At 45.7% G+C, this 72,089-nt stretch overlaps 3 long non-coding RNA genes across 5 annotated transcripts; 1 reads left to right on the top strand and 2 right to left on the bottom strand.

Moving 5' to 3' along the window:
• Positions 1-25,471: 25,471 nt before the first annotated feature.
• On the bottom strand, positions 25,472-30,852 carry LOC140460477 (uncharacterized). The gene is made up of 3 exons (XR_011954112.1): positions 30,741-30,852; positions 30,253-30,378; positions 25,472-25,583 (listed from the first exon to the last, which is right to left on the bottom strand). It is a non-coding gene; the product is annotated as an uncharacterized lncRNA (long non-coding RNA).
• A 1,172-nt stretch (positions 30,853-32,024) lies between these two features.
• On the bottom strand, positions 32,025-59,323 carry LOC140460478 (uncharacterized). 2 transcript variants are annotated; one of them, XR_011954113.1, is made up of 3 exons: positions 59,243-59,323; positions 51,663-51,779; positions 32,025-33,127 (listed from the first exon to the last, which is right to left on the bottom strand). It is a non-coding gene; the product is annotated as an uncharacterized lncRNA (long non-coding RNA). The 2 variants fall into 2 exon arrangements; XR_011954114.1 differs by lacking the exon at positions 32,025-33,127 and adding an exon at positions 36,220-36,959.
• Positions 59,324-59,433: 110 nt separating this feature from the next.
• LOC140460476 (uncharacterized) lies at positions 59,434-68,085 on the top strand. 2 transcript variants are annotated; one of them, XR_011954111.1, is made up of 5 exons: positions 59,434-59,946; positions 60,065-60,165; positions 62,097-62,186; positions 65,560-65,611; positions 67,059-68,085. It is a non-coding gene; the product is annotated as an uncharacterized lncRNA (long non-coding RNA). The 2 variants fall into 2 exon arrangements; XR_011954110.1 differs by having other exon boundaries at positions 59,434-60,165.
• The last annotated feature ends 4,004 nt before the right edge of the window (positions 68,086-72,089 follow it).

The raw sequence follows: 72,089 nt of genomic DNA, 5'->3' as shown, positions 1-72,089 counted from the left end.
TCAGTGATGACCACACTGATTACAACAAGGACCCATGTAATTGCAGACATATCAACCTCAACATCCAGAAAGCTCAGTGGGACTGAGGCATCTTGGAATGTTTGTTCACAGACCCCTGAAGGCAGCAGGATAGGCTAATAAGGTAGAGAAGACGGTAATGTTTGCCTTTATCAATTAGGGTACAGATTATAAGAGCAGGGAGGTTATGTTGGTGATGTACTGAACTTTGCTTATGTCATAGCTTGAGTACACTCTGCAGTTCTGCTCACAGCAACTAGAGGAAGGGTGCAATTGCATTGTAGGCTGTGCAGATGATGTACCCCAGAATGCATGGGAGGCTGTGTCACAGCTATGAAGAGAAGCTGGATAAGCTTGTGTCATTTTCTTTGGAGCAGAAAAGTTGATGTTCTGACTGAAGTGCAGAATATTATGAGAGACGTGGGCAGGGTAAATAGAAAGTAGCTGAAAATGTGTTGCTGGAAAAGTGCAGCAGGTCAGGCAGCATCCAAGGAGCAGGAGAGGATGCTGCCTGAGCTGCTGCGCTTTTCCAGCAACACATTTTCAGCTCTGATCTCCAGCATCCGCAGTCCTCACTTTCTCCTTAATAGAAAGTAGTCAAGTTAGAGTGGTGCTGGAAAAGCACAGCAGGTCAGGCAGCATCTGAGGAGCAGGAAAATCGACATTTTGGGCAAAAGCCATTCATCAGGAATAGAGGCAGGGAGCGTCCGGGGTGGAGAGAAAAATGTGAGGGGGGTGGGGCTGGGGAGAAGGTAGCTAAGAGTACAATAGGTGGATGGGGTGGAGATGAAGGTGATTGGTTGAAGAGGAGGGTGGAATGGATAGGTGGGAAGGGAGATTGGCAGGTAGGACAGGTCATGAGGATGGTGCTGAGCTGGCATGGGGTAAGGTGGGGGAGGGGAAATGTGAAGTCCACATTGATGCCCTGGGGTTGAAGTGTTCCGAGGCAGAAAATGAGGTGTTCTTCCTCCAGGCATCGGGTGGTGAGGGAGCAGCGGTGGAGGAGGCCCAGGACCTACATGTCCTCGGCAGAGTGGGAGGGGGAGTTGAAATGTTCGACCATGGGGCGGTGGGCTTGATTGGTGTGGGTGTCCCGGAGATGTTCCATGAATAGAAAACAGTTCCTCCCCTTACTCAAAGGTCAATGACAATCGTGTAATTTTTCAAAGTGAAAGTCAAGAGGTTTAGAGTGGATATGAGGAAAGACATTTTCTCCGCACTGTGAGAGTGGACAGTGGCAGTAGTCTGGCAATGTACTGCCCGGGAGAGTAGATGAGGTTGGAAACGTCACTTTTTAAAAGCACTTGGATGTGCACTTCAGATATTGTAAGTTTCAATGCTCTGGTTCTAGTGTGAGATAATGGGACAGGGTAGTTAGTAATACATTTTTGGCAGTACAGATGAAAGACCAAATGGCCTGTATGTTGCCACTTTCTGTTTACTCAAATTCATTTTAGTATGATTATATTTAGAATGAGATCCAAGGTCCAATTATGATACTCATCGTGAGGAATACTTTAACACAGTTAAGATCAGTGTGGACAAATCCAGCTGAACAATCTTAAGATCAATGTGTACTCTGGTCGGTCAGTGTGGAGAGAACCATTCAAAAACGAATCTTCAAATTTATCACAGACATCTCATACAGTGATAGAGCTGCACAATATGGAAACAGATACCTTGATCAAACTCGTCCATGCTGACCAGATATCCTAAATTAATCTAGTCCCATTTGCCAGCACCCGGCCCATATCCCTTTAAACCCTTCCTACTCATATACCCATCCAGATGCCGTTTAAATGGTGCAATTGTACCAGCCATCACCACATCCTCTCGCAGCTCATTCCATACACGTACCACCCTCTGGGTGGAATAGTTGCCCCTTAGGTCCCTTTTATGTCTTTCCCCTCCCAGCCTAAACCTATGCCCTCTAGTTCTGGACTCACCCATACTGGGGAGCAGACATTCACTATTCAGCCGATCAATGCCTCTCATGATATTATAAACCTCTATATGGTCACCCCTCACCCTCCAACGCTCCAGGGAAAACAGTCCCAGCCTCTCCAGCCCGTCCCTATAACTCAAACCCTTCAACCCTGGAAACATCTTTGTAAATCTTCTCTGAAACCTTTCAAGTTTCACAACATCCTTCCTATAGCAGAGAGACCAGAATTCCATACTGTATTCCAAAACCTAACCAATGTCCTGTACAGCCACAACATGACCTCCCAACTGCTATACTCAATGCAGTGACCAATAAAGGAAAGCATACAAAACGTCTTCATCACTATCCATGTACCTATGATTCCACTTTGAAGGATCTATGAACCTGCACTCCAAGGACACTTTGTTCAGCAACACTCCTCAGGACCTTACGATTATGTTTATGAGTCCTGCCCTGATTTGCCTTTCCAAAATGCAGCACCTCATATTCATTTAAACTGGACTCGATCTGCCACTCCTTGGCCCATTGGCCTCTCTGATCAAGGTCGTGTTGTACTCTGAGGTAATCTTCTTTGCTGTCCATTACACCTCCAATTACAACTCAGATCAACAAGATATTTTCCATATGGACTAGTGCAATTTGAGAATGATTAAGATCTAATACGATCAGGTTAAAGTAGTTGGAGTCAGCTTAGATCTGTTCAAATACATGGAGGTATATTCTAAGATGACATGGTTCCCATCAACACAATTAAACTAACAGAACAACTATCATAATAAAATCAATGTACTGTAGACACTGGAGATGTAAAATCAAACTAGAAAGTGCTGGTGAAACAGAATAAGAGTGGGAGTATTTCTGAAGAGAGGAAAAGAAATTAACCACTTCGACCTAAATGGTTCATCTGCAGAAATTCTTTAGAGAAGGAATGATACTTCCATTTTGTTTATCTATCCACAGAAGCGGCTGGATCTTCTGAGTTTCTGCAACATTTTGCGTTTTTCTTTAAAGAATGTTATCATAATGAGCTGGTCCACGGGATTGAGATTGTGTTGTGTCCTAAATTAAACATGAAGCAATGGGAATTCTCGTCTGACTTGGCAGAACCTTGAAAATGCGCTCCGGATATCTTATGAGATGTGGACGTCAAGGTCTCCCTGATCCTTACTGCTTTTCAGAGTCTCACTGCTCAAAATGTATTCTCTGGTCTTGTTTCCTGCCTATGTGAATCACCTCACATTTATCCAATTGTCACCCATCAGCCCATATGACCATCCTGTCCATATCTTTGTGATCAAAGTGTATCTGCCTCACCTTTTGCCATCTGATCACTTTTCATACCATCTGTGAACTTACAGATCTATCCTCCTACATTCAAGTCGAAATCATTTATATCCAGAACAAAAGGAAAGGGCCTGTGGGAGAATTTGACCAAAATTGGCATCATACTCTGTGGAAGCCATTTTGTGACAAGGCAACTTTTCCATTACAGTGTAGCCTACGAGTATAGTGTTGTCTGAGCTCGGGCTGAGGAATTCAGTTTTGATAGCCTGACCTTGCAGCAGCAGGCTCTCTCTGCTCCTCAGACCATTAGACTGTGCTGCTTCATAGAATAACGTATTGTTTCACTATGTCCCTTATCGGTTGTTCTTGCCTAGCTGAACCTGAAGGATAAGAGAACATTCAGTTTTGTAGACATTAATAAATGTTCGTCTGGACAATGTATGTGAACCTTATGACAGCCCCTAGGTTGTGTATTTAGTGGACAGTGGGGTTGTGTTTACTGTATAACTTGTAACATTCTGTGTTTCATTGGAATGTGTCGGACTTTGTTCTGAATGAAGAGGTGTTCCCCCATGGCCATGAATAAAGCGAGTTAATCGCTCAAGGTCTCCTCTCCTGATTACTTTGTTTTAAATGATTTTTAAACTCCAACAGCGCCCCAACAGTGCCCCGCGCAGAAGCCCTCTGGACGTATACTTCCAGTCACAAAATCACCCCTTGAATTTCGTTGGCCCGTCTGCTTCAGCGAATTCGGGAAGAAGATATCCCGTCGAATCTTATCTTAGCTATCAGTCTCCCATGCAGGACCTTCTCAAAACCATGCTGCAATCCAAGTGGACTCAATAAAATGCATCTCAACACTTGGAGAGCTCTTCAAAAAAATCCAGGCAATTTTGCCAAACGTGATATCATGTTAATCAAATCATGCTGACCGTTCTTGATTGATCCCTGCCATTCCAAGTGCACATGAAGTCTGTCCCGTAACATTGCTTCCAGTAATCTCCCCACCATAGGGATTAGACTGGCTGTACTGTTTCCTGGTTTGTGTCAAGATTAGACTGGTGCGAGAAAAGCACAGCAGGTCAGGCAGCATCCAAGGAGCAGGAAAATCGATGTTTCGGGCAAAAGTCCTTCATCAGCCTCTTTGCTGGTGATGGCCTTTTGCCTGAAACGTCAATTTTCCTGCTCCTCGGATGCTGCCTGACTGCTGAGCTTTTCCAGCACCACTTTAATCTCCAGCATCCGCAGTACACACTTCCGCCCTGTTTCCGGGTTTAGACCGTGTTCCCTTCTTGCATAACGGTAGCATATTGGCTGCTCTCCAGTCCTCTGGCACCTCTCCTGGTCCGGAGAGGAATTGAACATTATTGCCAGCACCCTTATTATCTTTCCTAATCAGACTCAGTCGCCTGAAATACCTGTCATCCAGCCTTCAGGTTTATCAATTTTGAATCCAGCCAGACCACTGGGAAACTCCTCTCTCGTTATAGTTTTTAAATGTGTCAAACGTCCTTCATCTTGTTTCTTTAAACCCATATCATCACTCTCAATTGTGAAAACTGGCACCAAGTATTAAATTAGAACCTACCGACATCTTCTGGCTTCCTTCACAACTTATCACTATGGTCCTTAATGGGCACTCCTCTTTTCCTGGTTACCCCTTCATCACTAAAATACTTGTAAACGTTATATGGTTTTCCCTGCCATTATCCTTTCATAACCCCTTTTTTTGCTCTGCGTATTTCCTTTTTAATCTCACCCGTACGCATTCTGTACTCACGGAGGGCTGGTGCTGTCTTGAGCCCTCTATGTTCGCCACCAAGCTTTCCTATTTTCCTTCATCCAATCCTGTATATTGCTCGAGATCCGGGGTTCAGAAGATCGAGGTGTCCCGCGCTTTATCTTTACTGCAGCACGTTACCTTGAATGTCCCACTGCTCTGATGCAGATTTATTTAAAAGTATCCACTCTGACCAAAGATAAATGTGAGGTGCTGCATTTTGGAAAGACACATCAGGACAGGAATTATACAACTAATGGTAAGATCGTAGGGACTCTTCCTTTGAGTGCAGGTTCATAGCTCCTTGAAAGTGGAGTCGCAGGTAGATAGGATAGTGAAGAAGGCGTTTGATATGCTTTATTGGTTAGAGTATTGAGTACACGAATTGGCAGTTCATGTTGCAGCTGTATAGAATACTGGTTCGGCCACGTTTGAGTATTGCCTGCAATTCTGGTCTCCTTCCTATCAGAAGGATGCTGTGAAACTTGAAAGGGTTCAGAAAAGATTTTCAAGGATGTTGTCAGGGTTGGAAGGTTTGAGCTACAGGGAGAGGATGAACGGGCTGGGGCTGTTTTCCCTGGAGTGTCGGAGGCTGAAGAGTGACCTTATAGAGGTTTATAAAATCATGAGGGGCATGGATAGGGTAAATAGACAGGGTGCTTTCCCTGGGTTGTGGGAGTCTAGAAATAGAGGGTGCAGGTTCAAGGTGAGAGTGGAAAGATTTAAACGGGACCAAAGGGGCATCTTTTTTTACGCAGAGGCTAGTGCGGGTATGGAATGAGCTGCCAGAGGAAATGATGGGACAAACACAACATTTAAAAGGCATCTGGATGGGTTTATGAGTAGGAAGGGTTTAAAGGGATACGGGCCAAGTGCTGGGAAATGGGATTAGATTATTTCACGATATCCTGTCAGCACGATGAGTTGGACCAAAGGGTTTGTTTCTGTGCTGTACACCTCTCTGATTCTATGACTCTCAATCATACCTGATCTTAATACAATCAGCCTCATTGCAATTTAGAAGTTTGACCTCATGCATATCTTTGTCCTTTTCCACAACAATCACAGAGTTTTTATTGCTGTCTGCAAAATGCTCTCCCAATGATATTTCAACCAATACGTAAAACTAAATTCAAGAGAGCCCTCTCTTGTACAGCCCTCAATGTGAAACGCATTTTTAAGCTCTCCTCAATGCATTTGAAGAATTCTGAGACCTCAAAGCTTTTCACCTCATAAATACCAAAGTTAATATTGGAAAAGTTGAATTCCACCACGATCAGTATGGACGAGTTGGACCGAAGGGTTTCGTTCTGTCCTGTACATCTCAATGACTCTATCCCTCCAAATCATACCTGATCGTATTACAGCTGGCCTCCCTGCATGGAGTAAGACATGATGACTTGGGAGTTTGGGGAAGTTAGTGGGGATAACTTGGGGACAGTCCATATCACAGTAGAGAAGGCGTTGGATGTTTTAGAGAATATGAAAGTAGATAAAACTCCTGGTCCTCACCAGGTACATCCAACCCACTGCAAGAGGCTAGAGAGGAAATTGCGAGGGCTCTGGCTGATCATTTTAGACCATATGACATAGAACATGGAACAGTCCTCGATGTTGGACCAGCCTTTTATCCTGCTCTAACATCAGACTAACCTACATCCCTGTCATTGTACTAACTTCCATGTGCCTATCCAACAGTCGTTTAAATGTCCCTAATGTATCTGACTCTACTATCATTGGTGGCAGTGCATTCCATACACTCACCACTTTCTGAGTAAAGAATCTACCTATAACATCTCCCCTAAACCTTCTTCCAATCACCTTAAAATTATGCCCCCTCATGATAGCCATTTCCACCTTGGGGAAAAAGTCTCTGGCTATCCATTCTATCTATCTCTGCCTCTCATCATCTTGTACACCTCTATCGAGTCACCTCTCATTCTGTTTTGTTCCAGTGAGTAAATCCCTAGCACCTTCAACCTTTCTTCATAAGGCATGCCCTCCAGTTCAGGCACCATCCTGGTAAATCTCCTCTGCACTCTCTCTAAAGCTTCCACACCCTTCCTATAATGAGGTCACCAGGACTGAATGCAATATTCCAAAACTGGTCGAGCCAAGACTCTGTAGAGCTGCACCATAACCTCATGGCTCTTAGACTCAATTCCCCTGCGAATGAAAGCCAACACATCATACGCCTTCTTAACAACTTGGGTGGCAACTTTGAGGGATCTATGGACGTGGATCCCAAGGTCCACACTTCCAAGACTCCTGCCTTTAAACCTGTAATCTGCATTCAAATTTGACCATCAAAAAATGAATCACTTCACACTTTTCCAGGTTGAACTCCATCTGCTACTTCTCAGCCCAGCTCTGCATCCTATCAATATCCCAATGCAACCTCCAACAGCCCTCCCCACTATCCATAGCTCCACTTCTACTTCCTCTCCAAGTCATTTATCAAAACCACAAAATCACAAGGTGCAGAGGTTCCTGAATAAATCCCAACAGAACACCACTGGTCACTACCACCCTCTGTCTTCTAAGGACCAGCCAATTCTGTATCCAGGCAGCCAAATTTCTCCGTATCCCATGTCGCCTTACTTTCTGAATGAGCCACTGTGGAGAACCCTATCAAATGCCTTGCTAAAAATCCATGAGCACCACATTCACTGCTCTAGCTTCATCAATGTATTTTGTCACATCCCCGAAGAATTCAAAATGGCTTGTCAGGCATGAACTGCCCCTCACAAAGCCATGCTCCATTTAAACGATGATTTTCCAAATAATGATAAATCCTGTCTCTCGGTATCCTCTCTAATAATTTGCCCACCACAGACGTAAGACTGACTGGTCTGTAATTCTCAGGTTATCCCTATTGCATTTCTTGAACAAGGGAATAACATTTGCCACCCTCCAACAAAATGATAGTCAATGAGTAAAGTAGAGCATTGAGATGTTGATGCCAGAAGACTTATTGAAATAATTCTTTGCTGTGCATTCTTGCTAAAAGAATTGATTCAGTCTTAAATTGAATTGAATTGAATTTATTGTCACATGGACCGATGCACAGTGAAAAGCTTTGTCTTGTAAGCAATACCGGCCGAATCACCGAGTTAAGTAGCAGAGATAAGTAAATAATAGGTAAACAGTGGCAAAAACAGAAACACAGGTACAGGTGAATATTAAGAGTTTGAGAGTCCATTCAGCATTCTAACAACAGCAGGGGAGAAACTGTTGCAAAACCGGCTGGTGCATGTGTTTAGGCTGCTATACCTTCTCCCCGATGGTAGAGGTTGTAGAAAAACATTGCCGGGGTGGGATGGATCTTTGAGAATGCTGGCGGCCTTTCCTTGACAGCGGGCCTGGTAGATGGATTCTATAGATGGGAGGTTGGCCTTTGTGATTGCCTGGACCTGAGTTTCCCACTGTCTGTAATTGTCTCCGATCTTGAATGGTACAGTTGCCATACCAGATAGTGATACATCCAGACAGACTGCTCTCAATGGCGCAAATATAAAAGTTGGCAAGGGTATCACCGTCATGCCAAATTTCCTCACCTGCCTGAGGAAGAAGAGACGTTGTTGGGCCTTTGTAACCAGTAAGTCCACATGAAGAGTCCAAGAAAGCTTGTTGGGGATGACCACTCCCAGGCGCTTGACACTCTCCATTCGTTCCACCTCCGTGCAGTTAATGTGCGTGTGAGTGTGTGTGTGTGTTGGGGGCGGCATGAGTAACATCCCGCCGAAAGTCAATAATGAGTTCCTTGGTTTTTGCCGGCAGTGAGAGCTAGGTTGTTCTCATTGCACCATTTCCCCACGTCTTCCACTTCCTGTCTGTAGTCTGTTTCATCACCATCTGAGATTTGACTGACTATGGTAGCGTCTTCAGCGAACTTGTGAATGGCATTAGTCTGGTATTTGTTGATGCAGTTGTACAGCGAATACAGTAGGGGGCTGAGTACGTACCCCAAGGGAGTCTCCCGTGTTGACTGTTAGTGAGGTTGAAATATTGTCCCCAATCTTCACTGACTTTGGCCTGTGCATCAGAGAACTGAGGATCCAATTGCAGAGAGTGGGGCTTAGCCCAAGATCACTAAGTTTAGTAATCAGTCTCGAGGAGATAATAGTTTTGAGGGCTGAACTATCAATGTTGTTAGACATTCCCATTCATGCTTTTCTGCATGTCACATGAAAGTGGAAAAGTCTTTCTACCTGAATGTATACACTATGCTGGATTGAACAAAGAAGTGAGTGGGCATTTAAAGTATAATCATCTGTATGATTGTCTAGCGGAATACTTGCAGTGAAAGCTGGCAGACAGTGGAAGCTGTTGTGTTGGTCAGGCAGAGATTTACTATGAAGGCACATGGAGATCAGTTTGCGATGATGCGATAGTCACTGAAGTGGTTTGCAAACAACTGGGCTGTGGGAATGCACTGGGACTGACACTTCCTTCCCCTTATGGACCACGATCAAGCCCGGTTTGGGTGAAAGATGTGTAGTGTTCTGGAAATGAATCATTTCTCTGGCAATGTCCTTCAGCACACTTGGGTCATCAAGGTGACTGTTCTCACAAAGAGGATGTGAGAATCATGTGCCCAGGTGAGGTTGTTGTTCTCCTACAATGTTATGTGCGAGAATTCATACGAACGGTTGTATAGTGAATTAGGGAGTATGTACAGAGAGGCAACAGCTTCATGCAGTTAGACTTGGCATGTCCATGTTACACTGAGTGACCAGAGCTATCATTTTACCTATACTAAACAGTCTTTCCATTACTACATTTTTCCACCTCAGTCGAGCTGAGTATCAAAGCCATCTTTGGTGGCCCAAAATGTCCAAAAAGCTTTACTCGTGACACAGTGCTCTTCATGATCACCAGTTTTGCACCCAGCCACTGGAAATGTTTGTGTATCCCTCAATCTGTTTCAGATTGATTCTCAGTTTCTAGATTATAGTGGTGTTGGAAAAGCACAACAGGTCAGGCAGCATCTAAGGAGCAGGAAAATCAACGTTTTGGGCAAAAGCCCTTCATCAGGAATGGCTTTTGCCCAAAACGTCAATTTTCCTGCTCCTCGGATGCTGCCTGACCTGCTGTGTTTTTCCAGCACCATTATAATCTAGACTCTGGTTTCCAGCATCTGCAGTCCTCATTTTTGCCTAGTTGATTCTCAGTTTGCAATGAGTCTCTGTCCTCTTTATACCTCCTGTCAGATTTCACCACCATGGACTTAGATTAATTAAAAATTTATCATCCGTCGGGCACCCATTGACCCAAATGCAATCCATTTATTAGAAATTCCTTGAATTTTGCATCCTGATCTGTAACCGTACTCCATAAATTGTTGTCAATCGGAATGTTTGAAATTGTTCTGGGATCACCAAATCAAAACTGTTTGCCACAATATCAAACAGTCAGAACATTACCCCCAGTTCCTGTAGATTAGCACTTGCAATCTTCTGCAAATCTGACAACCGCCTTTGAGCTCAGACTTCCTGTTTGCTGTCAGGTTCTTCCCTCTACTATTTTGTATGCGGCTCAGTGGTTAGCACTGCTGCCTCACAGCACTAGGGACCAGGGTTCGATTCCCAGCTCAGGTGACTGACTGTGTGGAGGTTGCGCATCCTCCCCGTGTCTGCGTGGGTTTCCTCCGGGTGCTCCAGTTTCCTCCCAGAGTCCAAAAGATGTGCAGGTCAGGTGAACTGGCCATGCTAAATTGCCCGTAGTGTTAGTTACATTAGTCAGGGGAAAATGTGGGGAGATGGGTCTGGGTGGGTTACTCTTCAGAGGGTTGGTGTGGACTTGTTGGGCCAAAGGGCCTGTTTCCCCACTTTAGGGATTCTATTCTAAAACAAAATGTACTTGGTTCAAGACTCTCGCAGTAACTTGTTGAGTGTCTTTTGAAACTCCATGAACGATGTACCTTCTGCCTTGCTTCTACTTTCAATTTTGGTTACTTCTTCCAATTGTTTAATAAGGTATCTCATGTATCATATTAATTTACCAAACCTGTGTTCGATATCAGAGGACAGACAGTTATGCACTGAAGGCTTAAAAAATTTATCAGTCTATATATCTGTTATTGTACGAAATGCAGCTGGTGAATGGAAAACATTGGGCCACACTTGGAATACCAAGTACAGTTCTGGTCGCCACATCACCAGAACGATATGGATGCCTTGGAGAGGGTGCAGAGGAGGTTCACCAGGATGTTTCCTGGCATGGAGGGAGCGAGCTATGAGAAGAGGTTGAGTAGATTATGATGATTTTCATTAGAAAGATGAAGGTTGAAGGGGCACGTGGTTGAGGTCTACAAAATCATGAGAGGTATTGACAGGATGGATAGCAAGAAGCTTTCTCTCCAGAGTGGCGGACCCAATTACTAGGGGTCATGAGTTCAAGGTGAGAGGGGAAAGTCTAGGGGAGATATGCAAGTTTGTTAAGCACAGGTCGGTGGGTGCCTGGAATGCATTACCTGCTGGGGTAGTAGAGGTGGGTATGATAGTGTCATCTAAGATGTATCTAGACAGATTTATGAATAGGCAGGGAGCAGAGGGATACAGATTCTTACAAAATAGGTGCAAGGTTTAGATAGAGGATCTGGATCAGGTAGGCTTGGAGGGCCAAAGTGCCTGTTCCTCTGCTGTAATTTTCTTTGTTCTTTGAGAAATTGCTTGTAGAAACATGAAATGACTAGCAGAATCTGTGGAGACAAAGCAGAGTCATCGTTTTGTATCCAGTGAAGCTTCCTCAGTTCAGGAGAAGTATCACTCGACCCAAAACATTGACTCCAAACCCTGTCCACAGACTCTGTTGAGTTTCTCTGGCCATTCCTGTTTTTATATCATTGTTATGTTTGTTTCGAAAATCTGGGTTGGATATCGGAGGACGCACAGAGCTATGCAAAGAAAACATCAGCAATTTATCAGTCTGGATAGCTGTTAGGTATGAACAGAGTACAAGGAGATGTGGCTGGTGATTGGCAAGTTTCACTGTGAGGGGAGGGTGGAACTGTTCCGTAGTCAGACCAGCAGGTCAGTGTGCTTGGATAAACTGGACTCACAAGATAAAAAATACATAAACAGTTGGACCGCTGTCCCCTCCAGGATATTAGTATGACACTCAGTTATTCCGAACAGGAACAGGACCTATTTGGCTCAAGGAGACGGAGTTCCCATCACACGGGTCGACCCTGTGGCAATATCAGAGAGATCCGTGGGGTCAACACAGCTGTGACCATAGGGAAGATGCAGGTGTTGTTTGTTCCTTTAACACAACAAACCTTCTCAGTATTCGGGTGTCATTTCAAGTGCTGATTTCCAACAGAGTCAGCATCTTTCTCAACAGAGAATGATGTGGCGAAGGATTACCTACCAGTTCAAATACCTACCATCGACAGTCTGGTGTGCGTCATTAATGTGCCAACGCTTGGAATGATGTTTCTAATTTGCATTGCATTTAATAATAACTCATTATCTGCCACAGATTCACAACATAGCGTGGGCCTGGATGGAGGAAGCAGCAGTATTGATTGGACGAAACAAACTGGTAGATATGTGATGCAGGAGGATTTCCTGGAATATGTGGAGGGTTGGTTTCCTTGACCAAAGATTTGGGGAACTGAGAAGAGAGCAAGCCATCCTAGACTGGTGTTAAGATACAGGGTCAACCCTTCTGCTAACTGAAACCAGACACACTGAAAATCTCACCTCAGCTCAAAGTATGAAGTGACAAAGAACTACCCAAATCCCACTACTATAAGAAAAAAAATCAATAATTTATTCTTTAACTCCAGGAAAAGAGAATATTAAGCAACAACTATCGACACTGTAAGCCTCCTTTGTCTGCTTGATTTATCTACCTCCCCCTCTGCATCCCAGAGTACTTAAGGAAGTGGCCCTAGAAATAGTGGATGTATTGGTGATCATTTTCCAGCATTCTGCGGACTCTGGACATGTTCCAAAGGACTGGAGGGTAGCTAATGTAACCCCACTCTTTAAAAAAAGGAGGGTGAGAACATGGGTAATTATACACTGGTTAGCCTGATATTTGTGGTGGGGAAAATGATGGAGCCAACCATTAAGGATGTAGATTAGATTACTTACAGTGTGGAAACAGGCCCTTCGGCCCAACAAGTCCACACCGCCCTGCCGAAGCGCAACCCACCCATACCCCTACCTAACACTACGGGTAATTTAGCATGGCCAATTCACCTGACCTGCACATTTTTGGACTGTGGGAGGAAACCAGAGCACCTGGAGGAAATCCACGCAGACACAGGGAGAATGTGCAAACTCCACACAGTCAGTCGCCTGAGGTGGGAATTGAACCCGGGTCTCTGGCGCTGTGAGGCAGCAGTGCTAACCACTGTGCCACTGTGCCGCCCACAAATTACAGAGCATTTTGAAAGCAGAAGTGGAACTAGTCAGCATGGATCCACTAAAGGAAAATTATGCTTGACAAATCTTCTGAATTTTCTTTGAGGAGGTGATCAGTACAGGAGACAATGGTGAATCAGTAAGTGTGAATCTGGACTTCCAAAAGCCTTTTGACAAGGTTGCACATAAGAGCTTATTAAGAAAAATTAAAGCTTATGGTATCAGAGGTAATGTATTTACATGGATGGAGAACTGGTTGGCAGACTGGAATAAATGGGTCCTTTTCAGAGAGGCAGGCAGTGACGAGTGGGGTGCCACAGGGTTCAGTGCTGGGACCTCAGCTGTTCACAAAATACATGAATGATTTGGACAAAGGATCTGAATGCCATATCTCCAAATTTGCAGATGACACTAAGCTGCGTAGCAGTGTGTGCTGTGAGGAGGATGGTAAGAGTCCGCAGGGTGACGTGGATAGACTGGGTAAAAACAATGACTGCAGATGCTGGAAACCAGATTCTAGATCAGAGTGGTGCTGGAAAAGCACAGCAGTTCAGGCAGCATCCAAGGAGCAGGAAAATCGACGTTTCGGGCAAAAGGCCTTCATCAGGAATACCTTGGATAGACTGGCTGAGTGGGCAAATACTTGACAATACAATATAATGTGGATAAATGTGAAGTTATCCTCTTTGGTCACAAAAGGCAGACTATTATCTGAATGGTGGCATAGGAAATAGTGAGTTGCAACAAGACCTGGCTGTCATAGTGGAACAGTTGCTGAATGGTGATATGTTTTGATGCAGGCAGTCAAAAGCTAATGGCATGCTCTGTTTCATAACGAGGGGATCTGATTATAAGAGTAAGGATGTCTGGCTGCAGTTATATAGAGCCTTGTTGAGGCCACACCTTGAGTATTGTCTTCTAGTTTTAGTCTTCTAGTCTGAGGAAGGACATGTTTTACGATTGAGGGACTCCAGCTAATCGTCACAGAATCCCTGCAGTGTGGAAACAGGCCATTTGGCTCAACCAGTCCACACCCAGCCCCCCCCCAAACCCATTCCCCCTGGACTAATACACCTAACCTACACATCCCTGAACACGATGGGCAACTTAACATGGCCTAACCTGCACATCTTTGGATTGCGGGAGGAAACCAGAGCGCCTGGAGGAAACCCACACATACATGGGAAGATTGTGGAAGCTCCACATAGACAATCGCCCACGGCTGGAATTGAACCCAGATCTCTGGCGCTGTGAGGCAGCAGCGTTAACTACTGAGCCAGACTGATTGCCGGGATGGCAGTTCTTACATATGAGACAAGACTGGATCCACTGGGCTTGTATTGACTGGAATTTAGAAGAATGAGGGGGGATCTCACAGAAGCCTGTACAATCCTGATGGGACTGGGCAGGCTAGATATGGGAAGAATTTTCCCAATGTTAGGGAAGTACAGAATGTGGGGTTGGAGTCGAAGAATAAGGGGTAAGCTATTCAGGAATGAGACGAGGAAGAATTTCTTCACTCAGAGAGTCGTGAACCTGTGGAATTCACTCCCACAGAAAGCTGTTGGGCCAGTTCATTAGATATATTTAAGAAGGAGCTGGACATGGTCCTTGCGGCTAAAGGAATCAAGGGGTATGGGGGTGGAATGGGATACTGAGATTGCATGGTCAGTCACGATCACATTGAATGGTGGTGCTGGCTCAAAGGGCAGAACAGCCTATTCCTGTACCTGTTTGATATGTTTCTATGTTTCAATCCCAACAAGATCTTTGTCAATCTTTTCTGCACTCTCTCAACCAACAGCTTCACCGCCCTGTCTGCCTGTGACTCAACTTGCAAGGAGCTACGCAGCTGCACGTCTAGGTCTCTTTGTTTGGCAACAAAGCCCTACCATCTACTGTATGAGTCCTACTCTGGTTTGCCTTACCAAGATGCAACACCTCAAAATTTATCCAAACTAAACCCCATCCTCTGCAAACTTACCATTAAGTTCAGCCCTGTGATTATAGCAGACATTTAAAGCCTTTTACACAATTGCTAAATATCAAAGTTCTTTTCAAATGAAGTTTGGCAGCAGATACGCAGAAAAGCAACTGCAACAACACTTGCCCTGGAGAACTCAACTATACACATTTCTCCAATTGTCAAACATCATGAAATGCTGCTCTTTGCTCTGTATCATTCAGCCATGTCTGTCTCCATTTTGCTGCTATCTCTTGTTTAACGTTAGAGTTCTGACATTGCTCACGAAGCCTGTTGTGTACCACTGACTCAAACGTGTGTTGGAAGCCCATATACAACACTCTCTGACCTCTTCAAAGCACTGTAGCAAGTTAGTCATGATTTTGCCTGAAGAAATTAATGCCATGTTTCCCTAATTATCCATGTTGCTATTAATTTCATCCCAAAGTATTGTTTCTAAAAGTTTCTCAACCATCAAAATTAACCTGACTGGCCTGCAGATGCAAGTTTTATCTTTGCACCTTTTCTTCAAACCACCGCATAATGTTTTCAATTTTTCCAATCCTCCAACACACCCCAAAAGTAATTGAGATTGAAAGATTACGATCACAGCCTGTGCAATTTCAACTCTCATTTGTGTGTGTTCTTGGCTTTATCGCAACCTGTCCTAATACATTATTAAATTTAAGTAGAGAAAACCTATGTATTACCTAATATCTAATTCTTGTGAATAATAAACCCTACAAATTAAGAACTGTGCATCATCACTGTAGTTATTCATGTACTCTCTGGCACCTCAGCAAATGGAATGACTGAGTGAATCAATTTCCACACACACAGCGGGTAAATGGCTGATCACTAGTATCAACCTCTCTTGAGGTTTGATGAGTGCTTGAACCCAGTCCCACAGTGAAGAGTACTTAAATGGCATATTCTCCGTGTTATGGGCCAGGCCAGACGGCCTGAAACATTTCAAGAAGGTAGCCTAGATCATAACTTTTCTAGTTATTTTAAGTAGGCATAAAGTGGATATTACAGGAGCGATGCAGCAGGTGAAACCACTCAATTCTAAACAAAACAGAATTTATTTACAGACTATCAACTGAAACACGAACAAACGAAACTAAATGTACAATAACAACAATTTGAAAATCCAACCAACATGATATTCCTACAACTTAAGGAGCTGTTCCAATTTTCTGAAACGTTCTCATAAACATACCCCTTGGTACAAAAAAGAAAGTCAATCAAACACAGTTTCTTACAGGAGGGAATTTTCAGGCTAGACCAGTTTTCACTGTAACTGCTTCCCTGTTACCGCCAGCTCTCTAACCAACAGCTTTGGATAGATTGCTGACTAAAACCGAAAACCAAACTGGACAAATTCCTGAATTGAGAGAACTGGCCACTCCCCTTTTCAATGTACAAGCATTTTCTTTTAAAAAAACCTAAAAGCCGCTTTTCCCTGATTGTTGCCTTATGCAGGTATCTGTTATCCATAATCAAAGTGGCCTTTATCCCAGACAAATCAGAGCCTCTGCTTTTTACAGCCCATTTTGAAAAAAAACACTAATGACAACATAACCTTGTTAAAGGAGCAGCACTGTCACATCAGTGTGAACATACTGATGCATCTTCACAGTGGATGAGGCAGTCAATACCTTCCCACATTCAGAGCGGGTGAATAGCCTCTCCCTAGACTGACCTTGCTATTGGCTCAGCAGGTGTAATAACTGAATGAATCCTTTCCCACAATCGACTCCGGTGAATGGCTTACCTTCAGTGCGTACTCACTGGTATGTCAGCAAATGGGATGAGTGAGTAAATCTTTAGTCTGTCTTCATGTTCTGAGAAGCCAGATGATTGTCGGAATCTGTGTCCACACACAGAACACATGAACAGTGCTTTTTCTTTCAAAACCCAATGGTATTCATCCAAATGCTGACGGACTCTGTAAGATCCTTAAGTGATGTTGAGTTTGGAGATTTTTTGACTGCAAATCCTCTCATTCTAAATTCCTGTGAAATTGATTTAAAACACGGAAAAAAGGAGCGAGAGACAACCTGCACGAAGCTGGATTGTGAAATTGAGTTAAGTGGATCTCAAGTGAAGGTGACACTTGGAGAAAGTGACCATGAAAGCTGCTGAGTTGGTGTAAAAACCCAACTGGGACACTAAGGTTTGTCAGGGACAGGACCATAGTCTGGGTCAGTCTGGCATCCAGTACCGAATGAGCAGAAATTTCTTTCTGTCAAATATTGTAAAGATGGAAGACATTTTGTTCCAGTCCCACAGAGCTCAAGATGCAAGTTCCACAGAGACACCACTGACTCCATTCCTGTCTCTGGTAACTCTGAGTCTGAACCAGACTGTTCACTACAATGGAGAAATATTTCACCCCAGGAGTGCGGACACGAATAGGAAAAGTTTAAGATGGATACGCACCAAAAGCTGGCAAATGGGACTAAATTAGTTTAGGATATCTGGTTGGCATGGACCAAAAGTCTGTTTCTGTACTGTATGGCTCTATTAGTTGCTAACCACATATCCCCATCATGACCAAGATCGCCTATTTCTCCCTCAGTAATATCACTTGATTCCATCCGAGTCTCAGCTCTTCTGCTGATGAAACGGTCATGCATTCCCTTGTTACCTCTAGATTTAACTATCCTGACATACTCCTGGCCGTTCTCGCACATTCAACCTTGAGGTAACCCAAAACTCTGCTGCCCTGGTGCTAACTTGCACCAAGACTTGTTTACCGCTGCTCAGTGATAAGGTGCCAAAGTTATAAAATTCATTTATGCTTCAGACCCCTGCATCTGATTCCTCCTTGCCTCTGTGATCTATTCCAGCCTCAGATCACGAAGATGTCTGCTTTTCTCTAATTCCATTATTGTACAGGATTCCTGATTTTACTTTCTCCACCTTTGGTAGTAGCACCGTCATTCATAGGATATCGGCATCATTTATTACCCAAGGGCAGTTAACAGTCAACTACATGGCTTCAGTTCCAGAGTCATACGTAGTCTAGACCAGATAAGGGTGGCAGATTTCCTTCTCTAAAGGATATTAGTGAACCAGATGGGTTTTTCCAAAAAAAAACAACAATGGATTCATGGTAATCATTATCCGACTATTTCCAGATTATTATTGAATGCAAATTCCCCCACCTGCCATTGCAGGATTTGGACCCTGGTCTCCAGAACATTACCCTGGTCTCTGGATTAACAGTCCACCAATAATACCGCCAGGCCATTGACTCCCCATTTCCTCCTTAAACCTGTCCAGGTATTATCGCCTTGATAATGCATCCTAAATTCTCTGAATAAGCAGTGTTCATCTCGCTGAATATCTCCTACGCAACTGGCTAAAAGTTCTTTTGCAACACTACTGGAAAATAACTTTGAACACGCTAATATGGTGCAGAATGTGACGTTTAATATAAATTGAGAAGGGGAAGAGAAACGATCCTGAGCACAGGATAAAGAATACCTGACTGTGAAAGGTGTTGTGGGACGATACAGCTGGTAAGTCAGCAGGGAGAAAGTGAGGACTGCAGATGCTGGAAAAGCACAGCATCTGAAGAGCAGGACGTTTCAGGCATGAGCCCTTCATCAGGAAGTCAGCAGCACACTGTCAGGACATGGACAGTGGTGGAAACCTCACTTAGACACACTTGGCAGCAACAGAAGCAAAGTACGAAACACGAGCTAAAATGTACCGATTATTTGAGACAGAGGAAGTCAAACAATGGCAGAGAGGTGATCAGCAAGGGCGGCACGGTGACGACAGTGGTTAGCACTGCTGCCTCACAGCGCCAGAGACCTGGGTTCAATTTCCGCCTCAGGCGACTGACTGTGTGGAGTTTGCACGTTCTCCCTGTGTCTGCGTGGGTTTCCTCCCACAGTCCAAAGATGTGCAGGCCAGGGTGAATTGGCAATGCTAAGTTGCCCGTAGTGTTTGGTAAGGGGTAAATGTATGGGTGGGTTGCGCTTCGGCGGGGCGGTGTGGACTTGTTGGTCCGAAGGGCCTGATTCCACTGTAAGTAATCTAATCTAAATGAAACCAAATACTGGACATGGATTAAGAAGTAAAGGAACCATGAGACATGTCAAAAGGAATGGGGCATAGTATGAAAAACACACAATTTAAATGCATGGACAAAAACATTCACCTCTGAAATAACCTGACTGCTTCCCATAAGACCATAGAAAGGGGAGCAACGGGAAGATGTTTGGTCTGTTGAACCTGCTCCCCCATTCAATAGGATCAACAATCCACTTTCCCTGATAATATTTGATTTCCCTCCTGATCAAAACTCTCTCCATCTCCGCCTCAAGGACTCTGCCCCGACATCTCTCTGCGGCAACAAGTTCCAAAGACACTCAATCTGTTGAGAACAAATTCCTCCTCGTCTCAGTCTTGAATTGGCACCACTTTATTTGGAGACGATACTCTCTGGTCCTAGACTCTCCCATTAGGGGAAACATCCTCTCACCACGTTACCCTTTTGAGCTCTGCAAGAATCCAGTATGTTTCAATGACAGCACATCTCATTCTTCTCAATTCCAATGAGCAGAGCTCTGATTTGTTTCAGCTTTGTTCAATATCATTTCTTTGTTCTACGTTAATAACAATGTCTGGTTTGTGTTTCCCTTCAGTGTGTTCTTTTATAGAATCGCCGCAGTGTGGAAGCAGGCCATTTGGCTGAGCAGGTCCACAATGACCCTCCGAAGAACATCCACACCCACACCCAAACCCGTACCTGCTCCCTATTCTTTTCGAACATTCTGTTAAAGAATTGGTCACACCTCTTTTTGAAATGTTGCATGCAATTCTGGTCTCCCTCCTACAGGAAGGGTGTTGTGAAACTTGGAAAGGTTCAGAAAAGATTTACAAGGATGTTGCCAGGGATGGAGAGTTTGAGCTACAGGGAGAGGCTGAACAGGCTGGGGCTGTTTGCCCTGGAGCACCGGAGGCTGAGGGGTGACCTTATGGAGGGTTATTAAATCGTAAGGGGCATGGATAGGTAAGTAGATAAGGTCTTTTCCCTGGGGCAGGGAGAGTCCAGAACTAGCAGGCATAGGTTTAGGGTGAGAGGGGAAAGATTTAAAAGGGACCTAAGGAGCAACGTTTTCATGCAGAGTGTGTTTGGGATGCCAGAGGAGGTGGTGGAGGCTGGTATAATTACAATAATTAAAAACCATCTGGATGGGTACATGAATCGGAAGGGTTTAGAGGGATATGGGCCAAGTGCTGGCAAAAAGGAGTAGGTTAACTTAATATATCTGGTCAGCCTGGATGAGTTGAACCAAAGGATCTGTTTCCGTGCTGTACATCTCTATGACTCTACGCTTACACTGTTGGCTCAGGATTGAAATTCACAACATTCCCTCATTGTTCTCCATATCACATTGTGCCTCACCGTGGTCAACAGTCCTTCAATTTGAGGATGATGTCAACTCATGGCCATGAGTTTCTGTTCTGAGTAGAACCACAGATCTTCGGCCACATCTGGGATGACATCCCACGAAGTAATGCGATCCACAGAGCAGCATTTGCCTCATCAACAAGACATTGTTTGTGAAAGGTGAATGCAACATGATTGACAAGTTGTCTCCAAGCTTCTCTCAAATGTATGCCCCCAAATAAAGATGGCCGCCGTGACCTTGCAGCCAAGCTCTGGGCGAAACCTCAGCACAACAGTCATGGGCCAAAGGGCCTGTTCTGAGCTGTACTTTCCTATGTTCTATGAAACTCTGCTGTTCTGAACTTTCCCCCAGTTTTGCACAATCTTCAAAGGGTTATGGAGGACACAGTATGGAAAATAAAGAGAATGAAAACATGGGAAAGGTTAAGGCATGAAGACCACTGGCGATTTGTTACAAGGGGTCTGTGGAATGCTACACTAGTCAAAAGGTCACTGTGGCAGGATGGGATAAGAAGAGGAGAATACTCGTAACACCAATTGGCAGAGTAAGATTGGGGCTGAAAGGTTACTATAGCAGGATGAGATAGCAACTAGTAAAGTCAGCTTCACCTGCTTAATATCGTCATGGCAGGTTGGGACAGGTCACGACAATAAATATCTAATTATGACATTAGAATAATATGGAGTCGGGTGTCTGGGATGGAAGACAATTGTTGCACAGTCGGTAGTAAAATATCTAATTGCGACATTAGAATAATATTAAGTAGAATGTAGGAAAAACTAAAGTCGCAGCAGTAGCAAGATAATGGGAACTAACATCATTGGTTTATTGTAAATCTGGAGTGAGGCAATTCTGACTAACACAGGTGGGCATGCTGATATGCTAACAAAAACATGATAACAAAAAGATATAAATTAGAGCCATGGACCCTGAGGTCCTGCGGCATTCAAGAATTCCCTTTCTGGAGTGTCACGGTTTTTTTTATTGGCAAATAAAAGACCTACTTCTTGAAGAACTTTCCACATCTCCTGCTGCTTCTCTACATTTTCTCCACGACGTCGACATTGATGACCATTTGAGCTTGACATAATAATCCAGTAAACACCTCCCGCTTCGTGTGAAATGTTAGTGTGAAGATATTTCCCAGGTCATGGTGACAGAGGACGAAACTGACTCAGTAGAACGACTGAAAATTGACGAGGAAGAGACATTGACTAGAATGCTGACATTTCGGTTCGACAAAGCATTGCATCCAGATAAGATACATCCAAGGAAACAGCACTGAAAGAAATTCAGTGGGCCCAACCTTTCAGTCTTCCTTGGTCCCCCAAGACGGCAGAATTGCAAACAGCTTCTCCTTGGTTTAATAACTAGCCCAGCAATTTCAGAGTGGTCAGTTTAATACTAGCCGTGGGGAACCTTCGAGAAACAACTATTAGGGTTAGAATTAGTAGTCACATGCAGAAACGTGGGTAGGTGAGGAAGAGGTGGCATGTATTTACAAAGGGCAAGTCACTAACTTGCTGGAGGTTTTTCTTTCTGTCAGAAGAGATTTCATACAGTGTCACACAGCAGACTTGAGAGAAACGTGGTATGGATGTAAAGTTGGTTGAGGGATAGGAAACAGAGTAATGGGTCATTGGAAATTTTTCAGGTTGGAGGAAGGTTTGAAATGGATTTTCACAGGGCTCAGTATTGGATCCCTTGGCTTTTTAAAAAAATTTTTTATTAAATGATCTAGATTTTGGTCTGTGAGAGGCCACGTAGTGGTTCAGTGGTCAGCACTGCTGCCTCACAGCGTCAGGACCCGGGTTCGATTCCACTCTCGGGCAACTGTCTGTGTGGAGTTTGCACATTCTCTCCCCCCCACCATGTCTGTGTGGGTTTTCTCCCACAATCCAAAGATGCGCAGGTTAAGATGAATTGACTGCTAAATTGCCCATAGTGTTCAGAGATGTGTAGGTTAGGCGCATTAGTCAGGGGTAAACATCGGGTAGGGAAACGGGGCTGGGTGGGTTACTCTTCAGAGGGTCGGTGTGGATTATTGGGCCAAAGGCCTGTTTCCACACTGTAGGGAATCTATGAGGGGCATTGGATGAGTAAATTTAATTTTATTTAAATGCACCAGGTTACTAGAAGAAAAGGAGAATGGCAATTTTCTGCACCAGCATACTTAAGTTATTTTATAATAGTTATTTTTAAAGGTTCAGTTAAAGACCAAAAAAGGGCTACTCCGTAATTTGAAAATTTTTAGTTATACATTTAACTAAATTTGTTAAATTTTAGGTACTAAGAACAAAGAAGTATGTAAATCAGAAACCATAGCAATGCAATGAGATAAAAGCCAGAGAATTGACAGATCAATTAAGTTTTACTTGCATATATTTTTGAAGGATTGAAAAAAAGAGTCATTGATTCTATTGCTGCACTAACAGAGAGCTGTCTCAAGGAAAGGAGAAACTGAGTGTTAATTATTTCTGGGCACAAATATTTTTTAGAAAAGATAGAAAAGGAAGAGGGTGGCACTATTCGTTGAGGAGAGCATCAACTATCTGGGAAACAAGGATATCTCAAAGGTTCAAGAACAAAATTGATCTGGCTCGACCCAAGGAAAACAGATACAATAACGTTGCTGAGCAAGTTTATAAAAAGAAAAGAATGCAGAGGAACATATCTGCAAGGAAATTACATAAAGATGCAAGTGAAAAAGTGCAGTTATAATGAGAGAGTTCAGTTATCCAATATAGATTGAATATTGGTAGTGTATGGGACAGCGAGGAACATATTATCCTGGATTGCATGCAGGGGAGCTTCCTACATAAGTCTGCATCCATTGAACAAATAAAATTACACTGTCACATCTACAATCCCTGGTTGACCATGGCCTCTGATCATAAGGTGGGTGGGGGGGGAGGGAAGAGACTGAAGTAGAGCATTCTGGGATTGCTGACTACATGTGTAAAGCATGCTGGGACGGTTGACACACTTTTGTGCAATTTGTGCTCAATCTTGCTAAAGTGCTGACTGCTGCAGGAGCAAGCTGGATAAAGGGGCAGTATGACTATTACCGAGCAAAACCACAAACCCAAAATTGCCAGTGGCTGCAGTCTCAGCTGGCGGAAACCTGTGCGGGGATGATACACATGGGACGTTCTGTCTGAAGAACAGTTTACGTGATTGAAACGGTGCGTTTTGCTGTGGTTAAGGGTACAAAGGCCTGTGGATCTCTGCAATTTGGTCGAAACCCTGTGCTTCGGGTGACCTCGCTGCTCTCAAAAGCTTTTGTTTAGTAAACTCTGCTTTGACTTGCTGCTAAATCTGATTCTGGAGTAATTTTTCTCTACAACATGGGCAAGTGGATAAGGTGTCAGTGCAGAGCATGCAGCAGAATCACTAGCATCAATCCAGAGTTAGAAATTTCAATTGAGGAGTCATGATTTGGAGATGCCAGTGTTGGACTGGGGTGTACAAAGTTAAAAATCACACAACACCACGTTATAGTCCAACAGGTTTAATTGGAAGCACTTGCTTTCAGATGAAGGAGCAGCACTCCGAAAGCTAGTGCTTCCAATTAAACCTGTTGGACTATAACTTGGTGTTCGGGTGATTTTCAGTTGAGGAGAGCTGTCTTCAACAGGGGCAAGGACAGAGTTGGGCAGGATTAACTAGAATGAGAGGTCGGTGGGAAAAACTATGTTTGAATGGTGGGCTCCCTTCAAAGGCCGACAACCAATAAAGATCGCCAATCACACACAGTGTATGACAGCATGTAGGAGGGAAACCAGAGAAAGATGCAAGTAGCGGGTTCCAACAAGGGCAGATTTAGGTACAGCTCAGTTCAAGGGAAGACAGGGAAGCAGCAGAGACAGCTAGACAGGTTGTTTCAATGAAAACTCCATGAACCCCTTGCAATTGTTGAGGATGAAAGAGACAGGGGAAAAGGAGAGGTGTGCAAAAGGAACAAACTCGTATTTGAGATATTACGAAGAACAAACACACTGTGTCTTGAACACAAAGCTCATTGCTAATACTAAGCAAAAAAAAATCAAATCGACGAGAACTGGAGTTAATATCATCAGTGGAATCAGATTCCAATATAGGAGTTCAGTGCTGGTTACGATTAGAAGCAAAATCCCAACAGTGAGCAGTTACTTGTGAACTCCCTTGTGTGTCAGTAGGTGAGACAACCGAGTGAACCTCTTCCCACATTCGGAGCAGATGAATGGCCTCTCCCCAGTGTGAATTCGCTGGTGTATACTGAGGTTAGACGATCGCCTGAACCCAGTCCCACAGTGAGAACATCGGAACGGTCTCTCATCGGTGTGAACACGTTGATGGCTCAGCAGTTGTCCGGAACTTTTGAAGCACTTCCCGCACTCTGGACACTTAAAAGGTCTCTCGTCGGTGTGAACCAGCTTGTGTGTCAGCACTGACGTTAACCGAGTGAAACCCTTTCCACAGTCAGGGCAGGTGAACGGTCTCTCCGAACTGTGAATGCGTCGATGGGTTTCCAGCTCAGATGGGGACCTGAAGCCCTTCCCACAATCCCCACACTTCCATGGTTTCTCCTTGGTGTGACTGCGCTTGTGTTGGGTCAGTCCCGACGAGTCACTGAAACGCTGCGAAAATGGGTATGGCTTGTCACCACCGTGAGTGGCGCTCTCTCCTTCCATGTTCCAAACCTGACTATATTCGGGTCACAATTCAGGGAACGACATCAAATCCTGGTGGCGGTGGTTGGTGTCAGTTTCCCATCTGCGAATCCTGCCCTTCTAACTCCCTGTAAAATTGATTTAACAAAGGGAGTTAGACGGTGCCCGTTAAAAAAAACACCCGCAAGTTGGTTGCGAGAGTTGAACAAATTTGCTAATCTGTTGGATTCATGATACACAATCAAAAAGTGAACAAAGGCTGCTGGGGCTGTCATATAACCCAAGTGGTTCACTCCTGTCGATCAGAGAGTGGAATCCGTCACCTGGCCTGGACCTGCGCAGGACTCTGCCCTCTATGGGAGTGAAGACAAAGAGAAAATAGGAACAACGAGAAAGAGGTGAAGCAGAGGGACTGAATAAGTGCACAACTCAACCAGGTGTCTGACAGAATCTCTTGAACTTTCAGCCTTCACCAGCCCGAATGTCTAGGGGAGAAGGTCTATGTGAAACACCAACACCCCCAAAACCCCCTCCAAGTTAGGCGCTGCCCTGATTTGTGTGACATCCAGCCCTGGATGAGCAGGGATTTCCTCCAATTAAACACTGGGAAAAATTCCTAACCACCGACTCCATCCCTCGGCCTGGTGAACGTGTGAATCTGAAGCAGGCTGTTCACAACCGTAATGAAGTATTTCACACTGAGCTGCGCTTACAACAACATACGCCCATCAGCACCAAAACTGCCTGTTTTCATCTCAGTAATGTGACCCAACTCCACTCTAGTTTTGCAAACATCTGCAGCTGAAACTCTCACCCATTCCTCAGTTACCTCGAGACTCAAGTAACTTAATGCAAGACTGACTGACCTCCCACATTCAACCTCTCTGTGAAGCTGGGGTCATCCAAAACAGTGTTCTCGGAGCGCTTCAGCCTTATCTCTTGCATAGATGTGCTGGCATCCTCTTCCTGGAGTATGGGAATATTTACACAGCCACCCTTCTCCAATGAGTGGTTTAATTGTCCCCCAACATTCATGACGAGATGTGATCCCCTAACTGTGGAATTGCTTAGATTTATCTATCACTTGCTGCTTTTGCTGTTTGGTACACAAATGGTCTACTTGCGCTCCTTCACCAGGTTAAAACCTCTTCTTTAGGTGTGCTCAATGCTGAGCCTGGCATGATGTCCTGAACTCTTCATTAGATTGGGGTTAGTCCCCTGGCTTTATGGTAACAATAGAGTAGAGAATGTGTCAAAGAACTGTGCAGTGGTCACTCTCGACCAATACTGTCATGGATAGATGAGGTAAGATATGTTTGCCTCTCTCGTTAGTTCCTTCATTACCTGCTGCACACCCTGTCTAATGGCAATGTCCTTTAGGACTCAACCAGCGTGGCCAGTAGTGGTGATGCCATCCCACACCAAGAGGATATGCTGGCCACTCTCCAAATTGAGAGAGACAACGAGCGGTTCCTTGGCCATGTGAGACCTCAAACTAGCGCGAGGACAGGGGCGGGCTCAGTGGTTAGCACTGCTGCCTCACTGTGCCAGGGATCCGGGTTCGATTCCAGCCTCGGGGGCGACTCTCTGTGTGGAGTTTGCACATTCTCCCCGTGTCTGCCTGGGTTTCCTCCGGGTGCTCCAGTTTCCTCCCACAGTCCAAAGATGTGCAGGTTAGGGGCGAGTTGGCCGGGCTAAATGTCCGTAGTGTTCAGGGATGTGTAGATTACGTGCAGTAGTCAGGGGTAATGTCGAACAGTTGGGGAATGGGTCTGGCTGGGCTACTCTTCGGAGGGTGGGTGTGGACTTGTTGGGCCAGTTGGCCTGGTTCCATGCTGTAGGGATTCTATGGCTGTGGGATGATAGAGATTTCATGGTATCTGGACCTTCCACCCATCTTTACACCAGTGTGTCATTGCACCTGCTTGTCTGACAGCACATTCTCAAGGACAGTTTTGTCATCTGGGGCACTGTGTGTGAGGTATGATTCTGACAGTGTATGTCAGGCTGTTGTTTGGCTAGTCTTTGAGACAGCTGGTCCCAGCATTAACCAGACAGAAACTTGCAAGTTCATGGAATCATGGAATCTATGCAGTGTGGAAGCAGGCCATTAGCCCAACAAGTTAAGACTGAGGGAGCACTTTCAGACCAGTGACCAGAGATCTGTTAATTTTAAGATAGTTACAGATGCGGACAAAACTGGTTCACGTTCTATACTTGGGCAAGGTCAATTTTGATGGAATTAGACAGGAGCGTGCAGGGGCTGATGGGAGTAGTTTGTTTGCAGGCAAAGGGACCTGTGGCAAATGGGAGGCCTTTAAAAGTGAAATAGCCAAAGTTCAAGGTCTATATCTTCCTGTGAAGGTTATAGGGAAGGTTGGTAGGAATAGGGAACCCTGGATGACAAGAGATATTGAGGCATTGACCAGAAATAAGAAGGTATGACTCAGGTCTAGGCAGCTGGGATCAAGGGAATCGCTGTAGGTATATCGGGGACACAGGAGTATACAGAAGGAGGACACCAGGAGGGCGAAAAGGGGGCTCAAGATAGCCTTGACTGAAAACATTAGGGTGAATCCAAAGACATTCTTTAAGTATATTAAAGGTAAAAGAATAACTAGAGAGAGAATATAACCCCTCAAGGACCAAAGTGGACAAGTATGTGTAGAACTGTAGGTGACAGGCAAGGTTCTCAATGTATTTCTCCTCTGCGTTTACTGTGGAGAAAGACATGAAGTCTTGGGAACTTAGGGAAGTTAGTGGCCATATCTTGGGGACAGTCTATATTACAGTAGAGGAGGTGTTGGGTGTATTAGAATGTACAAAGGTGGATAAATCTCCAGGTGCTGACCAGATATTGCCAAGAACACTGCAAGAGATGAGAGAAGAAATTGCAGGGGCCCTGAATGATATTCTTGCATCATCGTTAGCTACGGATGAGGTCCTGGAAGACTGGAGGGTAGTGAATGTTGTGCCCTTATACAAGGCAGGCTGCAAAGAAAAATCTGGGAACTATAGGCCTGCAAGCCTAACATCTGGGGCAGGCAAGTTACTCGAGAAGATTCTGAGGAATAACATATCCATGCATCTGGAAAGACTGGGCTTGATTAGGATAGTCAGCATAGCTTTGAGAGAGGGAGATCATGCCTCACAAACTTGTTAGAGTTCTTTGATGAAGTGACCAGGAAGGTTGACGATGGTAGGGCAACAGACATAGTCTATAGGGACTTCAGTACGGCCTTTGATAAGGTTCCACATGGTAGGCTGTTCTGTAAGGTAGGATCACAAGGAATCTAGGCAAATTGCAAACATAATTCTCTTGATGATAGGAACCAGAGGGTAATAGTGGAAGGATGCTTGTTGGACTGGAGGCCTGCGACTAGTGGAGTAACTTAGGGGTCGGTGCTGGGCCCATTACTGTTTTAGATTAGATTACTTTAGATTACTTAGTATGGAAACAGACCCTTTGGCCCAACAAGTCCGCACCAATCCGCCGAAGCACAACCCACTCAGACCCATTCCCCCACATTTACCCCCACCCCTAATACTATGGGCAATTTAGCATGGCCAATTCACCTAACCTGCACATTTTTGGACTGAGAGAGGAACCTAGAGCACCCAGGGAAAACCCATGCAGACACGGGGAGAATGTGCAAACTCCACACAGGCTGTCGCCCGAGTGTGGAATCAAACCCAGGACCCTGGCGCTGTGAGGCAGCAGTGCTAACCACTGTGCCACCGTGCTGCCCTAAGGCAGGACTGTGTTTGCCGTCATAGATTCCAGTAGCTTACACAATACAGGCCATCCACACAGTTTAATTGTGTTGACACTTTTTGATGGATTGAGAGGGCAGTTAAGAGTCAAGCACATCATGGGAACGTGGAGTCACATTTCGGTCAGGCAGGACAAGAACGTCAGTTTTCCTTCCCTGAAGGATGTCAGTGGACCAAATGTGCTTTTATCATGGTCAACAAGAACATCAATGGTCATCATTTAACTCTCATCTGAAGTATGTCTTGTTCTCTTGGCATCCTCAGTACTCCATCCAAGCATTTGACATGGAAGAATATGATTCATCACCTTAGGTCGTGGACAAAGTGTGTTCTGGTATGATCAACAGGTAATATGCTTGCCCATCTTACCTGATGTCATGAGACTTCATGGGAGCTTCGATCAATGCCATGAGGCCAGGTTTGTTTCTCCTCATGCTGAAAGGAGATTAGTGGACCAGATTTTTTTTTCCAAATGATCATCATTCACAGTGTTTTTTTTAAAAATCTCAAATTCCACTCTTGAACCTGGCTCCCCAGAACATTAAAATTATCTCTGGATTGCTAGTCCAGTGATAATACCAGTGTAGCACCTATCTTGGTTTAACTGTTTCTGAAAGTGTCATCCATTCCTCTGTTAACTATAGACAGGACAATACTAACACCTTATTCGCCTCTCACATTCTGCTTCTTTGTACGTGGGGTCATCCAGAACGCTGGTGTATGCGCCCTCCTCGTTCCCATCATCTCCCTTTTACAAAGTTAAAAATCACACAACTCCAGGTTAGAGTCCAACAGGTTCATTTGGAAGCACTAGCGTTCGGAGCGCTGCTCCTTCATCGGGTGGTTGTGGAGTACACAATTAAACCTGTTGGGACTACAACCTGGTGTTGTGTGATTTTCAACTTTGGACATCCCAGTCCCAACACCGGCATCGCCAAATCATGCCCCTTTTACGGCCACCATTCCGCCCTTGCATCTAGACAACCTCTTGGCTCAGTAACAGAAAATACTGCACAGACTAACCTTCATCCTTCCAGACTTGGCAGCAGCAGCTGGCGCTCTATTTACATCTTGACGAATGGAGTGACTCTGCCAGACCTTGGTATAGTGTTTGTTTCTGAAGAGCCGGTCTTGCAAACCCTTCGCATCCTGCAAAAACAGTTTGCAAAAGAATAAAAAACCATATCCATCACTGCCATCCCATGACAGAAATCCAGAATAAAGAACCGAACATTTCCCTGGATTTGAGTTGGCGCGTGTGAAACCACCCAGCAAACTCAACACCGCGCATGCGCCTAGAATGACCCGTGCCCCTTACAAAGATGGCGGCGGCACAGGCCTCACTGGGAACATTGCCCCGAACAAAGATGGCAGGGCGAACGCGGTCCCTCTGACAGCCTGAGGCCCGCAGCCATTTTCCCGTTGGCAGCAAAACCCGGGACCGGGAAAGCCGTCGCGTCTCCGGCGGCCTGCACCGGGCGTTTATGAAACCTTCCCATCTACACTCGTACCCGCTCTCCGTTGTTAATCCCCGCCTCGATGTGATGAGCACTGCCGTACCATCCACAAAACCGGACCGCACACACGCCGCGGGGGGGGCAATGACGTGTATCCCCGCCCCCGTTCAACCCGATTGGTTGGAGGACCAGTCCGGCCCCCACGGTCCTCCAGTCCCGCCCACCCGTTTCCTATTGGTCCAGAGCACTCGGATTCCTTTGTGACGTATCACACCACCCCAGCTGATTGTTCCCAATGTTTGTGACGTGGCAGCCCCAACTGATTGATTGTTCCCAGATGCTCTCTCTCCATTGGTTCATTGAGGTGTCTCTGCTGCGAAGTCACTGAGAATCCCTACAGTCCATTCGGCCCAACGTGTCCATACCAACCCTCCAAAGAACATCCCACGTAAACCCATTCCCCTACGTTTCCCCTGACTAATGCACATAACCTACACATCCCTGAACACTATGGGGCAATTTAGCATGGCCAATTCACCCTGACCTGTACATCTTTGGACTGTGGGAGGAAACCGGAGCACCCGGAGGAAACCCACGCAGACACGGGGAGAATGTGCAAACTCCACACAGGCAGTCACCCTGAGGCTGGAATTGAACCCGGGTCCCTGGCGCCGTGAGGCAGCAGTGCTAACCACTGAGGCACCGTACCACCCAAAGACGTACTTCTACAGGACAGCGGCAACCTGACACTGTGCTGCTCATGGTGGCTTGACAGTATTGCCTCACCTTGCCAGCGATTTAAGCCTTGGGGTGACGGGTGGAGTTTGCCTCCCTGTGTCTGCTTGGGTTTCCTCCAGGTACTTTAACTTCACACCTCACATCTGAGTTGAGATAGCACCTACTATTCAAAGCTAAAAATCACACAACTCCAGGTTAGAGTCCAACAGGTTTATTTGGAAGCACTAGCTTTCGGAGCGCTGCTCCTTCATCAGGTGGTTGTGGAGAATAAGATTGTAAGACAGAATTTAAAGCAAAAGTTTACAGTGTGATGCAACTGAAAGTATGTATTGAAAAAGATCAGGATTGTTATATATAATTTATACAATATGTACCTCCAAATAAACCTGTTGGACTATAACCTGGTGTTGTGTGATTTTTAGCTTTGTCTATGTCAGACCAACACTGACACCTCCAAATCATACCTTGAGAACATAACCTTAAAACAGTTCTGGGATTTACAGATGAAGGAACTGAAACTAACATGACCACTCTAAACGATGAAAGACTCAAACTAAATTTGTTTAATATTACATTCCATGACACTGCAATCCTGTTGCTATAAATTCTGTGTCTTATGGTCCTGCTGCACCTGATAAAGAAGCAGCGCTTTGACAGCTAGTGCCTCCAAATAAACCTGTTGGACTATAACCTGATGTTGTGTGATTTTTAACATTGCCCATCTCCAAATCCAGTTTCCTCCCACAGTCCAAGGATGTGCGTGTTAGATTTGCCATTGTTAAAAATGTCCTGTAGAGTCCAGGGATATTCAGGTTTGGTGGGTTAGCCAAAGTTAAAAAAGACCCCTTGTGGGATTACGGGGTGGGGTGGAGATGCAGTTTCGAGAGTCTGTGCAGAATCAATGGGCTCCATCGTGTCTTTCTGCATTGTCGGGATACTGTGATTTTACTATGCAAGGGCTTTCCTGGTGAAGGGCTTTTGTATGAAACGTGGATTTTCCTGCTCCTTGGATGCTGCCTGACCTGCTGTGCTTTTCCAGCACCACTCTAATCTAGACTGTGATTTTACTATCCCTAGGTCAAAAATTAACAGCTTTTACTTTGCAATTTCTGAGAAGATTTGTAGCTTCGGTTGAGGTTCAGGTTGTAAGTTTGCTTGCTGAGTTGGCAGGTTTGTGCTCAGATGTTTCGTCATCATGCTAGGTAACATCATCAGTGAGCCTCTGGTGAAACGTTGGTGCTCCATTCCACTTGCTGTCTGTGTGTCTTGGTCTGTTAAGGTGGGTGATATCATTTCCGGTTCTTTTTCTCAGAGTTTGGTAAATGTCGTCCAAATCAATATGTTTATTGATGGAGTTCCGGTTTGAATGCCAGGCCTCTAGGAATTCCATGCGCGTCTCTGTTTAGCCTGTCCCAGGATGGATGTGTTGTCAGGATACTAGTGATAGGTGGTCATGTATTTTGGTGGCTAGTTGGTGTTCATGTATCCTGGTGGCCAGTTATCTGCCTGTCTGTCCGATGAAGTGTTTGTTATGGTCCTTGCAGGGTATTTTGTAAATGACAATGGTTTTGCTGGTTGTTGGTACAGGGTCCTTTAGGTTCATTAGTAGCTGTTTCAGTGTGTTGGTAGATTTGTGGGCTACCATGATGCCAAGGGAGGCCTGAGTTCAAGTCTCACCTGCTCCAGAGATGTGTAATAAATGTCTGGGAACAGATTGAGAAGAAAATATCAAACAAGTTTGTTCTGATGTTCTTTACACCCAAGGCAGAACTATGGTGCACCTTATTTGCTGTGTCAACCGATTCACTCGTTTTTACATCTTGCAGCTGTGGTTACAAAAGGACTTGGAAAACAAAATAAAGGTAATTTTTTTTGCTCAACTTCAGCCCCATTCAATCGCTGGGTATTTACCCAGCATCCTCAGCAGAGGAAGAATGTGCTCTGGTTGTTGCCATGGTGTGGGAGAATTGTAGAAGCCATTTTGTCACATACTAAATGTGCGGAAACCATTTTGCCTCATATTCAGCGTCTGCCCTGAACAAAGCTTGTTTTCCCATGTCAGCCTGAAAAACAGTCAGTCTTGTAGCTGCGCAGATAGTTGATAAACAAATGAAGCCATTGTAGGAGAAAGTGAGGACTGCAGATGCTGGAGATCAGAGTTCAAGGGTGTGTTGCTGGAAAAGCACAGCAGCTCAGGCAGCATCCGAGAAGCAGGAGAAATGATGTTTTGGGCAAAAGCCCTTCATTAGGAATGAGGTTTGTGAGCCAAGGGGGGCTGGGAGCTAAATAGGAGGTGGGGGGGGGGGGGGGGGGGGGGGGATAGTAGGTTGGAAGGAGATCGCTGAGAGTGCAATAGGTAGACGGAAGTGGGGGGTAATGGTGATAGGTTGGTCAGGAGGGTGGAGCGGATAGGTGGGAAGGAAGGTGGACAGGTAGGGCAGGTCATGAAGGCGGTGCCGAGTTGGAAGATTGGAACTGGGAGAAGGTGGGGGGAGGGGAAATGAGGAAACTAGTGAAGTCCACATTGATGCCGTGTGGTTGCAGGGTCCAAGGTGGAATGAGAGGTGTTCTTTCTCCAGGCGTCGGGTGGTTAGGGTGTGGAGATGGAGGAGGCCCAGGACCTGCATGTCGTCGGCAGAGTGGGAGGGGGAGTTGAAGTGCTCGACCACAGGGCGGTGGGGTTGGTTGGTGCGGGTGTCCCAGAGAGGTTCTCTGAAGCGCTCTGCACGTAGGCGTCCTGTCTCTGCAACGTAGAGGAGAATGCATCGGGAGCAACGGACACAGTAAATGACATGTGTGGAAGTGCAGGTGAAACTTTGATGGATGTGGAAGGCTCCTTTGGGGCAAATGGGTGAAGCCATTGTCTACTATCACCTGCTTATCAGTTACTAACGGTTGCGACCAGGCACTACGTGTCTGGGGCTGACGTTATGCAAATTGTCCTGTGCCTGCATATTATCCTGTAGTTAACGGTCAGCTAATTGCACGCTATAAAGTCTCGTGAAGCTCTGTGACCTGTTGGAGTGATTCGGGACCATCCGATCTAACTGGTTGCCCTTTCTCTCCCCGCGACATGTCGCGAATAAACGTGTCAGTACTCAAGACTTGTATGCGCGATTCACTCCAAAATAGCTATTTCTCCAACACGCGGGCTCCATGCATTGCAGTGGAGTGACACAAACATGCGCTGTGCCAGACCGTGAGTGAATCGGCTTGGAGTGGGAAAGGAAAAGGGGGACTTCAGCAAAACAACAGAGTAGGTCACTGGGGGAAGGAATAAAGGCAGTGACTTGGACCCGAAAGCCTCATAAATACGTGGGGAAGTCTGCAGATGACAGAAAAGAAACAAATAGTTTCACCTTGCAGCACAACACCAGAATGAGTGACTCTCTCGCTCTACTCAGGCCCAGGTTACCACTGCCATCTTCAATGGGAACGCATGCACTGACCACCATGTTTACGTGGGACGAATTACACATCTAAAGGTGTGTAGGTTGGGGTGGATTGGCCACACCAAATTGACCATCGTCTTCAGGGACGTGCAGGTTAGGGTGAATTGGCCATGCTAAATTACCCATAGTGCTCTGGGATGTACAGGTTAGGGTGGATTGGCCACGCCAAGTTGACCATCGTCTTCAGGGACGTGCAGGTTAGGGTGGATTGGCCATGCTAAATTACCCATAGTGCTCTGGCATGTGCTGGTTTGGGTGGATAGACCATGCTAAATTGCCCACAGTGCTCTGGGATGTGCAGGTTAGGGTGGATAGACTATGCTAAATTGCCCACAGTGCTCAGGGATGTGCAGGTTAGGGTGGATTGGCCATGCTAAATTACCCATAGTGCTCTGGGATGTGCAGGTTAGGGTGGATAGGCTATGCTAAATTACCCATAGTGCTCAGGGATGTGCAGGTTAGGGTGGATAGGCTATGCTAAATTGCCCATTGTGTTCAGGGATGTGCAGATTAGGTGCATTAGAGTGGTGCTGGAAAAACACAGCTGGTCAGGCAGCATCCGAGGATCAGGAAAAACACATTTCGGGCAAAAGCCCTTCATCATTAGTCCAGGGAAATGTAGAGTAATAGGGCAGGGGGTGGGTTATTCTTCATAGGGTCAGTGAGGACTTGTTGGGGCCAAGTGGCCTGTTTCCATACTGTAGTGTCAAAAAGCTAGTCCCTTCCTTTTTTCCTAAAAGCTGTTCCTTGGCTCAAGGAGACTGTCTTTGATTTTTCTCAGAGGGGTAATAAACCGGGCTGGGCTCCGATCAGACGGGTTTTGTACAGAGGTGGAAAGGATGTTGAGAGGCCTTTTGTAAACAGATGAGATTTCAGGCCAAAGTGGTCACGCTTTAGAAGTGTATAAACAGACCATCATATTTTCATCCTCTCTCTTCCCCCCCCCCTCTCTTCTCCCATTGAGGTCAGCTTCCTATGTCGGTTCAGACTGGTTGATAGATTCCCCTTCTAGATGGACATTCCTGAACAATACTGGATTAGTGGTGCTGGAAGAGCACAGCAGTTCAGGCAGCTGCTCCTTGGATGCTGCCTGAACTGCTGTGCTCTTCCAGCACCACTAATCCAGTATTTGCTTTCCAGCATCTGCAGTCATTGTTTTTACCTCATTCCTGAACAATATGTGGTTTTGTGACAACCCAGCAGCCCTTCCACAAACTACCAGACTCATTCAGCTTAATTTCACTACTCCTGTATGCTTTATGAATTCCCACTCATAGTTTGTTCTTCCTTTTGTTTAAAAGACATCAAATGGGGGCATTAGAATGGAAGGATTTATAGTCGGGCCACTGAAAACAAACATTACATCATGAGACCGTGCTAAATTACCCACATTGCTCATGGATGTGCAGGTTAGGGTGGATAGGCCAAGCTAAAATTACCCATAGTGCTCTGGGATGTACAGGTTAGGGTGGATAGACCATGCTAAATTACCCATAGTGCTCTGGGATGTACAGGTTAGGGTGGATAGACCATGCTAAATTACCCACAGTGCTCTGGGATGTACAGGTTAGGGTGGATAGACCATGCTAAAATTGCCCACAGTGATTTATCACAAACGTAAATGTTATCGAACCCTGAACAGGGAAGTATTTCTGTTGGGAAAAAAAGTCTTTGGAATGTGGGGATGGTTGGAAGTGATTCAGTTAGCCATCTAACGCCGATCTGGGCAGTCACACAGGGGGGACAGGCAGTTCATCTGCTCCGTATAGAGGAAGGGGTTCACTCGCCATCCAGTCTGCTGAGACACCAGCAAGTTCTTACTGATCTTTTAAATGCCTGGGTTGCAGGGACTGCTTTAAAAGCAGTGAGGCTCCGACGTCCCATCGACACGTTCACGCTGCTGAGAGACTGTTCCAGCACCGTCACGGTGGGAACTAGGCTCAGACTAGGCTCAGACTTTCTGTTAAGAAGATGTGGAAGTGTACCATGCCTTTACGAGAGTTAAAAGTGAGCAGAACTATCTGACAGCGCCAAGTGTTCCGAACAAGATGCAAATGGCCCAGCAGCTCGTGTAGCTGGTTGCCTGGAGACCAAAACAAATTTGAATTAGGCCAATCAGTTTAAATTATACTCCAAAACATACCAAACTCCAATCGAGTTTGAATGCAGTATATTGACAATACTAAAAGCCAATGACATAATCCGTTTTTTTGGGTGGGTATAAGACCAGGAAAACGTGAACAGTAGAGGGAGAACTGTGAAAAGACCAACAGATGTAGGCTGCTAGTGGGAACTCTCGGAGAGGTTCCTGTCTAGAGAAGGAGTTTGGACAGAGAGAAACATTGACACCGACCTGGACAGCATGTCTACAGAGGAAGATACAAAGGGAAGATTCGACAGCTGGCTGGTTTTGAAATTTGAATTTTTTGGTAAATCTTAATCAGGGGTTTTATCGGACTAGTATTGTAGAGGAGAAGGTAAAAGTTAGGTTAGAGACAGGAGTTGTAAATAGTTGTTCGTTAATTATTTCTCTGTTCGACTTTAAAAAATAAAATTGCTAATTTTTACTTTAAATAATGATCTTTTGGGATAGTTCTTGGCCTCTGAAGTATTCACAGACTACCGCACAGGGCACATCTTTTCTGTGTTACTGGGTTACTGGTTTAAATTAGTAGGGGGGGGGAGTTTACCCCGGTGTCGTAACACATTCCAATTCCCTCATGTAGATACAAGTGGGGAGAGACCTGCTCAGAGTGTGGGAAGGGTTCCTCAAGGTCATCTGACCAGCTGAGATATGAGTGAGTTTACAAATAAGTGCAGTGAATGGATTTTTGCTGGTAACCATATCTGAGATTAAACAGTATTCATTGCAATCTATTTAATTCTGACTTTAATCATTTCTAACCTTGTAACAATGCCAATATTCTCAATAGTCAATAAATCAACTTTGTGTTTAATCCAGTTGATCAGTGTTACCCAGTTAATATCTATATGTAAGATGGTTGCTTTTGAAGAGTTCTCACTCTACCGCTCTACCTTATCTCCTTCATCCTCACCTCAAACAACTCGAAAACAGTACAGCACAGTACAGGCCCTTCAGCATGCAATGTTGTGCCGAGCATTTAGCTTCATCTAAGACCAAACTAACCTTCACTCCCCTCAATTCACTGCCGTCCATGTGCTTGTCCAGCCGTCGCTTAAAGGTCCCGAATGTCTCTGACTCTCGGGACCACCGCTTGCAGTGCTCCCCACACGCCCACCACTCTCTGGGTTTTGCTGCTCTGACATCTCCCCTATACCTTCCTCCAATCACCTTACAGTTATGCCCCCCCTCGTGACAGTCATTTCTGCCCTGGGGCAAAGTCTCTGTCTATCCACTCTGTGCATGCCTCTCATGACCTTGTACACCTCTATCAAATCACCTCTCTTCCTCCTCTCCAGTGTGAAAAGCCCGAGCCCCCCCAACCTCTCTTCACCCTCTCTAAAGCATCTATATCTTTCCTAGAATGAGACAATCAAAACTGTACTCAATATTCCAAGTGTGGACTAACCAGTGTTTCATAGAACTGCAGCAAAACCTCATGGCTCTTAAACTCGATACCCCTGTTAATGAAAGCCAAAACACTTCTATTAGTGTTTGCTTTCTTAACAAACCTATCAACTTGGGTGGCAACTTTGGGGGATCTATGTCCGTGGACCCCCCAGATCCCGCTGTTCCTCCACACTGCCAACAATCCTGCCTTTAATCCTGTATTCAGCATTCAAACTCGACCTTCCAAAATGCATCACCTCACATTTATGTAGTCTGAACTCCACCTGCCACCTCTCAGCCCAGCTCTGCATCCTGTCCATGTCAATGTCTTGTTGTAGCCTGCAAAAACCCTCGACACTATCTACAACTCCACTGACACTTGTGTCATCTTACTAACTTACAAACCCACCCTTCCACTTCTTTATCCAAGTCATTTATTAAAAACTGCAAAGAGCAGGGGCCCAAGAACAGATCCCTGTGGGGCACCACTGGTCATCGACCACCAGGCGGAATACTTTCCATCCATTACCACTCGCTGCCTTCAGTCAATAATTCTGTATCCAAACAGCCAAATTTCCCTGTATCCCATACCTTCTAACTGTCTGAATGAGCCTACCATGGGGAACCTTTTCAAATGCCTTACTGACATCCACACACCCCATATTCACTGCTTGACCTTTGTCAACTTGTCTTGTCACATCCTCAAAGAACTCAATGAGGCTTGTGAGGCATGACCTGCCCCTCACAAAGCCACACTGACTATCTTCAATCAAACTTATGTTCTTCCAAATAGTCATACATCCTACCTCTCAGAATCCTTTCCAGCACCTTGGTTACTACAGACGGACAGGTCTGCAATTCCCAGGGATTTCCCTATTCCCTTTCTTGAACACAGGAACAACATTTGCCTCATAGAAGACTCTTGGAGCTTCCTTTCCCATGAAGATCAAGACAATCCAGTCAGCTGCCTGTGTTTGTCTCCGTCCCTTTCACTGGACCGCTGGGTAAAACTGCTTTGAACTTGCCCCAGCGTCAAGCAATCTCTCGTTCACCACTCATCAACGGAGTGAGTCAGAGTGCGGGGTAGACGTTGTTGATCCTCTGCGAATTGCTTCGAGTAATCCTTTGTACGCTCAGGAAAAGAGCTGCCCATGCGCTGTGTAAATCATGACATCAGCACAGGCAGGACTGACTTCTCCCGGAACAACACGAACTGTCTGCTGCTGGGCACGTGCCCCTATTCCCCTCAGAGGCTCACTGAGTTCTAACGTACATCATTCTCCAGTGCTGTCCATTTACAAAGTTGAAAATGCCCCGACACCGGGTTAGAGTCAAGGAGCTGTGCTCCGACAGCTCGCTTTTTCAGATAAACCCTTTGGAAATCTCACCTGGTGTCGTGCGATTTTCAACTTTGTCGACCCCAGTCCAACAGCACTATCTGCACAGCATGGCTCCATTTCAAACACTTCCATCAGCTTCACTATCGGATAGCAACAGGATTGCTACTTTTACAAAAATACATTCTCAGTTACTGTCCCTCAGATTTCAAGGCTTCCTGTGGTATTACTGTGGGTGGCACAGTGGCTCAGTGGTTAGCACTGTTGCCTCACAGCGCCAGGGACCCATTCTCGATTCCAGCCTCGGGGAACGTTCTGTGTGGAGTTTGTGTATTCTCCCCCCCACCGTGTCTGTGTGGGTTTGCTCCAGTCTCCTCCCTCTATCACAAAGATGTGCGGGACACGTGAATCAGTCAGGGGTAAATGTAGAGGGTTTGGATGGGATACTCTTTGGTGGGTCGGTGTGGACTTGTTGGATCGAAAGGCCTGTTTGCACACTCTAGGGATTCTAATTCCACACTGATTCAGATCATCTCCCACTAACGAACCCTATCACATCTGAGTTCCGCATTACAATTTGATTCATTGGTACTGAAAACACATCCCATTTGTCCCTTTTTATCCTAATGAAGGAAACTACACACATACACACACACACACACACACACACACACACTCTCAGGTTTTATCAGTATATAAAAGGTGAGATCTCAGCTCAGACAACGTATTACAGGTGTGTGCTTAGAGTCTGTCTATGTCCCAACCTAGAGTCAGACTGGTTTTATTTCCAAAGTAGTTTCTTATAAAATGTCACATTGACTGACTGCCTACAGACTGTGTGCTTTTTGAACAAAATAGAATGTATCTGCAAATACAATCTGCAAATGCAAATTCAACCCATTCACACTTACATGGGTGAGGGAGAGGGGCAGACCGAAAGTGTGTGTGTGTGAGTGAGAGAGGGGGGGAGAGAGAGTGTGTGTGGTAATGCATGTGTGCTTGAGACAGTGTGTGCGCAAATGTGACGGTGTATATGCCTGTGAGAAAGTGTATGTGTGCGAATGTGTGAGTGTGTGTGAGAGCGAGAGTGAGAGGAAGACTGTGTGAGAGAGAGTGAGACAGAGGGATAGAGTGAGAGAGAGAGAAAGAGAGAGAGCGCGTGTGTGTGAGAGAGTGAGAATGAACGACTGCGAGAGAGAGAGAGAGTGAGAGTCAGTGAGACTGAGAGAGTGAGAGTGAGAGAGAGGGAGTGGTAGTGAGAGAGAGGGAGTGTGAGAGTGAGAGTCAGTGACAGTGAGAGTCAGTGAGAGTGAGAGTGAGAGGGGGAGTGGGAGTGAGAGAGAGGGAGTGAGAGAGAGAGAAGAGAGGGAGTGAGTGAGAGAGAGAGTGGGAGTGAGAGAGAGGGTGAGTCATTGACAGTGAGAGTCAGTGAGACAGAGTGAGAGAATGAGAGTGAGAGAGAGAGGGAGTGAGAGTGAGAGAGAGGGAGTGAGAGAGAGAGTGGGAGTGAGAGAGAGAGTGGGAATGAGAGAGAGAGTGGGAATGAGAGAGAGAGAGGGAATGAGAGAGAGAGAGAGAGAGAGGGGGAGAGGAAGTAGGAGTGAGAGGGAGAGTGAGAGTGTGGGAGTGGGAGTTGGAGACAGAGAGAGAGGGAGAGAGAGAGAGACAGAGAGAGAGAGACAGAGAGAGAGAGAGAGACAGAGAGAGAGAGAGTGCGTGTGTATTGTGTGGTGGGGTCACCCGTGGTGTGACATGAACCCAAGATCCGGGTTGAGGCTGTCCTCATGGTTACTGAGCTTAGCTGTCAGCCTCTGCTCAGTGACTCTGCATTGTTACGTATCCCAAAGTCAACGTTGGAGGACATTTACCCGAAAATCCGAGGCCGATTGTCTCTGACAACTGAAGTGTTCCCTGACTGGGAGGGAACATCCCTGACTGGCGATTGTTGCGCAGTGTCCATTCATCTGTTGTAGCGTCTGCTTGGTCTTGCCACTGTACCATGTCTCGGGGGCATCCTTGTCTGCAGCGTATGAGATCGACAATGTTAACCGAGCCATGGGTACCTGCCGTGTACATGGTAGGTGGTGTTCCCACGTGTAATGGTAGCGTCCTTGGCAATGCTCTTACACATCTTGCCATGGTTGCCGAGACAGGGTTGGATGGTGGTGTTGTCCTGAAGGCAAGGTAGTTCGCTGCGAACAAAGATCTGTTTAAGGTTTGGTGGTTGTTTAAAGGCAAGAGGTTGTGGCATAGGGAAGATCTTGGCTCACTGTCATCCTGATGAAGGGTTTATACCCGAAACGTCGACTCTCCTGCTCCTCAGATGCTGCCTGACCTGCTGTGCTTTTCCAGCACCACAGTTTTTGACCTGTCATCAATAATGTGTTGCAGGCTGCGAGGAACATGGCATAGTCTCTCCGTTCCTGGGAAGTACTGGACGATGAAGGTTACCTATCGGACATGTCCCTTGTCTGTCTTTCTCCCTGTAAGCCTTGATCCCCTTGACAATCAAGAACCTACCGAGAGATTCATTATAGATATCATCGATTCCCCACTCTCTGGCTAAAGAAGTTTCTCCTCACCTCCGTTCTAAAGGATCTTCCCTTTACTCTATGGCTGTGCCCTTAGGTCCTAGTCCCCCCTACCAATGGAAACATCTTACCAACATCTACCCTCACCAGGCCACTCAGTATTCTCTAAGTTTCATAGGACATAGAACATTCCAGCGTAGTACTTTGACCCTCAATGTTGCGCCAACCTGTGAAACCAATCTGAAGCCCATCTAACCCACACTATTCCATTTACATCCATATGTTTTTCCAATGACCATTTAAATGCCCTCAAAGTTGGCAAGTCGACTCCTGTTGTCGGCGGTGCATTCCATATCCAGACTATTCTCCGAGTAAAGAAACTACCTCTGATATCTGTCCTATGTTTATCACCCCCTCAGTTTAAAGCTATGTCCCCTCGTGCTAGCCATCATAATCTGAGGGAAAAAGGCTCTCACAATCCACCCTATCTAACCCTCTGATCATCTTGTATGTCTCTACTAAGTCACCTCTCAATCTTCTTCTCTCTAACAAAAACAGCCTCAGTCCCTCAGCCTTTCCTCATAAGACCTTCCCTCCATACCAGGCAACATCCTGGTAAATCTCCTCTGAACCCTTTCCAATGTTTCCACATCCTTCCTACAATTTCAATCAGATTCCCCCTCATCCTTCTAAACTCCACTGAGTATAGACCCAGGGTCCTCAAATGTTTGTCGTACGTTAAGCTTTTCATTCCTGGGACCATTCTCGTGACCCTCCTCTGAACCCAATCCAGGGCCAGTACGTTGTTCCGGAGATATGAGGCCTAAAACTGCGCACAATACTCCAAATGTGGCCTTGCCAGAGACTTATAGACCCTCAGAAGAACATCCCTGTTTTTATATTCAAGTCCATTCAAAATAAATGCCATCATTGCATTTGCCTTCCTAAAGACTGACTCATCCTGCAAGTTTACCTTGAGAGAATCCTGGACTCGAGCTCCCAAGTCTCTCTGCACTTCAGACTTTTGAATTTTCACCCCACTTGAAAAATAGTCTATGCTTCTGTTCTTCCCACCAAAATGCATGAGTTCATACTTTCTCACATTGTAATCCACCTGCCACTTGTTTTCCCACTCTCCTAACCTGTCCAAACCCTTCTGCAGCCTCCCTGCCTCCTCAATGCTCCCAGTCCCTCTACCTATCTTTGTATCAACTGCAAACTTAGCCAGAATGCCCTCAGTTCCTTCATCAAGATTGTAAATGCATAAAGTGAAAAATTGTAGCCCTAACACTTAGCCTTGCGGAACACCCCTTGTCACCGGCTGCCATCTTGAGAAGGACCCTTTTATCCCCACTCTCTGCTTTCTGCCAGGCAGCTAAGCTTCTATCCATGTTAGGACCTTGCCTCTGAAATCATGGCCCCTCAACTTACTCAGTAGCCTCACGTGTGGCACCTTGTCAAACGCCTTCTTGAAGTCCAGATAGACGACACCCACTGGCTCTCTTTGATCTATCATGCATGTTACGTCCTCAAAGATTTCTAGCAGTTTTGACAGGCATGACCTCCACTTGGTGCACCCATGCTGACGTAGCCCAATATCATACATTTCCAAGTGTTCAGAAGGGCCTGTTCTGCGTTGTATTGTTCTATGATTGCCTCATCTTCCCATACTTCTTTTTCCTCAGGATGAATCTCTATTGTCTCTCCTGAATTACTCCCATAAACTCCTGCCATTGCTGTTCCACTGTCTGTTCTACTTGCCTCCTCTCCAATCAATTGAATTGAATTGAATTTATTGTCATGTGTACCGAGGCACAGTGAAAAGTTTTATCTACAATCACTACAGGCAGATCACAGAGTTCAGTAGCACAGAGAGTAAGTAATAGGTAAACAGCAGTAAAAACAAAAACATAGGTACAGGCGAATGTTAAGAGTTTGTGAGTCCATTCAGTACTCTAACAACAGTAAGGTAGAAACTGTTCTGAAACCGGCTGGTGTGTGTGTTCAGGCTTCTGTACCTTCTCCCCTATGGTAGAGGTTGTAGAAAAACATTGCCAGGGTGGGATGGATCTTTGAGAATGCTGGCGGCCTTTCCTTGACAGCGGGCCTGGTAGATGGATTCTATAGATGGGGGGTTGGCCTTTGTGATTGTCCGGGCTGAGTTCACCACTCTCTGTAACTGTCTCTGATCTTGAATGGTGCATTTGCCATACCAGGTAGTGATACATCCAGACAGAATGCTCTTGGTGGCGCACCTATAAAAGTTGGCGAGGGTATTCACCATCATGCCAAATTTCCTCAGCTGCCTGAGGAAGAAGAAACATTGTTGGGCCTTTGTAACCAGGGTGTCCAAATGAAGAGTCCAAGAAAGCTTGTTAGGGATGACCACTCCCAGGAGCTTGACACTCTCTGTGCTGTTAATGTGTCGGGGGGCATGGGTATCATCCCGCTGAAAGTCAATAATGAGTTCCTTGGTTTTGCCGGCATTAAGAGCTAGGTTATTCTCAGTGCACCATTTTTCCAGGTCTTCCACCTCCTGTCTGTAGTCTGTTTCGTCGCCATCTGAGATTCAACAGACTATGGTGGTGTGTGTAAATGACATTAGTCTGGTATTTGGCGATGCAGTCATGGGTATACAGTGAGTACAGTAGGGGGTTGAGTCCGCACCTCTGGGGGGGGGGGCTCCAATGTTGAGTGTTATCACAAGCCCACTGCCCATTAATTACGCAGCCTAGCGGCAGCTGCAAATTAAACTGTTAGTTCGTACATACATTTCACAGACCTACATTTTTTAACGTCTACAGAAGTGAATGCTATCTCATATTGGAGGTTTGAACTGGACAGGAACGGATAAGTCATGTAACGGACAGTACATCATCTATGAAAGCAGCACCTGCGTCTAAGGGGCCGGGGGACTGAGATGACTTGCAGCTGCCAGGACATTTTAACAAAACAAATTCCTTGACTCAGTTTCTCACAGCAGGGTTAGCAGTCTGTATCTCACTGCAAAGGTTGCTTTGTGGCAAAATGGCTTCCACGGACATTTTGTGTCAAATCTGGTCCGACTTACTTCCACACTCTGCCATTCCTCTCCTTCTCCTGTGAGACGCTGTGTTTGATCTCAACGTTTTTGTTCATGGGGACCTTTACAGGAATTTGCAACAGCATCATTAAGTTGGGAAATTCTACTGGGATTTCGGAGAGGTTATTCTGTATTCTGTTTTTGTTTGTATCCGTTTCATTCAGCACTCTGTAAATAAATTCTGTTTCGTTCAAAACTGAGAGGTTTTGACGAACTGCATCACTCCAGGAATATCCACTTAACTCTCGCTCAAAACAACTAGAAATGTTAGGGTCTGGGCTACCTTCGTGAAATGTTTTGAGGGTCCATAGCAGCGTCAAGAAGGACACTACCATTACATGTAGGGACACCACCCACAACGTGTGCACTGGGTACTCACGTGACTCGGTCAACGCTGTCTGTCACATTCGCTGCAGGCAAGGATACCCTGAGGTATGGTGTAATGGGGAAACCAAGCAGACACTATGACAACAGATGAATGGACACCATCTAACAATTGCCAGATAGGGATGTTCCCTCCCCGTGGAGGAACACTTCAGCAAAGACATTCGGCCTTGGAGCGCCCGGTCAACGTCCTCCAAGGCGGACTCTGGGTCACGCAACAACACAGAGTTGCTGATCAGAGGCTGATCGCCAAGTTTTGTACCCATGAGGACAGCCTCAACCAGGATCTTGGGTTCATATCACACTACAGGCGGCCCCACCACACTTACACTCTCACGCACTCTCTCTCTCTCTCTCACACACACACGCACCCTTTCGCAGGAATATACTCTGTCACACTTTCACACATGCTGTCTCAAGCACACGCGTATTCACACACACACACACACACACACACACACACACTCTCTCTCTCGTGCATGCACACACACGTGTCAACGGGATGAATCTGCAATTGCAGATTTGTATTTGCAGATGCATAGTATTTTGTTCAAAAAGCACACAATCTGTAGGCAGTCAATGTGACATTTTACAAATACCTCCTTTGGAAAATAAAACCTGTCTGACGCTAGGATGGGACAGACTCTGAGCACACACCTTTAATGCACTCTGATATCACCTTTTTACAATTTACTGATGAAAGAAATTCTGAGATTTCCATATTAATCAATCGAAACTCGCACCTCCATTTCCAAGTGATTAAATACTATACAGTAATATAGGTTAGTCTAATAAGTTAGCTGCATGGTGGCTCAGTGGTTAGCACTGCTACCTCACACTGCCAAGGACCTGGGTTCAATTCCAGCCTTGGACCACCGCCTGTGTGGAGTTTGCACATTCTCTGTGTGGGTTTCCCCCAGGTGCTCTGCTTTCCTCCCACAGTACAAAGACGTGCAGGTTCGGGTGGATTGACAGTACTAAACTGCCCATAGTGTTCAGGGATGTGTAGGGTTAGGTGCATTAGTCAGGAGTAATGGGTTTGGGTAGGATACTCTTCGGAGGGTCAGTGTGGACTTGTTGTGCAGAACGACCTGTTCCCACACTGTAGGGATTCTTCTATTCTATTAGTTGTATTAGGCTTTGATCGTTTCGTTATAAATTCGGTGTCCTATGTACGTTGTCCCACTATCTTACTGACAAAGGAGCAGCGCTCTGCAAGTTAGTGCTTCCCAGTGAACCTGTTGCACCATGACCTGGTGCTGTGTGATTTTTCAATGTGGCCAATACTAACAGCATGCAACTCTCCTCGCGCTGATCCGGGCTCAGCACCGCCCCCTGTCCTCCCCCATCGGCTGGAGGACAGCCCCGCCTCCTATTGGTTGAGACCGACGTCAATCACGCCTGTTGGGAGACCAGGAGCATGCGCCGTGACGTCTTGCTGCTGCCGTGATCCAGAGAGCGCATGCCCAGTCACCATCTTTGCCCAGTCTGCCTCTGGCCTCCCAGAGCCAGGAATCGGGGAAAGGCCGCCATCTTTATTGGGGGGTGTGGGAGATTAGAAATGTTGTTTTTGTAGGTGGGGGGGGGGTGGTGGGGTGTTAATTCTTGTAGCATGCAGCATACTTAAGGCTGAGACTTTAATGAATATAGAGAGGGTCTTTTAAAGAAAATAGTTTTAAGCTAGGAAATAACTTGAAAGGATTGTAGCTGACCACAAAAAGCAACAGCAAGGGCATTTCACAATAAAGCTTATAGTATGATAAGAGAAACTGGATAAAAGAACAAACTTTAACAAACAAGGACAAAGAATGCAGACAAGGACAGCAGGATGGCCAGATAAGAAAACAACTACCAAGTGAGGTAATCGGCTTATGATAGGATGGGAACAGGGTGGCATGACTTTAACTCCCCTTCCCACTCTGCCAAGGACATGCAGGTCCTTGGCCTCCTCCATTGCCAGACCCTGGCCACACGACGCCTGGAGGAAGAGCACCTCATCTTCCGCCTAGGAACCCTCCAACCACAGGCGATGAATGTAGATTTCTCCAACTTCCTCATTTCCCTTCCCCCCCCACCTTATCTCAGTCCCAACCCCCGGATTCAGCACCGCCCTCTTGACCTGCAATTTTCTTCCCGACCTCTCCGCCTCCCCCCAGCCTATCACCCTCACCTCCTTCCACCTATCGCCCCTTTGCACCCCCCCACCTCCCACTTTTTATCTCAGCCCGCTTGGCACACCAACCTCAAGCCCTTCTTCAGGAATATGCCCGAAACGTCGATTCTCCCTCTCCTCAGACACTGCCTGGCCTGCTGCGCTTTTCCAGCACCACACTCCTTTCCCTAAACTATCTAACAACTATTCGTTGTTAGACTTTTTTCAAAAAGTTGTTAATTTTTACTTTAAATAGTGACCTTTGGGATCGGTCTTGGCACCCTTGAATTTTCACAAATTACAGCATGCGGTGAATCTTTTCTGCGTGTTGGGTTTAAGTTAGCAGAGGGGTTCACCCGTGTGGTAACAATATTAATGAACTGAAACCTGCAACCCATTCTCAAAGATGAAACACTTAACAGCAATCTAGGTTTGTTCAATACATCATGTCAGTTCCATCACACTGTAATCTTTTGCTCTAAAATTCTGTGTCTTGTGGCCCTGTTCCACAACCACCTGATGAGGGAGCAGCACTTCAAAAGCTAGTGCTTCCAAATAAACCTATAGGCCTATGTTTAGCTTTGTCCACCCCAATCCAACACTGGCTCCTCCACATCAATTGCTCAGCATGAAGACAACTCATTCTTCAAGCTACATTAGCTATTCACACCCAGTGTCTTATCGATGCAGCAGAGCGACTTCACAGAAGGAAAGAGGGGGAGGCAAGATCTGCTCTCTATAAATCACACCGCCTTACATTAGTCCTGCCCTGTGCGTTCACTGATTTGAGGTTCTGTTCAGTCCCACTGAACACCTAGGTCAGAAACTTTCGACTGCATAGATGTTACCTACAAAGCCAGGACTACCAACCATGCCAAGGTTAAAAATCACACAACGCCAGGTTATAGTCCAACAGGTTTATTTGGAAGTACAAGATTTTGGAACGCTGCGCCTTTGTCGGGGAGCTAATGGGGCAGGATCATAGGACACAGACTTTATAGCAAAACATCATCATGTCATACAACTGATGTGATGTATTGAACAAAGCTAGATTGTTGTTAAGTCTTTCATCCTGTCGAATAGGTTGTAGGTTTCAATTCATTAAAATAAATCCCAGAACTTCTTTCAAGTCACATCCCCGAGATTAAAACAAAAAGGTGACATCTTGGCTCAGTTTGGAATACAAACAAACAGACTCTAACCTCACACTTTCAATGTATTGTCTGAGCTAACAATCAAAAGCCTCTCTATCTCCGTCTTAAATATACTCAATGACCTGGCCTCCACAGCCTTCTGTGCAGTGAATTCCATAGATTCCCCACTCTCTGGCTGAAGAAGTTTCTCCTCATCGCTGTTCCTTTACTCCAAGGCTGTGCCCTCGGGTCCTAGTCCCTCCTACCAATGGAAACATCCTCCCAACATCCACTCTGTCCAGGCCATTCAGTATTCTGTAAGTTTCAATTAGATCCTCCGTTGATTATAGACCTAGAGTTCACAAACGTACCTTATATGTTAAGCTTTTCATTCCTGGGACCATTCTCGTGAACCTTCTCCGAACATGCTCCAGGGCCAGTACATCGTCACAAAGACACGGGGCCCAAAACTGCGCACAACTCTCCAAATGTGGTCTGACCAGAGCCTTCTCGAGCCTCAGAAATACATCTGTTTTTACATTCAAGGCTTCTCAAAATAAACGTACTTGTCTTCTTAACTACTCACTCAATCTGCAAGTTTGCCTCGAGAGAATTCTCGATGAGAACTCCAAAGTCCCTTTTGCACTTCACACTTCTGAATTTTCTCCCCATTTAGAAAATAGTCCAGGCCTCTATTCTTCCTACCAAAGTGCATGACCTCACACTTTCCCACGTTGTCTTCCACCTGCCACTTCTTTGCCTACTCTCCTAACCTGTCCAAATCCCTCTGCTGCCTCCATGCCTCCTTCAATGCTACCTGCCCCTCTACCTATCTCTCTGGATAGTAAATAGACTCAATGGGCTGAAAGACATACTCTTGTTCCTCCATTCCTCTCTCTTTAACGAAATTCTCAAGCCTCACCACCTGGAAAGATAAGGTGCACTGGAGAACAAATTACTCCTAGGACACGCATGAATGCGTTCACACTGGAGCGAGAGCAATCTTTGAGTCTGGGTATCAGATGGGATTTAATCAATCACTGCTGAGACACCAGCAAGTTGAACAACGATAGCAGCAGTTAGTCACACATGGAACTGAACAATGTTCACTTTGCCAACTGGGGATTTATCTCTGATGATAAAGTTGAACTTTCCATCAGTCGGCCTGATCTGCTTTATCTGAATAGGAATGGTTAGAAAGGATTTTTCTCCCGATTGATCTCAAGGCTTTGAAAGAGGGATCCAAAAAGCGATTTAAGTTTACTTCTTGCAGTTTAGTTCTTGTGTTCACTGCTCCCAATTCTGTATGCTCTACACTGGGAGACTGCAAACACTGACTGGACGGTCACTTTGTGGAACAAGTTCCATTCAGTCTGCAAGGTGGGCCTTACGTTTCCCATCAGTTGTCCCTTTAACTGTCCGTCCCACTTGCACTCTGACATCCCTGTCCCCAAAGCCTCCTGCACAAGCTCAACAAGAGTCTTCACCTGAAGAACTATTTCCTCATTCATTCCTGGAAGGACAGGCTGTCATTTCAGTCCTTGCCTCCCCCCCCCGATCCTGGATTCCTCCAAACAGTGGAAATCATTCCTCTCTATCCACCCTGAAGGAGAAAGTGAGGACTTCAGATGCTGGAGATCAGAGTCGAGAGTGTGGCGCTGGAAAAGTGCAGCAGGTCAGGCAGCAGATTCATCAGATTCCTGATGAAGGGCTTATTCCCGAAATGTCTGTTCTCCTGCTCCTCAGATGCTGCCTGACCTGCTGGGGTTTTCCAGCACCGCACTCTCGACTCTCTATTAACCCTACCAGTTTCAAGTAACATTGTGAAATCTTTGATCCAACTGCCTTCTAATCTTTTAAACTCCAGGAATATATCCAGCAAATGAGTTGAAAAGTTGAAGGTGTTGGAAGAACTAAGCGTAAAAATCAGTGGCAAGGGGAAAGAGTTAATCCAAGATCGTAGCTGTTCAGATTTTAACCTGAAGTCTACATTCCTGTATAGCCCTGATAACGTTTTGATCACTGAAGGAATGAAAGATTATCTAAAGACTCTGCAGCCACTACGTTTTGAGACCGGGAATTCCAAAGACTCTTAACCCCACAAAGCTTAAAAAAAATGGTTTCCTCACCTGTCCTTAAATGGGTGAGAGCCCCTATGTGGAAACTGACTCTTAGCTCGAGATTGTCCCACAAGAGGAAATATTCTGTTGGCCTCCACACACTCAAGCCCCCTCAGAATTTTATATATTTCAATTAATTCACCTCTAACTATTCTGAAGTCGAGATGATGCAGGTTTAGCCCTTCCTCAGAAGGCAACCTGAGGTATTAATCTCGTCAACCAATGCATTAACATCCTACGATGACCAACACTGTACACAGTGCTTCAGACAGTCTCTCCAATGCTCCGAATAATTGAAGAGTAACCAGCCTATCCCTTGCGGACTACTTGTTATACCTGCCAACTAACCTTCTGTGAATCACGTACTCAGACACCAGATGTCCACAACTTCTCACCATTTAGTTTCTTCTGTCCTTTCTCAGTTCAGGTTAAGACTGAGTTTGTTACTCCTGGGTGGTGAATAGCCCAGTCACATCAAAACCCCAAATCCTTTTCCAGAGAGCCAAGTTACTAACCTTTCCCTTTCCACAGTCAAAGGCAGGTGTGATACTCCGGTTCTTCTGAACAGAGCGCCTCCGTCAGATCTTGGTGTGAGGTTTGTTTTCAGCTTCCTGTCTGTAACATGCCTTCACCTAAAATACGCATGGTAGACTAGTTAGTAAGGTCAGATTGAAGATCCCAGTTGGGATCTATGGGTTCCGCGACTAGGCAATAAACACTCGCAATCAGTCTGGTCCTTTAAGACTTCACTCTTTATTTTTCACAGGTTGTCCAGGAACACAGAGGTTATACACTTCCTTGTTCCTCAGACGAGCTGTGCACATGGTTTAAACAAAGATAAGAAGGTACAAGCCATAATCGTATCGTACATTCACACAATTACCAATCAATTAACTAAATAGTTTTATTTGACAGCTGCTCGGTCCAATGATATTTCCTGGGAACCAACTTTGTTATCCAAGATTCAGTCCACCCTTAACTCACTAACCAAGCCACTGCAGCTGCACTTGAAGGTCAGTTAGGCCGGCCGGTAATGTCTGATCTCGTCTCGTTATTTCTATGCTGTAAAGGGAGCATTTTCTGCTAATCTCTATTAAAGCAGACTGTGGTTAGTCACTTATGCAGCTGTAGCAGAATTAAAAGCCATTTTATACAGCCTTTAGCAGAATTGTCAATTTGCAGCCTAGAATCCATTTTGTCATACTATTTGCATTGAGGAGCCATTGTATTGCCACCTAAGTTATTAAGAGCATCTGTTAAGTGGTTGTTCCTGACAATAACTAGTGACCTCAGCCTGTATTCAGGTTTGGGCGGCACAGTGGTTAGCACTGTTGCCTCACAGCGCCAGAGATCTGGGTTCAATTCCCACCTCGGGCAACTGTCCGTGTGGAGTTTGCACATTCTCCCCGTGTCTGCGTAGGTTTCCTCCGAGCGCTTCAGTTTCCTCCCACAGTCCAAAAGATGTGCAGGTTAGATAAATTGACCATGCTAAATTGTCCCATAGAGTGTTAGGTGAAGGGGTAAATGTAAGGGAATGGGTCTGGGGAGGTTGCTCTTCGGTGGGGCGGTGTGGACTTGTTGGGCCGAAGGACCTGTTTCCACACTGTAGGGGAATCTAATCTAATTCAGATCCTCAAGATCACATGGGATCCCAGGGAACGCTAGCCAAGTGGGCACAAAATTGGCTTGACAATAGAAGACAGAGGGAGGTCATGGAATCATACCACACAGAAACGGGCACTTTGGTCCAACTCATCCACGCCAACCAGGCATCCCAATCTGACCTAGTTCCATTTTGATCTATAGCCCTCTCAACGCTTCCTATTCATATTCCCATCCAAATGCCTTTTCAATGTTGTAATAGCACCCACCTCCACCACTTCCACTGTCAGCTTTTTGCATACACAGACCACCCTCTGCGTGAAAAAGTTACCCCCTCGGGTCCTTTTTAAAATCTTTCCTCATATCCTGTCGTTTTGGGCTCCCCCCCACCCTGGGAAAACTATCGTGACTTTCACCCTATCCATGCTGCTCATGATTTTATAAAACTCTACACGGTCACCGATCTGAGGCGGGGGGGAAAAGAGAAAAGTCAGCCTTATTCAGCATCTCCCGATAGCTCACACCCTCCAGTCCCGGTAACATCCTTTATACGTCGTCCGCTCAAGTTTACCATCATCCTTCCGAAAGGAGGATGACCGGAATTGAATGTGGTATTCCAAAAGCGGCTTCCCCATTGTCCTGTACAACCACAACAGGACATCCTAATTCCTATGCCCAATGCATTGACCAATGAAGGTAAGCGTGCCAAACGCCATCTTCACTACCTGAGACTCCGTTGTCAGGGAACTATGCACCTGCACCCCGAGGTCGCTTTGTTTGGCAACACTCCCCAGAGCCCGACCATTTACTGTATATATCTGGTCATGGTTTGCTTTACCAAAGTGCAAAATCTCACATTTATCTAAGTTCAACTCCACCTGCCATGCCTCGGCTCATTGACCCATCTGACTAGAGTCCTGTGTTACTCTGGGACAACCATCTTCACAGTCCACTACACCATCTATTTTGGTGTCATCGGCAAACTTATTAACCATACTTCCTGTATTCACATCCAAACCATTTCTGTAAATGACGAAAAGCACCGATCCTTGCAGCACACCACTGGTCACAGGCCTCCAGTCTGAAAAGCATCCCTCCGTCAACAACATCCTCTTGTCTCCTATGTTCAGGCCAACTTTGTATCCAATTAGCTAGCTCCCATTGGATCCCATGTAAAGGTGAAGGGTTGGGTTTTTTTCTGGAGGTCTGTGACCAGCGGTGTGCCACTAGAATTGGTCCTGTTGTTTGTCAGTTATATAAACAATTTGGATGCAAACACAGGAGGCATGGCGAGTAAGTTTGACAATGACATCAAATTTGGTGGCAGAGTAGACAGTGTAGAGTATCTAAGAGTACTAGGAGATGCCCGAAATGTTGATTCTCCTGCTCCTCAGATGCTGCCTGACCTGCTGTGTTTTTCCAGCACGATACTCGCAACTCTGATCTAAGAGTGCAACAGGATGTTGATCAACTGGGTCAACGGGCTGAGGAATGGCAGACTGAATTTAACTTGGATAAATGCAAGTTGTTGCATTTATCTGAGACAGACAAGCACAGGATATACAGTTAATGGTCGGGCCCTGGGAAATGATGTCTAACAGAGAGACCTAGCGGGTGCAGGCACATAGTTCCTTGAAAGTGCTGTCATTGGGAGACAGGCTGGCAAAGGAAACATAGCGGGTGCAGGCACATAGTTCCTTGAAAGTGCTGTCATTGGGAGACAGGCTGGCAAAGGAAACATTTGGCACACTTCCCTTCATCGGTTCATTGAGTACAAGAATTGGGTTAGGTGAATTGGCCATGCTAAATTGCCCACAGTGTTAGGTGAAGGGGTATATGTAGGCGAGTGGGTATGGGTGGGTTGCTCTTCAGAGGGTCGGTGTGGACTTGCTGGGCAGAAGGGCCTGTAAGTAATCTAATCTAATCTAACCATGTTACAGCTGTATAAGAAATTGGTAAGGTCGCATTCGGGGTACTGTGCACAATCTGGTCACCCTGCTGTAGGAAGGATGTTATTAAACTGCAAAAATGTTTAGTGGAGTCACAGCAAGACAAGACCCTCGGTACAGAACTAGCTGCTGTACGTTAAGTTTGAAACATCCAGTTTAAATGGTTGAGTCTTTAAGTGGGTACAAGAGAGGTGAATGATATGGTTAGGTGGCTCATTGGATCGTCAGATGAGGAAATGGGTAGAAGTTAGGATTGTTATAGGTTGGTGGTGATTGGGATAATCCAGTCAAATTTAATCAAGGTGTTAGGTTAGGCCAGAAGGAGTGGTCAGCAGGGAGTTGCAGTGGTCAGTTTTTTAGTAATGTAGATGTTGAGCTGGGTTTAAATTTATCTAATATTTCCTGTGTAACTGTCTAGGTAAGTGGTCCAGTCCAACACCAGCTGCTCCAACTCAAGTGTTCAGCAAATCAGAAATCCCAGAGCATTCCACCGTCTCCGTTCAGCTTTCCTTCCAATCTCAAATAATCCGCAGCCGGAGAGGTTCTATTTGATATACTGACATCGCACACCCAAGCACAGTTTTGTGAGTAGCACAGCCAGATCGTAGCACACGAGGGCATACAGGTGCTTAGACAGAGGGAGGACAGACAATTTCAGGCTGAATTTGGCCCTGTCTGTGTTTTCTGATTTTCTATTGGAGCGACAGTGTAAAACCAGCATTAATAAACACTATGTATTGGGCAAATAAGCGACAAACTAAGGAAATTAGTTATTCCCAATTAACTTCTTAACGTAACTGAAAACTCATGCTGTGATTATAGATTGTGCCACTTTCGACGCTGAGTTGTCACCTTGTGATTAAAAGTACAACATTAACAAGATCTCATCTCCCAGCTTCACCAAGGTGGACCTTCCGATGGACTTTTAAACAAAGTCCACTTCACTCAGCCCTTTGAACATAATCAAGTGGATTTTCAGTTGCAAGATAACGTAATAGGTACCAAAGTCTTTAAGTCTTCACAACTCTTGTTTCCTCAAAACAGGGGTTCTGCCTTCACCATGCTCTGTTTTATGGTTAACCACTCAACAATCTATTCCTTCTACCTGCATGGCATCACCTATATTAAGTTAAAACTCACAACACCAAGTTATAGTCCAACAGGTTTATTTGGAAGCACTAGCTTTCGGAGCGCTGCTCTTTCATTAGGTGATTGTGGAGTACACAGTTGTAAAGCACAGACTTTATAGCAAAAATTTGCAATGTTACGTAACTGAAATTATACATTGAAAAAATACCTTTATTGTCTGTTGTGTCTTTCATCTGTTTGAATACCATGATAGTTTCACTTCTTTCGTGTGTAAATCACAAAACTTTTTTTTTAGAAGTTGCATTCTCAGGATAACTGTAACAATTGGTGTTAGCTAGACAACACCATGGTATTCACGGTATATTCAAACAGATGAAAGACTCAACAGCCAATCAAGGTATTTTTCAACGGATAATTTCATTTACACCACAGAGTAAATTTTTGCAATAAATTCTGTGCTTTGCAATTGTGTCCTCCACAACCACCTGATGAAGGAGCGACGCTCCAAACGCTAGTGTGCTGTTGGACTACAACCTGGTGTTGTGTGATTTTTAACTTTGTACAACCCAGCCCAACTCCGACATCTCCAAATCACGTCACCGATATTATGTTTCCTTCTCAAGTTAAGCCGAAGGTGCAGCCTTTTCACACTGAGGGTGGCACGTGTATGGAATGAGCTGCCAGAGGAAGTGGTGGAGGCTGGTACAATTGCAACATTAAAGAGGCATTTGGATGGGTATATGAATAGGAAGGGTTTGGAGGGATATGGGCCGGGTGCTGGCAGGTGGGACTAGATTGGGTTGGGATATCTGGTCAGCATGGATGGGTTGGACCGAAGGGTCTGTTTCCATGCTGTACATCTTTATGACTCTATGACCTGTTACCGGGCTATCGACCTCTATGCCGTTATAATAAATGCTGTTCAAGGCAAAAAAATTTGCAGATGCTGGAATCCAAAAGTAGACAGGCGGGAGGCTGGAGGATCTGGGATGCTGGAGAGTGGAATGTCTCCTTGTCAGAGCAGATGTGACCAATGGAGGAATTGGAAAGATGGGGTGGGGTATCTGCAGGATACAGAGTGGGAGGAGGTGTAGTCCAGATAGTTATGGGGGTCTGTGGGTTTACAGTAAATGTTAGTCTGTAGACTGTTGCCGGAGATGGAAACTGAGAGTTCAAGAAAGGGGAGGGAGATGTCCCGAGATGGACCAAGTGAATTTAAGGACATGGTGAGAGTTCTTGGTGAGGTTCATGAACTGATGCAGTCCAACCTGGGAGCAGGGAGCAGTCATCGGTGTAACAGCGGAAGAGTTGGGAAGAATACCTGTGCATGTACTGAAGAGTGACTGTTCGATGTCGCAAACATACACAGACACTGTTCCTCCCATTGTAAAAGATGCAAAACCTGTCATACACCACTCCCCTCACCTTCAGCCCCAAACAATCCTTCCAGGTTAGACAAAGATTCACCTACCTCTCCCCCAACCTTAGTTTAGTGCATCAGATGTAGTGAACACCACATCATGAGACCAACCATAAACTAAGGGAACGTTTCACCGAGCATCTCAGCCAGGCCTGCTCGAGCCAGCCTGACCACCCCTTTAAATTCCCCTTCCCATTCCCTCTCCGACATGTCCATCCTCAGCCACCTCCATTACCACAGTGAATTAGACTGCAAACTGGAGGAACAACACCTTCTCTTCGGCCTGGGCAGCCGACAGCCCAGAGGACTCTCAACGTTGAGTTCTCCAATTTCAAATAACCTTCCTTCTCATCAGCTGAGTCCCTTTCCAGCCCCACCACCTCTTTTCCATTCCACCGATGGACCCTTCCTTCTGGCTACCAACCAGGTCATACCCACCACCTGTGGTCACCCAGCACTACCTCACCATTGCACCACTTTTCTCTCTGCGCTTGACCTGCAGCTCCCCTCTACCCCCACCTCTAATCCTGAAGAAGGGTTACACCTGAAACATTGACCTCCACCACCTGATGCTGCCTTGGCTTGCTGTGTACTTCCAGCCTCAATTGTGTCTCCTATAAAAAAAAAACACGGCGGTCACGAGCAGGGTTCCTCCGAAATCTACCCCGAAAGATGGCCTTTGGTCAGACAACCCATTGACCATTACTCCCAACAAGACGGCGGTCACTCGTTCGTACCGTTGACCATTACTCTCAACAAAGGTGGCAGTTGCTTGTACGTCCCGTTGACCATCATTGCAAATGAGGACAGTCGCTCGTACGTCCCGTTAACCATTACTCCCAAAAAGGAGGGCAGTCACCCGTACGTCCCATTGACCGTTACCCCCACCAAGTATGGCGGTCGCTCGTACGTCCCATTGACTATTACCCCTAACAAAGATGGCGGTCGCTCGTACGTCCCGTTGACCATTACCCCCACCAAAGATGGCGGTCGCTCGTACGTCCCATTGATCGTTACCCCCACCAAGAATGGCGGTCGCTCGTACGTCCCATTGACTATTACCCCTAACAAAGATGGCGGTCGCTCGTACGTCCCGTTGACCATTACCCCCACCAAAGATGGCGGTCGCTCGTACGTCCCATTGACCGTTACCCCCACCAAGTATGGCGGTCGCTCGCACGTCCCATTGACTATTACCCCTAACAAAGATGGCGGTCGCTCGTACGTCCCGTTGACCATTACCCCCACCAAAGATGGCGGTCGCTCGTACGTCCCATTGACCGTTACCCCCACCAAGTATGGCGGTCGCTCGTACGTCCCATTGACTATTACCCCTAACAAAGATGGCGGTCGCTCGTACGTCCCGTTGACCGTTACCCCCACCAAAGATGGCGGTCGCTCGTACGTCCCATTGACCGTTACCCCCAAAGATGGCGGTCGCTCGTACGTCCCATTGACTATTACCCCTAACAAAGATGGCGGTCGCTCGTACGTCCCATTGACCGTTACCCCCAAAGATGGCGGTCGCTCGTACGTCCCATTGACTATTACCCCTAACAAAGATGGCGGTCCCTCGTACGTCACGTTGACCATTACTCCCACCAAAGATGGCGGTCGTTCGTACGTCCTGTTGAATATTACCCCTAACAAAGATGGCGGTCCCTCGTACGTCCCGTTGACCATTACTCCCACCAAAGATGGCGGTCGTTCGTACGTCCTGTTGAATATTACCCCTAACAAAGATGGCGGTCCCTCGTACGTCCCGTTGACCATTACTCCCACCAAAGATGGCGGTCGCTCGCACGTCCTGTTGAATATTACCCCTAACAAAGATGGCGGCCCCTCGTACGTCACGTTGACCATTACTCCCACCAAAGATGGCAGAGGTAACGTGGGCCTATCACGGCCTGGCGTCCACAACCGTTTGCTGCAAACGCGAGACGATGAGTTTCTAATTCGGATAGTGGAGGGGAATAAACCTTTCCGATTCGTAACCAGTCTCCCGCCCTCCGCTGTTTTCCTTTTTCTCCCTTACCCTTTCCTTCACCTCCCGAATCCGTTCAGGCTTCAGTGCATTGGGCGACATGACGTGTCCGACCTCTGACCCCCCCCGCCGCCGCCCCTCCTTCATTCCGATTGGTTGGAGGACCAGCTGCCCAGGCTCGGTCCTCCAAGGCCGGGCGCCCTTCCTATTGGCGCGGCGCCGCCCTCAGTCACGTGGGGCCACTGGGCGGGAACTGTGTTTCTCCTCCCTCCCCCTTTCCAAGGCTTGTGTCCGCGCTGATCATCAAGCAGGCGGAAGTACAACGATGGTGGAGGGACCAGGCGATTGCACGGAGACGTGGCGGAAGGCACGGTGGCTGGAATGAGAATTTGTTGGCACGAGTCGGGGACGAGAAAGGACTCCGGATATCTCCGAGCTCGTGTTGCCGTCCACCATCTTTGTTAGGGGCACTGAGGACCTTGTGGCTGCGTAGACGCCATATTTATGGGGGGCAATATGAAACATGGCGCATGCCTGGTGTATTTTTCTTCCTGTCCATTCATTGTTGATGTCTCCTAGTGCACACCCTGATCAGTTTTCTGTCACTATCTAACTCCCTCTGTCTCTCCTAATCAGTGCATTTTAACTCTGTGACTTCTTTGTACATTTTTCTTAGAGGTTTCTACTGCTGACTCTCCCCTGACCATGTAATGTTGCTCACCTACCTAGCAACATTACCTACAGCACTTTTAACAGTTAAGACTGTTTTTCCTGTATACTTCTCTTTTGCTTCTGAGCATACACTGACCGTCAAATTGACCACGATATTATTCATAGTTGATTCACTTTGTTTTGTTTTCTCTCTCTCCACAGATGTTTTGTCAACGCACAGTTGGCCAGGAGGTAACCTTCCTGAATCAGCGCAGTTTGTGAGGTGAAGCTGCCCCCCACCCCCCCCACCACCATGCTGTTAGGTAAAGAAGTACAGGTTGCTCACTCAGTGATGATGAAGGATTGTGATACACGTTTAAATTAACAACAATTTCACAATCACAGAATTGTTACCTCGCAAAGGAGTCCATTCAGCTCATCATTGAGTGCACTGGCTTTCTGAAAGAATTTCACGACTTAATGCCATTGTCCTCCCTTTACCCCATAGCCTTGAACATTGTTTCTATCTAAATAATGTTCCAAGATCACCTTGAATGCCTCAATTGAATCTGTGTCTAGATTAGAATGGTGCTGGAAAAGCACAGCAGGTCAGGCAGCATCCGATGAGCAGGAAAATGGATGGCTTTTGCCTGAAGAGTGCTTTTCCAGCACCACTCTAATCTAGACTCTGATTTCCAGCATCTGCAGTCCTCACTTTTGCCCTCAATTGAATATGTGTCCAGGAAATGTCCCGACAGTGCATTCCATAGTCGAACTACTTGCCGTGTGAAATTGTTTGCTGTCATCTTGTTTTTGCTTCATGTGGAAACCACGTTAAAGACTGTGGTTCTCAATCTTTTTATGAGTGGAAACAATTTGTCCTTTTGTTTCACTATAATTATATTTAATACAGTTTGTACTATATTCCACATAATAGAACCAGACAAGGCAAATCACCAAAATTTTAAAAAGAACCTTTTGGAGGAACATAAGAAAATTTTAAGGCTGGGGCAACCAATTACTTTGCTGAAGAGGGAGTTGTAATGAGTATTTTATGTCAGTGAAATGATGTGGAGAGACAGAAAGGTTTAGCAACTGAAAGAAAAATCACCAATGAATAATTTGTTTAAATCTGGATTGTTTGTGACGCTGGAATTAGATCAGTACAGAAACCTCAAAGGTTCAGAGGCAGAAAGAAATTACCAAGGAGGATTGCAGCCATAAAGGAGTTTGACGTTGAGGGGTTTCAAATGTTTGGATCTCTTAAATTGAAGACAGTTGCGGGTTAGTGAGCTATGGGGTGATGCGTGAACAAGACTTCTTGCAAGTAAGCACATGGACAGCAAAAGTTTGGATGACCTCAGGATTGCATGAAGGTTGAATGTGGGAGACCAAGAAGTGCATTCCGGTGGTTACGTCTAGAGTAACAAATGAATTAACCACCTGTATCTCCTACATGTTCCTCTCTCTCTGTCTGCCTCACTCCTTGTATCAGTCCAGACCAGGTTGCAGTTTCCCTACAGTGAGGTAAGTCAGGAACTAATCGATTAAAACCTTGGTATCTGGGGCCAGAATTAGATAAGTTGCAGAGATCTCAAAGGATCTGTGGTTTGAAGAGAATACAGAGATAGAAATGAACACAATCAGGATGGAAAACAGGTATGAGAAACTTAAAATGTTGTTGCTTTACAACCAGGAAACTTTGCAGGTTTGTGAGTACAAGGACAATGGGTGAACAAGACCTGCTGACTGTCGCTAATGGCCAGAGTACAGGATAGTCTCGAGATGTATGAACAGGAGGGGCTATTTGGCAGTGTGTTAGAATAGTTGAACCTAGAGTTGAGAGTAGGCTGGAGTCGGGTGATGTTATCCAGGTGGAAATACGCAGCACAGAAGGGACAAAAGGAAGCAAATACTGCTTTCTGGTGGCCACCATCTCATGGGACATACTGCCCCACGTCCAAAGGTCTGTGGCCCTGCTCAGTCGCATAAAAAGTCAAGGCAGAACCTCGTCAATCTGAGGAACTGCCAGCCATGACAGTTTGCAGTGGCAACAGCTAATCTGCAGGATTATCCTGGGCCAGGAGTAGGGCATGTTGTGAATTTTTCTCCTGGGCTGACAGTGATGGATTTTGTAAACTGTTTTTACAGGACAGTTGAAAGGGGCAGCAAATGGAAAACAAGAGAAATGTATGGTTCTTCTGATTGCTGTCCTGGGCTCTCAGTGCATAACTTCATAAACTTGTTTTTACAGGATATTCCACGCAGCTGTACAAAAAGAAAACTCAATCCAAACGCTGAGTAGGAGCAAGAACAGGCACGGAAGCACTGCTGAAAAGAGCAGGTGAGGTGGTCTGAAATGCATATGTGTGTCAGGGCGAGAGGTATAATAGGCAAGGTCGATGAAATTAGAGCTCTGGGGAGTACTTGCAACTATGGCACTGCCATTATGGAGACTTGGCTGCAAGAGGGAGTGAGATGAAAAATGTGGTGCTGGAAAAAGCACAGCAGGCCAGACAGCATCGAAGGAGCAGGAAAGTCGACATTTCAGACATAAGCCCTTCATCAGGAAAGAGGGACAGGACTGGCAGCTGAATGTCCCAGAAGTTAGAAGTTTCAGGTGTGAAAGAAGTGGATGTAAATGGATTGAGGGAAGTTGAATTACTGGTAAAGGAGTATCTCACAGCTGTACTGAGGGAGGATACATCTGAGGACTCCTGCAACAAGGCAGTATGGGAAGAATCCAGGAATAGGGAAGGTGAAGTCACAACGCTGAGGGTATACTACAGGCCTCCCAACAGTCAGCGGGAGATAGAGAAGATATCGACATATGTTGGAAAGAGTAAAAATGGCAGGGTCGTTGTGGTGTTCGATTCTAACTTGCCCTATATTGACTGGCTCGATGGAAGGAAGCAGAAAGTGATAGTTGAAGTTTGTTTCTTGGACTGGAGGCCTATGACTAATGCAGTGCCACAGGAGTCGATGCTGGGACCTTTATTAATTACTTTTACTTAAATGATCTTGATGTGAATGTACAAGGCATGATTAGTATGTTTGTGGATGATTCAAAATTGGGAGGTATCGTTGATAGCGAGGAAGGTTATCAAAAATTACAGAGGGATCTTGATCGGATGGGGAAGTGGGCTAAGGATTGGCAAATGTAATTCAATACAGATACATGTGAAGTATTGCACTTTAGGAAGTCACGCCAAGGTAGGACTTATACAGTAGATGGTAAGGTCCTGAGCAGTCATCATAGAATCCCTTCAGTGTGGAAACGTGCCCTTCAGCCCTACAATATGACTTCATAATGGTTTATACGATCATGAGGGACATGGATAGGATAAATAGACAAAATTTTCCCTGGGTTGGGGGAGTCCAGAACTAGAGGGTTTCGGGTGAGAAGGGAAAGATATAAAAGGGAACTATGGGACAACTTTTTCATGCAGAGGGTGGTGCGTGTGTGCAATGAACTGCCAGGGGAAGTGCTGGAGGCCTGTACAATTGCAACATTTAAAAGGTATCTGGATGGGTGTATGAATAGAAAGGGTTTAGAGGGATAAGGTTGGCAAATGGGACTAGATTAGGTTTGGATATCTGGTCGGCATGAACAAGTTGAACCGAAGGGCCTGTTTCAATGCTGTATGTCTCTATGATACTAAGTCCACACCAACCCTCCGAACAGCAACCCACCCAGATCCATTCTCCTACATTTACCCCTGACTAATGCACCGAACCTACACATCCCTGAACACAATGGGCAGTTTAGCATGGCCAAATCACCCTAACCTGCACAGTTTTGAATTGTGGAAGGAAACTGGAGCACCCGGAGAAAACCCACGCAGACACGGGGAAAACGTGCAAACTCCACACAGACAGTCGCCCCAAGGCTGGAGTTGAACCCGCATTCCTGATGCTGTGAGGCAGCAGTGCTAACCACTGAGCCACTGTGTCGCCTGTTCCACAGTGTCATGGAACAGAGGAACCTGGGAGTTTGTTGAAAGTGGCGTCATAGGTAGACAGGACAGTGAAGAAGGTATTTAGCATGCTGGCCTTGATTGGTCAAGGTATTGAGTAAAGGAGTTGGGACATTATGTTACAGTTGTATAAGTCATTGGTAAGACTGCACTTGAGTATTATGGACAGTTTGCTCACCCTGTTATAGGAAAGACATGGTTAAAAAATCACACAACACCAGGTTAAAGTCCAACAGGTTTATTTGGAAACACACTAGCTTTCGGAGTGCTGCTCCTTCATCAGGTGGTTGTGGAACAGGATCATAAGACACAGAATTTAGAGCAAAAGATTATATAGTGTCATGCAACTGAAATGATATATTGAACAAACCTAGATTGCTGTTACGTCTTTCATCTTTTGGAATAGGTTGCAGGTTTTGGGTTCATTAATGCATCAACCCCAGAACTTCTTTTAAGTCACATTCTCGAGATAACTTAAGGTTTTATAAAAAAGGTGGCATCTCAGCTCAGACAATGCATTAAAGTTGTGAGGTTTGAGTCTGTATCCCAATCTTGAGTCAGACTGGTTCTACTTCCAAAGTGGAATTTATGAAATATTACATGAATCGACTACCTGCAGATTGTGCAAATATAATTCTGCAAATGCACATTCACTGCAGAGACTTGTAAGTGTGTGCATGCCTGAGAGGGAGAGAGAGAGAGAGAGCGAGAGAGAAAGCCTATTCAACCAGTGAGATCATCCTCCACCCTCCATCACCACCCACTGTCTTCTACTTTTGAGCCAGTTTTGTATCCAAATGGCGAGTTCTCCTTGTATATCCATGAGTTCTAACCTTGCTAACTCGTCTCCCATGAGGAACGTTGTCTTACTGAAGTTCATATAGATCTCATCTACCACTTTGCCCTCATCAATCCTCTTTGTTACTTCTTCAGAAAACTCAATATATTTGTGAGACATGATTTCCCACGCACAAAGCCATGTTGACTATCCCTAATCAGTCCTTGCCTTTCCAAATACATGTACATCCTGTCCCTCAGATTCCCTCCACCAAACTTGCCCACCACCGAAGTCAGGCTCACTGGTCTGTAGTTCCCTGGCTTGTCCTTACCATCCTTCTTAAACAGTGGCACCACGTTAGCCAACCTCTAGTCCTCCGACAACTCACCTGTGACTATTGATGACCCAAATACAACAGCAAGGGGCCCAGCGATTGCTTCCCACAGAGTTCTCGGGTACACCTGATCAAGTCCTGGGGATTTATCCACTTTTATGTGTTTCAAGACATCCAGCACTTCCTCCTCTATTATGGATGTGTTTGAAGATGTCACCATCTATTTCCCTACATTCTATATCTTCCATGTCCTTCTCCACAGTAAATACTGATGTAAAATACTCATTTAGTATCTTCCCCCATCTCCTGTGGCCTTGCTGATCTTTGAGGTGCCCTATTCTCTCTCTAGTTACCCTTTTGTCCTTGATGTATTCATAATTTAATGGGAACACCTTTCCCTTTATCTGCCTTATCGAAAGTTACCATAAAATCAAAACCTCCTCTCTGGGATCCTCCCATCCTTCACAATACGTGGCGATCTCTGGTTTGCACCGATGCAGATACACTTTCTTCCTGTCGGTAATGTCTTCACGCATTGACCGTTGCATGGCGACATCACCCATTTGCTGGGGATTTCCTCAACTCTTCAGCTTTTTCTCTGACTCCAGTGTTTCTGTTATCTTTACAGCTGCGAGTCCCAGCAGGAGATTTTACATTATAACAGTGAGATTGTTTCAGAGGTGAGTATTTTAAGTAATTTACCCATACCTTTGAGCTTCTAATGCTGTACTTGGTTACCTGGTTCCATTGGCTCTTCGGCTTGTGTATCACCTTGACTGTGGATCAGAATCCATGTCCAACTATTGCTCTGTTTCAACACTGCCCTCCCTCCCTAACTACCCTGTTTACTTTCCTCTAATAATGGGTCCATTATTAATATTTTACTATTACTTAGATTAATTCCCTATAGTGTGGAAACAGGCCCTTTGACCCAACAAGTCCACACCAACCCTCTGAAGAGTAACTCACCCAGACCCATTTCCCTCTGACTAATGTACCTAACACTATGGGACAATTTAGCATGGCCAATTCACTCCATACCTGCACATCTTTGGACTGTGGGAGGAAACCGGAGCACCCGGAGGAAACCCATGCAGATACACGGGGAGAATGTACAAACTCCACACAGGCAGTGGCCCAAGGTTGGAATCGAACCTGGGAGCCTGGTGCTGTGAGGCCACTGTGCCGCCCCAAATAGCCTAAGGTTGTGAGTCTGAGCGAGATCCCAGAGGTAGGGAAGGGTTGTGAGGCTGGAGGAGATTACAGAGATTGGGAGGCTTTCGAGGTGAGAGGACTTGATGACAGAATGAGGCTGGAGGCTGAATCTGGAGAAGGTTACTCGGTGACACAATGTCACAAGGGACTTGAGAACGAGGACAGAAATTGTAAATGTCTCATGCTCTTCACCCAAAAAATATGAACAAGGCTTGGTGTGAAGAAGCACATGGGCTGGAGAGTTTTGAATGACCTGACGATTACAGGGAGTTTGAGTGTTGATTCGGTTCAGAGTGTGTTTGAATAGTAGAGTCAAGAGGTAACAAAAGAAATACCCCACCTGTATCTCCCACCTGTCCCTTTGTACAGAGACCAGAGTCTTCTCTCAGTAAAGACCTGGCAGCAGTTTTCCCTTTGCAGAGTGAGAATGATGAACCAACTGAGTTGAAATCCCAGCATTATCCGTGATTACATTTTGCTGAGTGCTGGCCACGTCCAGATTCATTCAGTTCCGTTTCAATGCTTCCACTTGTTTTTAGATTAGATTCCCCTACAGTGTGGAACCAGGCCCTTCAGCCCAACAAGTCCACACCGACCCTCCGAAGACCAACCCACCCAGACCCATTTCCCTCTGACTAATGCACCTAACACTATGGGGCAATTTAGCATGGCCAATTCACCCTAAACCCTGCACATCTTTGGACTGTGGGAGGAAACCGGAGCACCCGGAGGAAACCCACGCAGACACAAGGAGAACGTGCAAACTCCACACAGAAAGTCACCCCGAGGCTGGAATCGAACCTGGTGATGTGAAGCAGCAGTGCTAACCACTGAGTCACTGTGTTGCCCTGTGCACTGTTTTCTTGTGTGTTGACTCTCACTCCATTCGTCTGTTTTATATCGGTTTCACAGGCTGTTCGATGGAGACGTTTAGCAGCCAGGCACAGGAAGCCAAACAAACAAAGCTGGGTCTGACCGAGTCACCCCACTGGTCATGACTTTGGAGTTTGGGCATGGAAGGGGAGAAACTGTCCACGTGCTGTGTTTGCGGACACGGCTTCGGCCAGTCATCTGGGCTGTCAGAACATCAATGCAGTCGGAATGGAGAGATGTACGGGGAATGTGGGAGAGGATTCGGATCCCTGGCTGAGCTGGAAACGCCTCAGCACAGTCATGCCGAGGAGAGGCCGTTCGTTTGCTCAGACTGTGGGAAGCGATTCACTCAGTCGTCAGACCTTCTGAAACACCAGCGAATTCACACTGGGGAGAGGCCGTTCACCTGCGCCACGTGTGGCAAGGGGTTCACCGAGTCCTCCACCCTGCTCAGGCACCGGCGGGTCCACACCGGCGAGAGACCTTTTAAGTGCCCAGACTGTGGGAAGTGCTTTAAGTGTTCTGGGGACTTGATGCGCCATCAACGTATTCACTCTGACGAGAAGCCATTCAGGTGCTCTCACTGTGGGAACGAGTTCAGGCAGTTGTCTGGCCTCACGAAACACCAACGGGTTCACACCGGGGAGAGGCCGTTCACCTGCTCCGTGTGTGGGAGGGCATTCACTCAGTCATCCACTCTGTTGATACACCAGCGCATTCACACTGGGGAGGGACTGTTCACTTGCTCCGAGTGTGGTAAGAAATTCACTTGTTCGACCGCCCTGCTCAGACACCAACGGGTCCATGAGTAACCACAGTGATGGACTTTCCTATGAGTCAGATCCAGGACTGAACTGTTTACACTGGCATCTGTTTCTACTGTTGTTATTAAACACCTCCTCAGTTGTAGGTATTAATATTTTGCATAAACATACATTACTTCTGTTTTGTGCTCATCACAATGTGTTGTATCTATTCGACTTCTCAAACACATTTGTTCCTTTTGACAATCTGAAACGTTGGTCACTTTTTAGTTGTTCATATTAAAATGTTTGAGGAAAAAGGATATCAGTGTGAAAATTTGCAACTCGAGATTTTGATTGGGATTGAATTGAATTTATTGTCACATGTACCGTGGCACAGTGAAAAGCTTTGTCTTGTGAGCAATACAGGCAGATCACCGAGTTAAGTAGCATAGATAAGTAAATAATAGGGAAACAGCGACAAAAACAAAAACACAGGTACAGGCGAATGTTAAGAGTTTGTGAGACCATTCAGCATTCTAACAACAGTAGCGTAGAAACTGTTACGATACCGGCTGGTGTGTGTGTTCAGGCTTCTGTACCTTCTCCCCGATGGTAGAGGTTGTATAAAAACATTGCCAGGGTGGGATGGATCTTTGAGAATGCTGGCGGCCTTTCCCTGACAGCGGGCCTGGCAGATGGATTCTATCGATGGGAGGTTAGCCTTTGTGATTGTCCAGGCTGAGTTCACCACACTCTCTGTAACCGTCTCCGATCTTGAATGTACAGTTAATACATCCACAGAATGCTTTCGATGGCGCTCCTATAAAATTTGGCGAGGGTCTTCGCCGTCATGCCAAATTTCCTCAGCTGCCTGAGGAAGAAGAGACGTTGTTGGGCCTTTGTAACCAGTGCGTCCACATTTGTCCTCCTCTTTCTGTCTGACAACAATTCCTATTTATTTCACCTCATGAAATCTCTCAAGGTTCTTCTTAGGGACATATCAGGGAAAGTGAGAAAAGGCTTGGGCAAAGATAAGGCTCAGGCAAAGACTGGGGTTTAGGAACTGTTCTAAGCGGGAGGTGGGGGGGTGGGTGTGTGTGGAGATGACAGTATCGTATTCCAGTCAAAGCAACACATGTCATTGCCTGAAGGAGTTGCTTGCATTCGACTTAAACATATCATTTTGTCAGAGAAACTTGCCTTTGGTGAAAATAATGGAAATAGAAAGGGTAAAGCTAAGTGTGAACATTTAGAGGCAGCTTCCCTGGTGCTGTCATGGTTAGATTTGACGTTATTTGTCTTTGCCTGGGTTTGATTCCTGGTCTCAAGTCAATGAAGATTATTTAATTTGTGCAAATGTTGACATTAATACACCTTTCTTACTGACTGAAAATTTAAGAGACAACAGTTTGAGGAGAATCTGTCGAGTCAATGTTGAGGCTCGACACCAGCCGCAAATTTGCAATCACTTTGGAACTGCAACACCAGGACTGCAGTGATTCAGTAAAGCAGCTCACCCTCACTTTCTCCAGGGCAATGAGGGCGGAGCAAGAAAACACTGGCCTTGGCCAGTGATGATCACGTCCTGTGAGAGAAGAACAGACTAGAGATGGAATGAAGAAGTGAAAGGAAAAGGGAAGGGTTGTGGAAGGTTGCGTGCACAGAATATAGGCGGCAGTGGGCACTGCGGATTAGAGTCGTACTGGAAAAGCACACCAGGTCAGGCAGCATCCGAGAAGCAGGAAAATCGACGTTTCGGGCAAAAGCCCTTCATCAGGAAGCCAATGACATCCATTGCTTTGAGCTGGAGTATGATACCGACACTTTTCCCCCTTAGGACAGCTTCTAAAACATAGTCTTTGCCTGAGCCCTTCCTGATGAAGGGCTTTTGCCCGAAACATCAATTTTCTTGCTCCTTGGATGCTGCCTGACCTGCTGTGCTTTTTCCAGCACCACTCTAATCTGCACAGAATATAGACTTACTGATGCAGGACAAACAATGGATGATGATGATGATGGGAAAGATTTAACTTCCAGCTGTTTACACTGCTACTAATATCACGCCTGATCAACCAATCACAACTACTTGTTCAAAACTTTGCTGAATGATTGCTTTCTGTGCTCGATCGCTTCAAGTTTCCCAGCATCATGATGGTTCCACTCACAGCCACTCTGACATTCGTCATTACCCACTGCAATGAAATAAAACAAAACTTCTTAACTCCCACATTCCGCTTTTGAAGTCATACCGCACAGAAACAGACCCTTCGGTTCAATCTGTCCATTGCCAACTATAATCGCAACTAAACTAGTCCCAGCTATGTCTGCTTGGCCCCTATCCATCCAAATGTCTCTTATTCATCTATGGACAAGTAATACACTGTTCTTGACAGGAGATCGTCTTGGGAACATGAGCTTAACATGCTAGGGAGCGAGTTACAGACTGGAAGGTTGAAGTTTTCCTTGTGTTCTGAAAGATGGGAGAGAAGTAAATAGACACACACACACACAGTGACCAACAGTCAGGAAGGGACTGAGGGAGATTTAGATCGGGCCGAGCACACTCTCAGCCTGTGACAAATTCTGATCCAAGGCTGCAGACCTACCATTCAGTGGCGGAGCTATTTCAGGTTTTGTATATTCGAGTCTCAGATATTTGGAGCTTGGAAGGTAAGGCAGACATTGCTGGAATCTGACATTGTCTCAGGCATTCACTGTAAACAGGTTCTGGAATTTGCACTTTAATCACCTTCAAAGAGCTGTCTCCACTTTCAACCGCTGCAAGGATCTATGAATGGAAATGGCTTTTGACACATCACCCCCTCTCCCTTGCTGACAAATGAGTCAAGTCAGACATCTTAGATTTGTTCACAGCCACCATTTTATTTTAGGACAGCACTGACATTGACTTTATAAATAGTGAGAAGTAAGAGAGATTGGCAACATCTATACTCAATACACTTAGAGCACTGCGTACAGTTCTGGTCACCGAATTATAGGAAGGATGTGGAAGCTTTGGAGAGGGTTCAGAGGAGATTTACTAGGGTGTTGCCTGGTCTGGAGGGAAGGTCTTACGAGGGAAGGCTGAGGGATTTGAGGCAGTTTTCGTTAGAGAGAAGGTTGAGAGGTGACTTAATTGAGACATGAAAGATAATTAGAGGGTAAGATAGGTTGGACAGTGACAGCCTTTTCCTCGGATGGTGATGGGTAGCACGAGGGGGCATAGCTTTAAATTGAGGGGTGATAGATATAGGACAGGTGTCAGGGGTAGTTTCTTTACTCAGAGAGTAGTAAGGGTGTGGAATGCATTGCCTGCAACAGGAGGAGACTCGCCAACGTTAAGAGCACTTAAATGGTCATTGGATAGGCACATGGACAAGAATAGTGTAGGATAGATGGACTTCAGATTGGTTTTACAGGTTGGCGCAACATTGAAGACCGAAGGGCCTGTCCTGCTCTGTAATGTTCTATGTACATATCCAAGTGACTTTTAAATGTAACTGTATCAATCCGTTCCTCTGGAAGATAATTCCATACACTAAACACTCTCTTGTGTAAAAATCGTTGCCCCACATATGTCCTTTTTAAATTTCTTTCTCCCCTCACCTTACAAAATATGCCGCCATCTTGAAATCGCCCCACCCAGGGGAAAGATTCCTGCCATTCACATTATAAAAATGAGGTCATGCCTCAACCTCCCGTGTTCCAGTTTTTGTCAAGAATATACATTTAGTAAGATTGCAGATGACACCGGAATTGGTGATATAGTGGACGGTGAAGATTATCAAAGATTACAGAGATCTTGATTGATTCAGTCAGCGGGTTCCAGTCAGAAAAGTCCCAGTTTATCCAATCTCTCCCTCCTGGGCAACGTGCTGGAAAGTCTTTTCCGAACCCTCTCCAGCTTAATGATATCCTACTCCGGAAGAGGTATATTAACGTCCTGTGTAACTTCAACATGATTTCCCAATCTCCATACTCAAAAGGTCTGAGCAATGAAGGCAAGCATGCCAAACACCTTCTTACCCACTCTGTCTACATGTGATGAAAGTTTCAATGAATTATGAACCTGAATCCCTATATCTTTATTCTGCAATACTATCCAAGGTTAATTCTGGAAGCCCTGTCTTTGTTTATTTTACCAAACTGCAATTCCTTGCATTTATCCGAATTGAAGTCCATATGCCACTCCTCAGCCCGTTGACTGAATTGATCATGATCTCTGTAATCTTTGATAACCTTCTTCACCGTCCACTCTATCGCCAATTCTGGTGTCATCTGCAAACTTACTAGCTGTGTTTTCTATGTTCTCATCCAAATTATT

This window comes from Chiloscyllium punctatum, chromosome 36 (genome assembly GCF_047496795.1).
Source record: "Chiloscyllium punctatum isolate Juve2018m chromosome 36, sChiPun1.3, whole genome shotgun sequence".
Lineage (NCBI taxonomy): Eukaryota > Metazoa > Chordata > Chondrichthyes > Orectolobiformes > Hemiscylliidae > Chiloscyllium > Chiloscyllium punctatum.
This window is presented reverse-complemented; position numbering and strand designations above follow the sequence as displayed.